Source organism: Bicyclus anynana, chromosome 22 (genome assembly GCF_947172395.1).
Source record: "Bicyclus anynana chromosome 22, ilBicAnyn1.1, whole genome shotgun sequence".
Classification (NCBI taxonomy): domain Eukaryota; kingdom Metazoa; phylum Arthropoda; class Insecta; order Lepidoptera; family Nymphalidae; genus Bicyclus; species Bicyclus anynana.
The window spans coordinates 220,634-277,132 of NC_069104.1; the positions used below are offsets into that span (position 1 = coordinate 220,634).

Genomic DNA, 56,499 nt, shown 5'->3' on the forward strand with positions numbered 1-56,499 from the left:
CGTTACCATAACCGCTGCCAGAGCCAGGAATAGCGGGGCTGCCGGGGACTAGGGGCTGTGTTTTGTTTTTGCCGTCCATACAAAGTTTTGCCCAGTACTGACCACGCTGGGCATGCGGGTTGGTCAGCGCAGTGCTAGATTACTCGCGCCGGTGTCGCTGCTGCCCGACACCGGCCTGAGGCATTTCGTAATCTAGCCTGGATACACCTTGAATTAAATAGGGTACACCTTGAATTAATAGATTGAATACACTGGCTTGGCAGAAAATATAATGATATTATTTTTCCCTTTATTAATTTCGTGGGTACGTTAATATTTTGAAGTCGGTTGTATATATTTTTTTAAATCATTATTTGTTTTTTCTCAATTAGGTCCTTCAACTATTTTAAAATCAAAAATCTCCATTTAAAATTGCCACTGACTATGAAAAAATATTCGTATGCGGAAATAATGTCGCTGCTATGTCCAACGTTTTCATGTATGTAGATTTACTTATATTTAATAAATAATAAATTAATATATTCTTTGGTGCTGTGTTAATAAAGATACACATTTATTTTATTTATAAGCCACAAAGGACACAAATATTAAAATTAAAAAATATGTACATAATTATCGACAAGTTATAATTTCATGTATCTTTCCCGTCTCTTCAATTCATAGACAATCTAGCATTACGAAATGTCAAATTCGCAACATTTTCGTTAATCTGTAGAAATAAAACTTGTTGTGATTTCGTTTTTAGTGAAATAAATGTGATATAATAGTTAATTACAAGCAGTTTTTATGTAATTCGCGGTGTGCGCGTTAAATGAAGTGATGTGTATATAAATGATTTAGTTTAAACGGACGGTTTGTGAGAAATATGTGAATATCGTGACGACGGATCTTTGTTTACCTTTTTTGCCATGTAAGGAAAAAAATGGTATACCTGTGTTATGAAGATTTAGGTCAATGTTTACAGCCTCAATAACTCAGTGGTAAAGGGGTCGGTCTCATCACCGACGGGTGGTGGTTCGATCCCCGCCCGCTGGTCTATTGTAGTAGTTTAGGTACCCTCTCCTAATACAGTATTATCCGACTAGTTGGAGGGGAATGGAATCATTGGTCATATTTTAAAAATATGGCAAATATTCTTTTAATAAATAAATATTTGATACCTGTCAATAGATTTTGATAATTGAGGAACAGTTAGTCTAGAGTTAATACTACCTCACAGCTTATACTTAGTTCAATCTTAGACTAGAATGTTTCTACAAACTACCTTACCTTAATATTGTACAAAAATATGCCTAACGTATCTTATCTACTTTAAGCTCTGTGCTTGTGACTAATTTTCAACCGAAATTACAAACTGAGATAATCAAAATGAAGGAGAAATAAATGCTGGAAACAGTCTTTGAACCGCTACGGTTCGCGTAATATGTAATTATAAATTATGTCTTTACGATTATTGAATACCTACTCAATAGTAATGGTAATGCGAACTATATTCCTCCACTCTAGTGTAGGTTCGTTGCACCAACGACTTGGTTGCGGCGGTTGCGACGCGACGCACGCTCTTTTGTCACGACGCGACGTAACATTTACTTAAACTCTGCTGACTACGTGTATACGCAGACCCTGCGCTCTGTTCAGACCTGTAACCGGTGACATGAGGTCTCGCAGACCAGCATCAGTGAACTCATAGTGTTATCCCCTTTACTCCACGTACTTCGGCTAATCACCTGACCGCCTGAGTAGCTTCAACTTTAGCTGCGTTTACGTTGTAGAGGGGTAGTTAGTTATGACAGCATTGGCATAACTAACTACCGGGCCTTCCACCATGCATAAGCATGGAAGGCCCACTGGCTCAAAGTGAAGTTTACTTTACACAAAAACCAAAAACAAAAAATGTTTGTAAGTTACCCAGTTAGTGTAATTTTTGCTTACACTTACACTATGTTCATTTGTTTAGTTATAAATGTGTTGACGTCATTATACTTAGTACCTTGTTGTTAAATTAAATAAAATGGTCAAGGAAAAATAAGATTTTCAAAACCTGCTTTCAAGACATTATGGTTGAGATTATCAGACAGATTACTCATTATACATACCTACCTATCTACGTATTATCTAAATATATAAAATCGAAAGGCCAAATACCACAAAATCTCGAAAACCGAAGTAGTCGATGAAATTTGGCAGGGAGGTAGATATACTATAAACTGTATATAAACATCCGCTTTCAGAACGTATTTCACGACAGAGCTACAGGCGGACGAAGTCGCGGACGTCCGCCAGTATAATTATACTTTTACAAGGAATCTGTAGATTTTGTTTTGCTACTTGATACTGAGAGTAAGGTTCCAGTTCTATAAATTTGTGACTAGATAGGTTTAGAACTAGACAGTCCAATCATTGGTGATAAGCAGATGGGGTAAACATCTTGAAAAAGAAACTACGATTCAGCTTTAGATACCTTGAACTAATACCTACCTGTATCACCCAGCACCTATGTGTACTTACAATAAAATTAGTTTGTCCTCGGTTATTTAGCGGCACTGATGAATGTAGGTAAATAATTATTAAATATCATACCTATAAGAAATACTCGTAGATTTGGATTTACTCAGAGCATCTTGCATTTTGAAAGGGGGAAAATAAATAGGTACCTACTCGTATACCTTGACATCCTTTCATTATTTGATTTGTGACTTGACTAGCTACTTTTTAATGACATAATCTATACTATATGAATAGGAGTAGGTGAGAGTTAGGGCAGGGGTAGGGTTCAGTCGCTATTCATCCCCTCTATGGTAGGGTAGCAGCTGTAGAGTGGGAGTAGGACTATCACTCGAACGAAGTCGCGGGCGTCCGCTAGTAGATAAATAAGTCTTAATAGTCCCTAGATATTTGTTTTACCGGTTCAAGAGACTGTTCCATCAATAGCAAACTTGGTAGTACTTCGTTAACCTATGGTTCTTAAATAGTACAAAATGGGAGGTATATGGTGGTATATATTTGATATGTTACACTAATAGATACCAAGTATCAACAAGAGTTACATACTCGTACAAATCTCAAAAAAAAGGCGATAGTGTACCTTGTTGTGCACACTGCTTGCCGGTAACATGTTCGTTGTTCATGTATAGAATTCAAGATAAACGTAATTTTTATGTATCTATATCACTGTTTTAATTGGAATTTTCAAGTGCATTGCGTCTTACATTCAATAATATCCTTTTAAATAAAGAAATGTACCTACCAGACACTACGCATAGTATTCGCTCTCGTCACGCAAGTGCCTCAAGAGACACTGGTCTCTTTACTTCATAGAAACACGTCATTTATATATATGTCTGATAAAGCCGTGTCTTTAAAGTTTACTAATGTTCTACTTTCCGTCCAATAAATCGTAAAGAATCGTTAGAAGTGGGAAAGACAATGACTCAAACGGCAGGGATCGCTCTCAAGACCACTTTTGTTGAAGTCCAGCCCTACGACCGTGGCCCTACTGCGGCTTGAACTTTGCCTTGTTTTTGAGATTTCTATGAACACAGGTGTAATATCTTGCGTGTGCTTTGGTCTGCGTCGGTCGCGTGTTTCTGCGCCAGTCGCGTCGCGCGTCGCCTGTCAGTCGTCCATGCGGAGGGCGCAGACGGGCGCGCGCAGGGGCCGCATCTCCGCGCCGGAGCTGTCGCTCAGCACCACGGTCTCTTGTGGGCAACACGACGTCTTCATGGAGTCCGTTGACGTTTTGTGATTCTGGAAGGAAATATTTTCTTAAAGGTTGTTGGCGATTGTATGTATGGGTTTTCAACTTTACTTAGAAAATACGTAGTAGGTACATCATTATCAGCTTATTTGAACGGCCCAAAGGTCAGGCCTTCCTCCTTATACACGAGGAGTTATGGAGCTTAGACCTACCACGGGGACCACCAACTTCTCAACTGCAATCTACTACTGAGAATTCATCATTTCAGCCAATGGACGTCCACTGCAGGACATAGGCCTTTTGTAAGGACTTCCAAACATCACGATACTGAGCCAGCGAATCCCTATGACTCGCTTGATGTCGTCAGTCCACCTGGTGGGGGGTCGGCCAACACTGCGCTTACTAGTGCGGGGTCGCCATTCCAGCACTTTGGGACCCCAACGTCCATCGGCTCCTCGAACTATGTGCCCCGCCCATTGCCACTTCAGCTTCGCAACTCGTTGAGCTATGTCGGTGACTTTGGTTCTTCTGCGGATCTCCTCATTTCTGATTCGATCACGCAAAGATACTCCTAACATAGCTCGTTCCATCGCCCGCTGTGTGACTCTGAGCCTTCTTATGAGGCCCATAGTTAGCGACCAAGTACTACCGACCGACGAATGGCGGTATATCCATTCCCACAGGCTAGATTACGAAATGCCTCAGGCCGGTGTCGGGCAGCAGCGACACCGGCGCGAGTAATCTAGCACTGCGCTGACCAACCCGCATGCCCAGCGTGGCCAGTATCGGGCAAAACTTTATGGACAGAACAAACACTGAGAATTAATTGAAAGAAACTCAATGTTTCATAGTCATGATAGTTTGAACCCCGATACTCATAATGCGACATAGGTCAAGATCGGGCAGACTGAAGTTTTTATCAGGACACACTTGCCGTTAAAGCCGAATTAGATTTAATCGAACCTAAAGTGAGTACTAGTCCGGTAGAGCATTTGGCTGGGTCGTTAGGTAAACATTTAAATTGCAAATGTGTCCATTGTGCTGACAAGGTGGCGATTAAGCGACATCGCCAAACGGCGCACAATGTGTCATTGTTCGCGTATTCACGGCAGCTCGCTCACTCGTCGCTCGATTTATTGCTTCCACCGATCATGGAGCGATCGGCATATTGATGGCGATGGAGCTTCCGACTCGAAGATGGCGCCGGCACCACGATTTTGTGAGAACAATATTGGCAAGCTTAAACCTTCTTGCTTTGAAACCCGAAGAATTGTTCGTTTTGAAACAGACAACTCTTCGGGCGATATTGTATATTCCAGTCAAGAGAATATCGTTTTAGTCTAAGTAGGTAAGCTCAACACACAGCTGGAATGTAACAGTGATTACCGGATTCTCTTTTATCGCCAGGTACATCACTAAGTAAATCGTATGTTCGCAATAAAAAAGCCGTGATAGCCCTGTGGATTAACTCCCTTCATTTTCTTCAACTCTCGCGCTCAAGAGTAACGAAAATAGGTTGCTAATGATGTTTATACATCACTGACGTCTACTGACTGACGCGTGACAAGCTCACCCGCTTGAAGCAGTGCGCGATGGAGTGGCACAGCGACGCGACGGACGCATGCTTCTGTCGCATCAGCACGTACAGCACGGGGTCCAGTACGTAGTTGAGCAGCATCAGTGCGTCGGACAGCATGGACAGCTTTTTCATCCATTTGGTCTCCTCCATTGACAGGTATAGTACTGACGTCACCTGCACAAATTAAATATGATTTAAATAACTATACAAATCATGCCCACGTGGAATGGTGGCAAGAATACTGGCTGCATTTCCGCGCTGGACAGCCAGGCTGCGCAAAAAAATGCCTACTAAATTAGCTGGAATACTACTTACTAAACTATAGATACACACTTAATTTTAATATGCTTTAAAAATGCGTTATACCGCGAGGAAGCATTCTTGGTCCTCTTGGTGCTCTTCATAAATTAACAATCTACTATGTGTAAACGACCTCCGTGTTGTAACATGATTTATTTATTTATAATAACAATATTTCAATTATAAAAAATATGCTGTACTTTAGCTAATTATTGTTAATTAGTGTCAATAGGGCTTTATTAAAACAATAGATACTTTGTAAATTAGTGACAATAATTTGTGTGTTAGTCTGCAGTTGCAGTTGGTTTAGGAAGAGTTGCGTACTCCAAAGAAACTTATTAGAAATGCCACAGCAAGGAATACCTATTTATGAATTAAACAAATCGACGGATACCCCAATCACCGACGATTATAGGCATCATCCCTTAAGTAGTAAACGCGTGGGAGGCTCTGGGGTAGGTAATAACTAAGTAGATGGGATAATTAATAGCCAATGTGTCTTTATTGAAGAGCTGACCGTCGCGCCGAGGGCTGTTCGAAGAATTGTTCAATTAAGTGAGTGGGCTGATATGGGCGGCTGGCGACATGCTGTCAGCTGTAATAAATAGCGCTGTCATTCAACTATAATACATAATTATATCTTATGATATTTTTATTGGATTAGGTGCAATTCAGTAAATAAAATAAAATAAAAATAAAATAAAATAAAATAAGCCTTTATTACTGCCGGTATTTAAGATTTACATTTTAAAGTATATACATAATTCTTATTAATTAGCAGCTTGTCCTTCGACATAGGCCTCCCCTAACGATCTCCACTTTTCTCTGTCCTTCGCCATTCTCATCCATTCAGGACCGGCGACCTTTTTAAAATCATCCTCCCAACGTTTCACCTGTCTTCCTTTATTCCTCTTACCATCCCTTGGATACCATTCTGAAATTGTTTTTGTCCATTTCTCGCCCTTTTCCCGTATCATGTGTCCTGTCCACTGCCATTTTAGTGTTTTGTATACTTTTTCCACATTCTTAAATTTAGTAGTCTTTTTAATTTTTGTTAACTTTACTCTATCTTTTCTCCTAACTCCAGTTACACTTCTTTCTATTCCGTTTTGACATATATTTATTTTATTTATTAATTTTTCTGTTAATGCCCATGTTTGGCAGCCATACGTTAAACATGGCAAAATGCATGTGTTGTATATTTTCCTTTTCTCCTTAATTGGCATATCTATATTTTTCATTATTTCACTAAGGGACCAGTATCTTTTCCACGTGTTAGATACTCTTCTGTCAATTTCTTTTTTCATTGTATCGTTTATGGATATTAGTTGTCCAAGATAAACGTACTCTTCTACATATTCAATGTTTTCCATGTTTACTTCTATATTATATGTCTTTGGGCCATTAGTCATAATTTTTGTCTTAGTTGTGTTCATTGAGAGCCCTGCTATCGCACTCTGGATTGATAATTGTTGTAGCATTTGCTGTAACTTTATGGGACATTCAGAAAATATAATTAGATCGTCTACGAAACGTAGATGGTTTAGATTTTCTCCGTTTATGTTGAGTCCATTTTTGTCCCAGTCCAGGTTCCTGAATATCATTTCCAGGGCTGCTGAAAACAACTTGGGTGAGATCGGGTCTCCCTGTCGAACGCCTCTCTGTATAGGAAACGCTTCCCCCGTTGTTTCCAGCCTGACTTGAGCTGTACTTTTCGAGTATATCTTCTTTAATAGTCGAATATATTTTTGTTCAATACCCTGGCTACGCATTGCCTCCCATATATATTCATGTTCCAAGGAATCAAAGGCTTTATTATAATCAACAAATCCTAGGTAATAAATTTTATTGTATTCATTATATTTTTGTAATGTTTGTCTCAGAACATGTATATGATCTATAGTTGAATATTTGGCACGGAAACCTGCCTGCTCTTTTGGCTGGTTTTCGTCAAGTCAGTAAATGCCCATAAATAGATGCTCGATACTAAGTTACCCGTCAAGCCGCTAGGTCCTACAGACTATAACTATATCCTCAGGCCGTCTGTCGGCAGATATAGCGGTGATTAAGCTAAGCCTGCGCTTGACTTTGATTCTTCTCATGATGGCAACTTGGTACTCCTTATGACCAAAACTCATCCGAGTAATCAGGTAGTAGGATCATACTATGTAGCTTTGTTCATTTCTGTCGCCATTCGCCAAGCAGATGATTCTTAGGGTATGATTATCTGTGAAGTTGCAGGTGAGATTAAACTTATAAGATACCTTTGTTTTGGCTAAACGATAGCAAACATTTTTTAAATACCATAATATGTAAGTGCTTGGACAATAATGTCAAACAAAACATTGAAGTACATTACGTATTGCACACTACAAACTAGCTGGCTGTTGCTGTCTAAAATATTTATTTTATGTTATTCTTCAAGCACCATATACATAATATGTAACTATTTAACAAGTAACAAGACCTCGAGCTGTTTGGGGTTAGGGTGTTAGGCATCGGTGTAGGAGAGTACGTGATGAGTAAGAACACCATGGGTGTTGTTAGTCGAGTGGAGTCCAGCATAAGTTCCTCGGCCCCTAAAGTTATTCTCCACGAATCCTGAAACTACATGAGTAGTAGAGCTACGTCGGATCAGTAAGCTGGCAGTCGGCACTACCAACAGATCGATAGTCCTCGAGCTAATGGGCGCATCCCGCCGCCACCCGTCAGCAAACAGGGAAGGATTCACTTGAGCTCTGTTATGACAACCGGAAAATTAACTCCATTGTTTATCCAAGCCGATTCGTTTCCCTCGCTTTCCAAATATTATGTTATACAATATGTGTAGGTAGGTACAAATCTAACGTTTGAAAGCGAATTGATTTAACTCGAAAAACAAGCTTCATTTGGTACCCAGGGCTGCATTCATACAATTTACGAAATATATTTTTGAAAGCACAGTCCTCAAACGGATTAGTAGAGCATAACTTTTTGAAGCCTGTTAATGATTTTTCTAACATGACGATTATTCAAAAGCGTGAACTTCATAAAATATTAATTATTGTTATTAAAACCATTAAAACCATATATACCACGTCATCTTGCATACAAGACAAAACACATCACATTCATTCGTCGGTCATCACATCGGTGCATGCGTTCAGAAACTATAAAGCTACAGACAGACACGTAGATTATTATTAAACAGTCTTTATTTGAGCGGCAAAACACGAGAATGTAATCACACAACAATGCGCCTAGGCCGGAATTAATGTGCCTGCCATTTATTGAAACAATAACGTATTTTGGCGCGCGGCGTCGCGTGCATACCAAGCAGCCGCCACAATCATTGTTGTTATCGTTCACTTAGACGACAAACACACGGAACTGAATTGCGTCCACGCACGCTCATCATGTCCCTGCGCTTTGTAATTTAATTGAAATGTATTCTATATACTTAAAACAATAAAAGTTAGCGCAACTGCTAACTTTTATTGTTTTGTAATGTGTACCTAGACTATGGAAGAAAAAATATTATAATTAACGGACACCCACTGTATCGTGAAATTATTTTTTTATATTCTTTAGATATTTTTTTTTACCGACAAAGACGTACCGCCAAGCGATTTAGCGTTCCGGTACGGTGTCGTGTAGAAACCGAAAGGGGTGTGATTTTTCATATTAAGCCTAACAAGTTATCCCGCTCCTATCTTAGATTGCATCATCACTTACCATTGTGTGAGATTGTAGTCAAGGGATAACTTGTAAAGAATAAAAAAGACCGATCTTGATGAAACTATCCTGAAGACATCTCTAAACTTTCGAATTATTCATTGAGTATTCGAATAACTGGTTTTAACAAACAAATACACATTAATATAGGCATGACAACTTTAAAGTACCTAATCGAAATAATATACAACTGAGCGATTTTATTGAGAGTAAAACATCAATTTAATAGAACAACTTTCATATACTTTTACATAGACACTTTTGTACTAGGTTTCATCGGAATCAATAAAAAACACTTTGATTTGCATTCTTGAAATTCAATAAAATATTTATTTTGAGACGTAACCGCGGCGGGCGCGTCGTAAATACGGCTACGTCCTAACTCGCGCTGATTGAAACACAAAAATAGCTGTGAGACTACGATCTGCGCTGACTGGAATATTGATGCTGCTGATGGAGCTGCAGGGAGCGATGATTACAGCGTGAGCCGGCTCGGCGACGTGAACCGATCGATCGATTTGAGAATTCAAACATTTTGATATTCAAACATATTCACACGAATAGAGTTTACTTACAGAATTTTTATATTTGTCTAATCTGATTACTTGAAGTATCGTTTTAAAACCAATTTTAGTTAGGTTTTTATAATTCGTTTGGAGGTAAATTATAATACAGGTATAACACTTTAGTTAAGGCTTGTGGTATTGTAGGGGGTAATCATTGGATCTACTAAACTGATTTAAAAAATTCTTGTATCACTAGAAAGCCACGTTATTACGGAAAGGAGGAGTTTCCACGCCCCACCCGTGACCCGACAGTTCAATTAGAGAAGGCCACTCGCCGTAATGGTAACAAAAGCTCACCATCTGCGGCAGCCAGCAGACCATGAAGAGCACGGAGAGCATGGCCATGAGCCGGCTGAAGGCCACCTCCTCGGCCGTGGCGGCGTTGTGGTGCGCGGCGGAGCGCTGGCGACAGCTGCTGCGCGACACGCGGCGCACGGCGGGCGGAGGAGGAGCAATGTGAACACACTCACCATCTGCGGCAGCCAGCAGACCATGAAGAGCACGGAGAGCATGGCCATGAGCCGGCTGAAGGCCACCTCCTCGGCCGTGGCGGCGTTGTGGTGCGCGGCGGAGCGCTGGCGACAGCTGCTGCGCGACACGCGGCGCACGGCGGGCGGGCCGCTGGCGCGCGGCGCGCTGATGGCGTACAGCGCGCGGATCACGGCCAGGTTGCAGTACACCAGCACCGCGCACAGCAGGGTGCCTGCACACGCTCACAGTCAGCCCAGCACAAGAGTAAATACCGAGGGAACCACAGATGCAGCCTGATGCAGATGTAGCATCTGTTCGCGAGGTTGGGAGATTCATTGCGCTCAATATAGATATTGGTGATAAGGTGTATGAACTGCCTTGACTTGATTACCAATCACGCAGTCCTGAGTCCTGAGACCACAAAAATAAGATTATTGGTTTTGTCTTTGTTTCTTGAAAGTTTAAGAAGTAAACCGAAGATATGAAGTCGATAGTTTTAACCCCGTGCAAAATAGGGTCGTGTGTCCCAATCATTATCTGAAACATCTCATCTATGTCGCCCTTTGCTAAGACCACGATAAATATATACCGGATAATTTGACACTGACAGGACCAGTCATAAGAACACAAGCCACAAGAATTTGATATTGCAGACTGTTGCAGAAAAAGGAAAAAGTTACTGACGGAAACACAGAACAAAAACAGTACTTTCAAAATAGTTGTGTTATATTGTAAGCAATGTAAGCAAACTTACACCTATTTGTCTACATTCCTGCTCTCCCCGTCTCCCGCCAATCCGCTACATCCGCGCAAACTCTCCGCCGCTTCCGCTAAAGCTCACGATCTCCCGCTCAAATTAGCGGCTGCATAAATATAATGTGTGACGTCACATCCGAGCGTGCTTGCTACTTATTGCTTGCGTTACATACGCCGCGAACAATGTCAGGGCAGTCATTAAAATGTACTTACATGTTTGCGAATTACCTAATACCGTCTGGCTATTTAAATTACTTTAAAGACAAATATTTCAATGGTCTTGAGAGACAAGCGTGAACGAGTCATTGTGAATGTTATAATCTTTTTGATGATTTCAACCAGTGGCGTGCTGTTCTGTGTTACACGTATAAATTGTACAAATTGAAAATCCCTTTTCCAATACGTACGGATTCGATACGAAAATGCAGTTCTCAACTTAAAGCTAGACAGTGCAATTCCACATCTATACAGTCTACGCTAGTCCCGTGAAGAATGAATAAAACAGTATAACATACCGAACATGACATAGAAGACGGCGTAGGCGAAGTCGACGCCGTGCGTAGCTTCTCGGTAGCGCTTGCACTTGTGGTTGTCAGCGTCGTAGTACAGCCCCAGGCCCAGCATGGGCGCGCACGTGAGCGCCGCCGCCCACAGCCACGACACCAGCAGCGCCGTGCGGATCATGTAGTACGTCACTTGCTGCACACACAACACACGCGTCAACAGTGCGCCAGGGACTGACGCATACACAACACACGCGTCAACAGTGCGCCAGGGACTGACGCACACACAACACACGCGTCATCAGTGCGCCAGGGACTGACGCACACACAACACACGCGTCAACAGTGCGCCAGGGACTGACGCATACACAACACACGCGTCAACAGTGCGCCAGAGACTCACACACAACACACGCGTCAACAGTGCGTCTGGGACTGACGCACACACAACACACGCGTCAACAGTGCGCCAGGGACTGACGCACACACACGTCAACAATGCGCCAGGAACTTACAAGACATCAACACATTGACAGGGAATGAAATTACATTAATAGTAGTAAAGCTTTTGAGAGTGTGACTTGTAAGTGCTCTGAATCTGATAGTTCTATCAATCATGGTAAGTAATCTTAATAAACTCGTACTAAAATCGAATAAGTTCGTACAAAATTGTCCTTTGGTAGGGAGGTAATTTATAATTAGTGGAAGTCCGCTAAGAACAGATTTTGCGAAAGGGATTAGGGAGGACTAAGGGCGGACGAAGTTGCGGACGTCGTAGTGTAGTATAAAATTTAAAATCTCTATCTATATTTAAGTGTTATTTAGTTGAATGTTGTGTAATGAACAATTCTTGCAAACATATATACCTAGTGAATTTGAATTTAGACAGACTCACTCACACAACCTGTCGATTTGTAAACAAATCAATACAGCTTGTCAAATGCAGAGATATATATAATTTGATCCAAGCAGGTATGTATTTCAATAATCCCGATAACAAGCTATGCTACTTGAATAAACTCCGCAATTTATTAATTTATCGCAGAATATGTAAATAAGGGATAATTGAAGACCGTCGTAATAGATAACCAGTCCGGTCTAGCTGCATGCTTCACTATGATTGATGTGATAATTTCTTGTATCTACGCCTGCATAAATAAACATCGTAATCATTTAAGCGCTTAGCCGCGGGCTCGCCAGTTGCCTGTAACACAGATACTAAATCACTATTATCTGTCTAGTCTTTAGCCAATGGGGGGAGAGTTTCATTTATTACTAGTGGCTGTCCGTGACTTCATCCGTGAAAAATGCTGTTATTCACAAATCATGGAATTTTCCGAGATGAAGAGTATAGCCCATGTACAATCGAGGGTATACCTATCTGCAAAATCGATTCAGAACTTGCTTCACCGTCGTGAAGAAGTATAAGAACCAAACATATTTAGATACATAGAAAAGTATTAGTGTGACAATCTGCGCGTGCAAAACCACGTATCTCCCATTCTTGTTGGAATTTTGGGATAAAAAGTAGCCTTATTGCTATAAAAGTTTCTATAAAAAATGCTATTAGAGAAGAGATATAATACTCGTATATCTCTTCGCCAAATTGTAGGTGTATTCAGATTCGTTCATCCGTAGAACCGTGATGGAGTAATAAGCAAAACATCATGGTAGTCGTTATGTTTGTGGTTTTAAGTGCGATTTTCTCAATTAAAAATTCTGTAAGATCTTTGTGCTAAATATTACAACAATGTAATCGGTTAAATCGTTCGCAAGTTATGGCGTGATCATAGAGATTAATTTGATATTATATAAACCGTTCCGTAAACAATATTTTTTGTAGGTGATATACGTGGTTTATGACTAAGTACAACCAGTAGACTATCAATATGACCCTGAGATGACAGAGTCACATAATTTAACTGAAACCCTGCAAGTGTAGAACCACAGGGGGTACAAAAAAGCGGCCCCGTGGGTTCGGTATCAGTTTCAGCGGACTTTTTTGTACGTGTAATTAATTATAGGCACATGAAGTTTATTTAACATTAATTAAACTTGGCTGGCACACGGCACCGCATTGAATGAAGCCAGTTTATGACGAGCCCTGGAAAGTTATGCTCTGTTTGTTAAGTTTGTTCATAAATAGTGACTAGAATAGAGTAAATTCAAGAGACCCCACGTTAATTCCTGTAACCGACTGTATTTTAATTTTCATCAGGTTAGGTACATTGCGTTGCACATTTGATATCGATCAGTATAGTTTGGAGGATCACACCATTTTTATTGACTAGTTATAAAGTTTTCTATGATTTTAACTTATTTATATTAATGTTTTAACTATAAATAAATCAGATAAGTTACTGTTGTACTGCTATTGTGGCACATAAGAAGCTGGTACACAAGATATCAGATCGTAAGCAGCGACAGGGCCGTCGAAGCCAGTTATGGCGAGATAAGCCGCAGCGGCTGGTTTCAGCGCCCATTGTCAGTGACGTGGACTCTCGGAAAGGAAGTTGCGCGTCAATTATACGTTGGATCATGTTTATCTCTTAGCATAAACTACTCCTAGTTATTTTTCTAGAGTTACGGAAAGCAGTGACGGATGTTTGCGATTAGTGTAGTAGCACTCTATTAAACCTACGGTTATGAAACTTAGGTTCTCAAAAAGAAGAGGAGCCCAGTTTTAATTTCCATAACTAATATTGGAAGGGCGAAAGAGCACCCGGCCAAAGACGACAATGGTTGAATGATATGAGGGAGTAGACTGGGCTAGGCTATCCGAAGCTAAAAGAAGAGGCTAAAATAGGAAGGAAAAGCCTTCGTGTCGTAGTGTTGACCGTTGAACCTCGGTTGGAGGATGGCACACTCAGACCAATTACCTTTGGACTTTTATCGCACTCAAATTCACTAACAAAATTGTCTGTCGTTTGATTGGCGAGGTAAACTCACACATCGAACATACTCGTATTTAACACCATTAAATATCTCTTGTCTCCTTACACTACACACAACTATAAATTTAAATCGTAATGCACACACGTGTAATTTTAACTCAATGAAACATCGATTCTATAGACGCAGTTTGTAATACCTAAACACGTTAGATCGTGATCACTTTTGACCGAGGGGTAACGACTAGCGAAGCAGGTCCTAAGTAAGGTCTATACGATGATGATGTTACTATAGCCCGCCTCGTCTTCACGTCAACTCACTTTTGGGGTTTATATTGGTAAATAAACGCAACAACTAACGCAAAAATTCAAACGTTAGTTATTGAAAATAAATCTCGATTCAGATAGGATCGGTTTCCAATTAATTGGAGGGGAATGGGAATATTGGTCATATTTAAAAAAATATGGCAAATTTTGTTTTTTAAAAAATAAAAAAAAATTAGTTAATAGTGTTAGATTTTTAATTATTTAAATAATTATAAATACATAAGACAACATATAAAAACTCCTTCTTCCAGATAAATGTTTTAATCTGTACTGTTTATTAATGATTATGGTTTTATTCTGAGGTTGGTAGGGTATTGTGATATATACTCTATGAAAAAGAGGCGAACATGCGATTAAGTGGCGTGGAGTAAATTTAATTAATGTATTATCCATCTACCAAAGTAACGATTTGTTTAAGAATGAGTAATAAGTTATTTGAAATACAGTTTATACATTCCAGCTTGTGTTATTTTATTCCATTGCTTTTATCAGAAGTGAGAGTACCTACGAACACGATGTCATTAACTACATTAAAGTCGATCTACAGAAAGAAAATGTAACGGCATTTAAATGAAGTGTGAATTTGGGAAACAGTGGTTTAAATTACGAGAAATGCGATAAAAATCATACGTGTGTACAACCATTAAGTATGTATACCACTGACGGCTATGGGACCACGCCGCACTGGTCCCGGTAAAAGTATTTATGCGATGTCGGTTGTCGATGCTTACAATATCTAACAAGAATGAAGAAACGTAAACGTAACACACTTATACCATGTTGACGATATTTATGAGCAAAACAGTCAAACAGTCCAACAGCACTCATAAGAGGATATTATTTGAAAAACTGCGAGAGAACAGAGAAGAACGTGTAAATTAATAACAAAATACAAAGATGCATGTGTGGTGTTAGCTGCAGAGTTATATGAGATGGAATCCTGTTGGTTTGACGGATGAGAAATACCAATGATGTCTAAATATATTAAACTAGGTGTCTGGGTGATATTAAAAAGTTACTTGTGTGACAATTGAGTAATAAATAATTAATTATAATAATATCATTGATCACAAATTGTCTTAGAGCCCAGTCTGTATGGACTTCAAGTAAAGAGACACAGATTGCCATAAATAGGTTGTAAAATATTTGTCTAAGACATATTTTGACAGTTTTGTGGGTGGGTGACGTTGGGCTCTCTTTTCATTAATGGTCATGTGCAGATGTATAGATTCTACATACAAGTAAATTAACCATACTATTGCTGTTGTTTTAGATTCAATCAATCAGTTTATTATTTGCAGATACACTAGTGTATTTAATCCATGTCTCATTTGTTTATTTCTAGCATTTTATTAGATTGCAACATTTTGTATAATTATGAAAATTAGTAATTATTATGGGGTTGTGGTTAGAATTATATATTCGGATGGTTACAATGATATGTGCATAAGGTTTTAACTAGGGTATACTAGTACACTAAAGGTAAAAAAAAAAATTAGAAAATTCCTTGGCCAACATATTAAGTGGTATAGGTTTTGAATATAGATTTGTATTGGGTCCTTAGGTAGTCAGTACATTTGTGCATCTACAAAGTGCACGCCACCGAGTTGTTGGTACCTGCATGCAACTGATGGGTGGTCTGCATCAAGTATGAATCAATATAGAGACTTAAATCATTACATCAGTAAAATAATTAATGGATATAGCCAAAAAAAAAAAAAAAAAAAGAAATTTAACAGAATAAAAAAAAAAAGAATATACTAAAATTAATGAATAGGTAAAACCTCTGATAGCAAACTAGAGGTATATAACAAAGGGGGTGGTCTGGTCTAAGACAGGTTTATGCTACTATTATTACAAAAAAGGGGGTAGTCTGAAGATAATTATACAATACATAGTCAAATATCATCTTTTCTTATCTAGTGATAACTACTAGGATTGGATTACATACTAAAATTATTACAATCATAAATCGCAATATTTTCAAGAAGTCTTTATTATCATTAAAAAAAAAAGCATTTCTTTAAGAGAAAGAGTCTTTTGTCTGAATTAAAGTAAATTGATAGATTAACACATGTTTAACATTTTATTTCATTTTATGTACCGGGTCTAAGGTTCATTCAATTATAGACTGATTTTCTCTTGGATGCTAGGTATGCTAGTTATGTTAAATTAAATTATTTGTCAAACAAGTATGATATTTATCTGAACGATTAAGTGACTGAGCTATGTGATACTGTGTGAAAATATTTGATTACAGATCCGAGATGCATGGATATTGATTGATGAATATGGGATATATGAGATTCTCATGATAATCATTGGGTTGAACACAGCCCTATTCGACAGTTGACCCAAATCACAAAGATGAGAGAAGTTACACTATGTATTGATAACACACGATTTAAATTTAGTATTTTTATTTATGATATGATGATATTATAATTATGTATTATATTGAGAGTTATTAGTTTTGATATCATATATACATATATTTTAAATATTTGCTCACATCCATGATGTTATTCATTAATTATGACTTACTGATGACGATTTGTGTTTTGGTAAAATTTTAATATAAGGATAGATGTATTACACAGGCCGACACGATTTTCGTTGTCCAAGATATAATTATTTTTTTTTCTACTGATTTTGTAGTGCTGATTACGAAATCAGACCTAATTTTATCATATCACATCAGATTTTTAGTAAAATTAATATATTCGCTAGTTTTGATTTTTCAGTGAAATTTTCGAGTTTTGGCACTCTTTCTTTGAATTAAGCAACCTCTCATGAGAAATTACTTCAGTTATAACAACGACACACCTATTTGTAACGCGTTTCGTGGAAATAAGCTGTTATAGTGCCTTTGTTAAAAAAAAAAATATATATATATTTTAGTTAATGGTTTTTTTTGTTGTTGGAAAACGTCTGATAAACATAACGTCTTCTATAAAGTGTCACAATAGTCCAGATATATTTTGTTACATTTGTTGAAACTTTATGATTCTAAGCAAAAACTGAAAAATTTGTGGAAAATATGTATAATAAATATGTAGCTTATTTTGACTTCAAAATACAAATAAAATCGTGGACTCTGCAGTTTGTACTAATCGTGTTGAACAATTAAGGCAGTGGACACTGGACATACAGCAAAAGACAATCTCTACCTTTTGGTACTACCTATGATATAGTGAAAGCAAGACAATCATACAGATATTGTTATTTTTGCTGTATGTTAGAAGCTTTTAAAGTAAAATTTGTTTTCCTTTTTGTAAAAAAAAATTGATGTGATAGAGTAATTGTGCAGGTATTTTTGTGTTCAAAATACTATAAATTACTGATAATTTTTACTGAAATCAAAACAACGTTCAAAAAGTATTCATTTGTCGGCCGGTGTTATCGATAATATTTTAGATAGTATTATAGTATAGTAGTGTTATGACGACTAATATACCGTTATTTGTTTTGTGAATGATTATGGATATATTTGTTGTATAATAATTTCTCTATTGATTATTACACAGCAAAATAAAATAAATAAATAAATATAAAAAGATTCCAACGAATTGATAAACTCCTTTTTTTGAAGTCGTTTAAAAATGTATGTATATGTATTTATATCTGATTTTATATTTTGATTATCTTCTATCACATGTCATCTGGAAGTCTAACACGATCATGAAGTCCTGTAACTATATTAGTTCTGAACTTGATGGTGAGGGGTTCGGTGCAGATGCAACACATCATCTGGAAGTCTAACACGATCACAAAGTCCTGTAACTTTACTAGTTCTTGACTTGGTGGTGAGGGGTTCGGTGCAGATGTCACACATCATCTGGAAGTCTAACACGATCACAAAGTCCTGTAACTTTACTAGTTCTTGACTTGGTGGTGAGGGGTTCGGTGCAGATGTCACACATCATCTGGAAGTCTAACACGATCACAAAGTCCTGTAATTTTACTAGTTCTGGACTTGGTGGTGAGGGGTTCGGTGCAGATGTCACACATCATCTGGAAGTCTAACACGATCACAAAGTCCTGTAACTTTACTAGTTCTGGACTGGGTGGTGAGGGGTTCGGTGCAGATGCCATTAATCGATGATGACGAATTTGACAAATATAAATAATGTTTTGAAATGATGAAAATAGATAAGTTGATTGACAAAGCTTCACATGAACATTATGTTTATTTATAATATGTATCACTCTTATTCTTATTTAACATTTTTATGATAAAAGTATATAGAAGAAATCAAGAATTTCATTATAGTTTCATTGGATTCTTTTAAATAACTTATGGGATGCTGTGTGATAATTAATTATAAAATTTTATTGTTAACATTGTTCTATTTATAGTTGATATTATAGTAATGTCATAATTTCATGATATTCTTGTGTTGTTTGGGGACAAACTTTTAGTAAGGATGGCCGAATATTAGAAGATAAAGACATTACATTTGTAAATATTACATATCGTCTATGTACTTAATGCTTTAAATTAATCTACTACTCTGTCTAAGTTAATTACAATATTTAATAAGTCTCTGTCTAGAGTAAAGCTCCCTCTTGTCATCTGGAAGCTCAGACAAATATTAGAAGATAAAGACATTACATTTGTAAATATTACATATCGTCTATGTACTTAATGCTTTAAATTAATCTACTACTCTGTCTAAGTTAATTACAATATTTAATAAGTCTCTGTCTAGAGTAAAGCTCCCTCTTGTCATCTGGAAGCTCAGACAAATATTAGAAGATAAAGACATTACATTTGTAAATATTACATATCGTCTATGTATTTAATGCTTTAAATTAATCTACTACTCTGTCTAAGTTAATTACAATATTTAATAAGTCTCTGTCTAGAGTAAAGCTCCCTCTTGTCATCTGGAAGCTCAGACAAATATTAGAAGATAAAGACATTACATTTGTAAATATTACATATCGTCTATGTACTTAATGCTTTAAATTAATCTACTACTCTGTCTAAGTTAATTACAATATTTAATAAGTCTCTGTCTAGAGTAAAGCTCCCTCTTGTCATCTGGAAGCTCAGACAAATATTAGAAGATAAAGACATTACATTTGTAAATATTACATATCGTCTATGTACTTAATGCTTTAAATTAATCTACTACTCTGTCTAAGTTAATTACAATATTTAATAAGTCTCTGTCTAGAGTAAAGCTCCCTCTTGTCATCTGGAAGCTCAGACATACATAAGACCTACCTCGCTAGATGTTGTTTTTCGTCAAAGTACATGATTTACTTGTATGATCTAATGCGATTATAAGAACTGTCTCTGTAGAATCGAGGTTTCATAGTTATAACTTTATATTAACATAACTTTTAGTTTAGTTTAGGAATGACAAAATGACAGACAATTTTGTCATGAATTTGGGTAATTGGACTGAATCTGGAAGTGATTAAAGATTGAATTTATTTCAAATTTGTAAAAACAAGAATTAACATACCAGTTTAACTGAATTTAAGTGTTTGGATTTTTATCAATAGAATCACTATTAAAATCTGTATAGGTCTGTATTCACAATTTGTAAATATTGAATGAGAAATCTGTTAAACTATAATTATATAATTCTTAAAGAATAATTAAATGTATTGTAGGGTGTTTCAACATATTGTTAAATCAAGGTTTAAAATTAGAAAATATCTGTAATGACAAAATTGAATTTTACTACTTGTAAATCAGTGAATTTAGCAAGTAGTAATAATAATAGATTAATTGGGACTCACTTTTGTTATAATTAGAAATTATTGGAGAATTAATGAGTTGTGGTAATAAACATAAATTAAAATTTTAAATACTATGAGACATAGTTCAGTGAATCTTTATAATAATGTAATGTTAGAATTTATTTGTGTTTACAAAGTTTGAGGACAAACTTGTAGTCAGTATGGCCGAATGTTAGATTTTTAATTATTTAAATAATTATAAATACATAAGACAACATATAAAAACTCCTTCTTCCAGATAAATGTTTTAATCTGTACTGTTTATTAATGATTATGGTTTTATTCTGAGGTTGGTAGGGTATTGTGATATATACTCTATGAAAAAGAGGCGAACATGCGATTAAGTGGCGTGGAGTAAATTTAATTAATGTATTATCCATCTACCAAAGTAACGATTTGTTTAAGAATGAGTAATAAGTTATTTGAAATACAGTTTATACATTCCAGCTTGTGTTATTTTATTCCATTGCTTTTAATAGTTAGATGATTAAGTTGTTGGAAATGTGCAGGTTAGCGCACCTATTATTTCACTATACTTATCAGTAATTAGTATTTTTAACAATTTGGTCGGCTTGCAAACTCATGTCTGCGGGAGCTGTAAGAATTTCATTCTAGGTAATCTGGTAAAGTACCTACTCGTTGTTGACGCCGCGAACTTTGAAATATGAGCGGGCACCCTACCTTCTAGTAGAGGAAGGGCCTGGTGAGCGCCAGGTACAGCGCGACGCGCGCGCAGCAGTGCCAGCGCGACGCGGCCGCGTCCACCGACTGCTCCGACGTCAATGAGTACCTTCTGGTAGAGGAAGGGCCTGGTGAGCGCCAGGTACCGCTCCAGCGCCATGGTGACGGCGATGCACACGCTGCCCACGCCGAACACGCGCAGCGCGACGCGCGCGCAGCAGTGCCAGTGCGACGCGGCCGCGTCCACCCACTGCTCCGACGTCAATGAGTACCTTCTGGTAGAGGAAGGGCCTGGTGAGCGCCAGGTACCGTTCCAGCGCCATGGTGACGGCGATGCACACGCTGCCCACGCCGAACACGCGCAGCGCGACGCGCGCGCAGCAGTGCCAGCGCGACGCGGCCGCGTCCACCCACTGCTCCGACGCCACCATCGCGCACATCATGCCCACCTGCAACATGCCACCTGCTGAAGAGCTGCTGTATCTATGTGTGATGGTCTACGCGAGTGACCACGAACTGATAGGGTATGCATTATGCATATATAATTCAAAAAATGGATAATTCCATCTGCTCTGGATCGAGTCCTCAAGGTAAGCAATGAATTTTTGTATCTATGAAATGCTCGCCACTGTCATAGCATATGAACTCGGAATGAGATCGTGACCTATCGGCTCGCCATCAACGGCGTCGGGTTCGACAGGATAATACGCGGGAGGGGTCAGAAAGACAAATGTGCTCGAACAGCGAGCTGCAGATAAATGTGTCCAGAGGCGAGGCGATTACTATACGATTGCGACAACACAATGAATAGAGCAATCACACAGCAGTGTCAGCTGATACTGAATACACATTCGGCACCTATAGATTCCAACTATTAGGATTTTCTTTTCAAAAATTGTAAGTAGCAGCAATCGGAGAGTTACGTTACCTCCGTAGTTCGAAGAACATGTTAAACTGTTGATTTTTCAATGTCGCATACTCGAACCCACTGCCTCGTGATCCAAAACCACAATACTAATCACCAATACGTGCCAATACGTACCAATACGTGCATTCACCACGCTGCTATAATAAGGTGCGGTGAGCTTTTATCGACTACTCTCCACTATCAGATATGATTACGACCGCTTATTCTTATTTAAGTAGAGATTTTTCCTAGCTGATATTATTTTATAGTTCCCTTTCCTGTAGGAATACGGGTATAAAATATAGTCTATTTTCATCAAGGATAATGTAGGATTCTAGGGATGTAATTTTTTTGAATCAGTCCAGTATTTCGGAGACTATTCAATGCAAACATACAAACAAGTAACTCCTCTTTATAATATCAGTATAGACAACAGAGAGATATCTCACCAGAGCGACCAGATCGTTCGCAGCCAGGGACGTGAGCAGCAGCAGATGCTTTCTGTTCCTCACGCGCCGCTCGCCGCGCCGCAGCGCCACTATCGCCGCAGCGTTGCCCACGATGCCCAGCGCGTACGCTATCTTCAGCAATATCTTCATCACCGCCTCCATTTTGGAGTGGTGGGCACCAGTCCCGTGGCCTGAGGCGAGCGTTTCGTTTACTATGAGAGGCATCGTCGTGTTCCACACGTCGCTCAGTGTTGAGTTGAAATTGTACAACTCTGTGGTATCCATGGCGGTGTACGTGTTATACATCGTGTTAGCTTTCGTATCTCTTCAGTAAGAGGTATTCCATGGGGTTTGGTGTAACATTGAGCGTCTGTAAATCTTTGATTGGTGAACTGTTCTAGTTGGTAATGGTAATGAATGATACTAACTAATTAGGTACTATTAAATTGGAGATGCTAAAGTTTCTTTCTGCTATAAAATTCCGTAAGTTGGTGCCTCTTTCTTACTAGTATAGTACTCGTTTATATCGTTGCGGGATCACACTGTAACAATAGAGTAAATATAAACATCTTTAAATAGAAAATTCTGTTATATAACAAAATATAAAGTCTAACTTTAGGTTTAAGTACACACACCTGTAGACACAAAACAAATACAACTGTAGTGTATTTATTTTGAAATTGTTGTAGAGAATACACAACTACTTATTAAATTAAAACACTATGGTTCTACGATTTTAATGCACGACTACCCGGCTACCATTCGTCTACGATATGGCATCCTAACTAATATTATAAATGCAATGTGTAGGGCCGTAATAGCCCAGTGGATATGACCTCTGCCTCCGATTTCGGAAGGTCTGGGTTCGAATCCGGTGCTGGAATGCACCTCCTACTTTTCAGTTGTGTTTATTTTAAGAAATTAAATATCACGTGTCACAAACGGTGAAGGAAAACATCGAGACCGTTGTGCTTGGTCCATGCAAGAGGCCTATATGTCCAGTAGTGAACCTCCATCGGCTGATAATGATTATGATGATGAATATAGGCAATATTTCATCCCCACGTATTCCCACGGCCGAATATGAAGGGCGAGGTGTATTATAATACGACCTACCTACTTTTATTAATGTTGTCTTTGTATAAGCGATCATTCAATACAAATTAAACGGAAACGCAAACCCTACAGCTCGTGTAGTGTTTACACAGAAATTAGCTGTGTAGTCTGTGTGACAACTGACAATACGAGGGCGCTGCGTACTTCGCGAAAACAACATCGCAGTGATGATCAAATCAAACATAGTTAGTATTCAGTCAGATTGCTGTAGCCATTACACTGTTTGCGTTGGGGAACGATTAGCGCTCATGTACAAACAGTTACAAATCAAATACATAAAGGAAATGTGACCGCAGACATACAACATTCATTTTCTGACTAACAGACGCTTTCGGTTTCACCCGCGTAGTTTCCGTTCCCGTAGGAATACACTTCTGTGCTTATAACGCGACGGATAGCAGCGACAGGGAGGGATTGAACCATTAGTTTGTGTTAGAGGAAACATCTCGTCAAGGTCCCAGGATTTGTGACCTTGGCTTTAAGGGATCCTTTTTAAAATGCGTTAACACTCACCATCCCCGGTCCGAAATGTTCTTTATGCCCACATTAAGCAATTTATAATCAATTTCACTACAAATCATTTTTGCACAAAGTCACGATAAAACAACGTTTTAACAGTAAGAACATTGCTCAACAAAGAACTGAACACAAGTCACCCTAACCAATCACCATATTCAAATACCTTCTTTTTGTACTTATAAAACTTAGTGTTAACACGTAACACCACCCATGTCCCGTACTCATAGGAACTCGTAACAATTAGGCTAATAGTCCATTCGCTGGCCCAAAGCAGATTGGCGGACTTTACACACGTAGAGAATTAAGAAAATCCTCTGGTATGCAAGCTTCCTCACGATGTTTTTCTTACACGCATAACTTATGCGTCATGTCAACGTGAAATGGTGGCAAAAATACTGGCTGCATTACCGCGTGGTACAGTCAGGCTAATTAGGCAACACTTCATCACCAGAAGTTATAAGTCACTGCGACTCCATGGTCCAAGGTCCCCACTAATATCTCCACCGCAAAAGGAATTTATTGTTAATTTTTATACCTACCCACAGTTCAAGTTACAAACAACTCATTTATACAAAAACATCAATAACTTATTATTCAACATTACATATTAGTGTACCGTGGACCATGGTGTGACTGTGATACTTGATGAACATATTATTATGTATTCTGTGCCAGTAGGTCAAACCGATGGGACTAGGGCCCTGAATTAAATAAATGCGTTTTTTTAGATTTTCGATGTGTTTATTTAGATCGTTAATGGAAAAGTTTTTCAAAAGTGTTATCTGCGCTAACGGCGTCATAACTTGGCGCATTTGTTTATTTACTATTATTTGTGTAGATCTATGATTTATACAATCGACCATCATCAATACAAGGCCAAGCCTCCCTCTCCAGCAGGTGATTAGGAGATTAGGCCCTCGATGCTACTCTTGTGATGGTTGGAAGGCTTGACACCTTCTCAGAGGGACGAGGATATGATACCACCAACTGACTGAGAATTTTACCGAGATGTAAGAAATGCTTTCTTTTCATAACGCGAACTAGGGGGCTCGATCGGGTTCATCATCATCATATCAGCCGATGGACGTCCGCTGCAGGACATAGGCCTTTTGTAGGGACTTCCAAACATCACGATATCGAGCCACCTGCATCCAGCGAATCCCTGCGACTCGCTTGATGTCGTCAGTCCACCTGGTGGGGGGTCGGCCAACACTGCGCTTACTAGTGCGGGGTTGCCTTTCCAGCACTTTGGGACCCCAGCGTCCATCGGCTCTTCGAACTATGTGCCCCGCCCATTGCCAATTCAGCTTCGCAACTCGTTGAGCTATGTCGGTGACTTTGGTTCTTCTGCGGATCTCCTCATTTCTGATTCGATCACGCAGAGATACTCCTAACATAACTCGTTCCATCGCCCGCTGTGTGACTTTGAGCCTTCTTATGAGGCCCATAGTTAGCGACTAAGTCTCGACTTGAGTCTTGGTCGATCGGGTTCGTTTGTCAGCAAATGCAAGCCACCATAATTTTTGTCAAACTGGCAGTTTTCCGATAGTGATTTGCTGTAAAACGGATCTAATAAAGTTACGCAATTTCCCATACGGAATCCAGGATTTCGTGTTTGGAAACCACTGGACTCAAGTAAGAAACCCCCGCCTATAACAGAGCCTCACATGGTAGACCACGTGCGCTTCTCCATATTCACAGACAGCACCACAACAATACAACATGGCCGCAGAAATAAGCAAGGTACGAATACTTTCCCCATGGACGTAACTTTCACAAATGACTGAAACTACTTACCTACATTACATTATTCACCTTACATAAATCACATTAAAGTCAGCGCCCCAGAAATACCTTATTTTAGGAGGGTGGTATATTCGACAACCTATATGATCCTTCTATAGGTAATTTTGTAGCCAATTATTGAGTTTTTACTGTGGTGGATTTGAAAGGTTTCAACGGGTCAGATCTTCAACCGTACAATCGTCAAAAGTCAGGGGGAAGAGTTTCCAAGTCGGAAAGTTCACGACATTTATAAACTTGTCTCTCTGTCTGAAGTGGATCATTGATCGACACGATCCTTATCTCTTTATCGTCGTGTTATTTACGGCTGCAAGTCTAATTTGGTCTAATCGTGTGCCTATTTATGCTCGTTACGTAATTTGGTGTCCACAAAAAAGTTCAAATTGTTTCACGTGTCCATTTTCGGCATTGTAACTTTTTGTGCCTTCATTTGCTGCTACGACGAGTTTCGACGTGAAATTGTATACGGATAAGGAAATTTGAAACGGAGTCCTGCAAATTTCGGGTTGTAAGATAGCAGAAACTTCTAGAAACAAGCAAGGCAACTCAATAAGAGTCATGATTGAATGGTGTAAATCACGGGGCGAGCCAGTCGAGACTTTCGAGTACATCCAATCTCGCGATCTCGGGGGAAGTAATTATGCAGCTTCTCAGCTCCTGGAGGGAATTTATACTTATTACGAGCCTTATTTATGACTTCGAGTGGATGTTGTATGTCAGCATAGGTACCTACCTATTCGTATCTACCTTATTGTTCTGCAAGAGAATAATAATGTAGTTTTTTGTTTGTATATCTGAGGCATCAGCCATGTATAGTGCTACTAATATTATAAACGCGAAAGTTTGTACGGATGTTTGGATGTTTGTTACTCTTTAACGCCGCAACTACTGGACCGATTTGGATGAAATTTGGAATGGAAATAGTATATTTCCATTCCAAATTTCTATACTTTTCATCCCGGAAAAATTCATGGTTCCCGCGTGATTTGTGAAAAACTTCCACGCGGATGAAGTCGCGAACGTCCGCTTGTTTTGCATAATTGACAATTGTCTTAATTTCATTTAGCCGCATATTAAAGAGAACGAAAGTTATTTAAACACATAATACCTACCTAAATATTGTCTACAATGTCGAGTTGTGTGTTTATGAAGTGTAAAAACCAAAAAGTATAGGCAAGTATATATATTAATATATACCTAATATTAATATATATATACATAAATATAAACCTAATGTAAGTAAACACAAAATTGTGCATGTGTGAGATCAGTGGAGTTAAATTCGGATCACTTTTTGCGGTGATTTAGTAAGCACGTAACGTGATGAAATCTTGAGCTATCTTAGTACTCATAATACAGGCTGTGACACAGGCAGTGATGTATAAGATACCTTAAATTACCTACCTTAAAGTATCTGAAATACTAGATGCAAGATACTTTTAAAAAAAGCATTTCTGATACCAGATGCAAATACTTTTCTAAAAAGGTATCTGAAGTACTCTTAGACCATTAAAAAGAAAGGAAATACTAGATACAAACCTATCTTTAAAATACTTTTTAAAGATAAAATACTTTTGTAAGAAAACAACATTTAATAAATTTTAATTGAATGTAAGTTTATTAGAAAACGGTTCTCGAATAGACCGCGTTGATATCAAGGATCAGGCAAATGTGACAAGACAAAATATGTAGGTAAGTTTAAAATTGAGACTATTTAAGTTTTAGTAGAGATTTGAGTAAATTACTTTACAAGTTAATATAAATATGTATTGTCTTAATATATGCATTTAAAGTATAGATAAATAAACAACATTACATGATATCTCGCAATACTAGAGCAGTTGCATAACGCCGTGTTGTTGTGTACAGTCCCGCTGCTCCCGGCTGGAGTGGTGACCGTGACGTGTGGCGCAACCCGCTGTTTTACAATTCTATCGCGCTCGTCGCAGGCGCCATTACAATACATTGTCATTACAAATTATACAATCTTTCTGACGTCCCGTTTTAGATTTCAAATTTTATTTTGCCAATTTCTATTTCCAATGCATTGTGTTTATACCGTAGGTACCGTGACAAAACACTGTATCTAAACCATAAAACCATATATTCATGGTTTTTTTTTATTCTTTACACGTTGGCCCTTGACTACAATCTCACCTGATGGTAAGTGATGATGCAGTCTAAGATGGAGGCGGGCTAACTTGTTAGGAGGAGGATGAAAATCCACACTCCTTTCGGTTTCTACACGGCATCGTACCGGAACGCTAAATCGCTTGGCGGTACGTCTTTGCCGGTAGGGTGGTAACTAGCGACGGCCGAAGCCTCCCACCAGCCAGACCTGGACAAATTAAGAAAATCTCAATCTGCCCAGCCGGGGATCGAACTCAGGACCTCCGTTTTGTAAATCACCGCGCATACCACTGCGCCACGGAGGCCGTCAAAAATGGTGAGATTAACCATGTACGCAGGAGGTATTATAGTGCACAAGTCTGTGCGCAAGCAAAGGTGCACTCTCACGATCTCCGACCGAGATCAGACGCAGGACCGACGGCTTTACTTTACTCTCCGTGGCACGGGGACCAACACCGCCAGCTTCCCAACTCTACGCTGCTATTAAGATTTATCTGGTAAGAAAAATCTCAATAACGTATTTTTTTTTGCTGGCCAGACCCGGGATTCGAACCCTGGACCTTATCGTCCGTACCTTAACCAGCTAACCACAGTAGCAATACAATACACTGTGATGCTGTGTAATATATATTATTATTTATTTATTATGTAACGATGTATTTAATCAACATAATTATTATTATATTATTTAATCAATTATTATTCCTTACTCAAAACTAGTTAATTATCCTCATTTCGTAATATTTGTGATTCCTCTGATTCGGATTTATCATGAGGACAATTGAATTATTTTCTTTGATCCAGCGCACACATTACGTAACACAACATTCAAACATTTTGGCTTTCATTAATCTGTGGTATATTTTTAGCAAAATTAGTAAGTCTTTCGAAATTGGTAATTTTAAGTTGTATAATGTTAAAAAACAGACACAATGTCGGATTAATTACAATTATACATTACGTACGAGAACTCATGTGATAAATCCGATAGTGTCTGTTATGTTACGTATTTTAAACCAGTATCTGTATACAGTAACTTCATCTATTATTATCTATAGGTACGAATACTTAAAAGAGGTTTTGGGAGTTTGTAGGGGGTAATCTCGATCTACTGAACCGATTTTAAAAATTCTTTTACCAATAGAAAGCCACGTTATTTGCGAGTGTCATAGTCTATGTTTTACCCACGTATTCCCAGGAATATATAGTTACGGTCACTCATCACGGAATATCCAAAAGCACTCAACTTTTCCAATTCTAATCTTGAGCTTTATGTTTTCTAAGTTCTATAATGTATAGAATATGGTAGGTAACCACTTAGATAACATTTCTTGTGTAGGCAAAGTCGATAACACACGTCATTTTCCAATATTGAATTTGACTTCCATTTCACATTTATGCTTTGATAAGATAATGTTTTACTCCAAGCAAAATATATCATCATCATCATGTCAATTATCAGCCGATGGACGTCCACTGCAGGACATAGGCCTTTTGTAAGGACTTCCAAACATTACGATCCTGAGCCGCCTGCATCCTGCGACTTCTTCTATATAAACTGATGCATAGCCGTGATAACCTAGTGGATATGACCTCTGCCTTCGATCCAAAGGGCGTAAGTTTGAATCCGGTCCGGGGCATGCACCTCCAACTTTTCAGTTGTGTGCATTTTAAGAAATTAAATATCACGTGTCTCAATCGGTGAAGGAAAACATCGTGAGGAAACCTGCATACCAGAGAATTATCTTAATTCTCTGCGTGTGTGAAGTCTGCCAATCCGCATTGGGCCAGCGTGGTGGACTATTGGCCTAACCCCTCTCATTCTGAGAGGAGACTCGAGCTCAGCAGTGAGCCGAATATGGGTTGATGACGAACAGTACTTATAATTCTATGAGTTATGACAGTGAATGAGTTCGTGCCCAACAGTGAATGAGTTAACGAGTAACGCTGTCAACATTATACATTAATCATCACAATTATGTTAATCAAAATTCCCTAAAGAGAGTTCAATAAATATGTTAGTATCATTTATTTTTTGCATTTTACCTAAATCATGAGGAAATAAATTAATAAAATTGGTGTATTCCATCTCATAAGTGCGTGGTGTCTAGTAGTATTAAAGGGTGGTTAGGGCCGGGGATGGGCCCCCCCCTTTGATAATTTATTAAAAACCCAACAGTCAAATTATTTATTTTTGAGACGTTGAATGGTTGATTATAAGTGTCGTCGCACACGGGCCTCACGCGACAGCCACAAACGCCGCCACAAGAAGCAAAAAGGGGCCACAAAAGTATTAAATTTATGAAAATTACAGGAAATTATAGTATGCCGGTAGCGGCGTTTTGTGTTTGTGGCTGGTGGCCCGTGTGCGGGAGCCCTAATGTGTAAAGCAAAAAGACTATTATTCAAACTTCAAATTAAAGTATCGAGTGTTACAAACACTTCACTGTTTAATTGTTCAGATTTTTATGTTGCTTTCAAAAAAACATCTCATTTATTTACGCAGTGTGTTTTTTCATGAAATAAAAACATAAAAAAATATTTTTTTGGCTCACAAAGGGATAAAATGTAACTTTATCGAACTTATCTTAAAAATATTACCTTATTGTAAATTAATTATTATTTAAGAGCATAAATATAATATTTACCCAAAATATAAACAGCGATATATTTTGCGGATCCAACTAGAAAACCTTCACACAACACTATAAGTTCTGTAGTAACTTCAGGAAGCTGTGAATTTACATGTGCCCGACAAGTTTTCCAAAAAAATACAAATATTCGCAAATTCCTTGACAACGACTATTATTAAAGTAAACAAAAAACAATAGTTTTCATATAACAATTAAATGAATAATGTTTATCGTTGGTGCGATATTTTTTCACAAAGTCGCGAATGTTTCGCGAGTCGCCCGGCTACGAGAGTACGCAGAGCACGCGCGCACGGCTGTCGAATTCCGAGTGGACTGTTTACTTTACTGTGCCAGTGTCCAGTACTACTGGCCGAAGCTTCTGCCCTCGTGTAGCGCAACCATCAGAAGGTCGGCCGATCGGTAGAGATACTACTGACTTACTGACAGATACCGGGGTACTTAGATAACATGTCATCATAATAGTAGGTAATCATTAATGAGATAAAGCGATTATCAATAAGCATAAGAAGTGCTTTTTTTGTGATCATCTAAGTTCGTGAACTCTGTAAACGTAGAGCACTACAACATCATTCCTTTCCATAGCAACTTCGTTGTTAGTTTCGAAAAGGTGCATTTTAATTTTGTCATCCGAGTTCAAATTTGAATAAGAGGCGATTGTTATTGGCGAAAAGTTCGTCGACGAGTGTAAAATACTGTTGCAACGCTAACGCTAAAACTATAAAATGTATGGAAATTACAAAATCCGAATGATAGGTCGATCATTACTTATCGGTAACGAATGTCTATCCCTGGCATTTTTAGTTTTAGAAGCATTTTTTATTTTATTTAGATTATTTTATTTAGATGCCATGGTTATTGCAAGGAAGTAAGTGACGTAAGCCCTCATTCGCACAAGAGTTTTATTAACGGACATTAAAAGAGCTTTATAAGTATAAAGTTAAAGGAAGGTCTATTTCCAACGCCCAAAATTGAAAATGCAACACTGCTCGAAAAAAAGCGTTGTGTTTTATAAACGCTGTCATGTGAACAGTATACTTGGGAATGCATTTGTTGTATTTTAACGCTTTCTTAATTATCTGCGTGTGTGAAGTCAGCGTGGTGGACTATTAGCCTAACCCCTCTACATCTGAGAGGAGACTCAAGCTCAGCAGTGAGTCGAAAATGGGTTAACAATGATACATCAATGTAGATTGTAGAGAATAGTCCGAGTTGATTTATGAATGTTCTGCACTTAACAAACAGAGCAGTGTATTGTAACCGGCAATCTCTATTACCATATTAACCAATGATCGAAGTACATGGATATAGTAGTAGCTAGTAGTAAGCACACGAGATGTTTGTCGGTCTTTGTATGAGCGGTCGTCCTTTCGAGACTCATTGATTGAACCAATATAAAGCGTCCGTTGAACCGCAAACACTTGGCACCGCAAACTCAGCCGCTGTAGCCAAACACGTCGATTCTCGTTTTAGTCGATTAAACGCTTCGAAAACTAGAAAAATGTATGGGAATGACATTTGCTATTGACAGGTCACGTGATCAAGATCTGTCATTTCATACATTATTCTAGTTTTCGAAGCGTTTGCGATCGTAGAAAGAGAATCGTCGTGCCTCTTGGCTACAGGGGCAGAGCATTCGTAATTGGTCTGAGCTTGGCAAGGTTGCACTGCTACGGAGGTAGGTACGGAACTATCGTAGCGATTGTACCTACTCGTAGTACGGTATTGATAATAGTAGTAGCTATTTTCCCAACTTTGTTGAATTTTTCTTCTTTTAGAGTTGTTGTTGATTGCAAACTTCAACCATTAATTATTTCGTCAGCGTGAAATTCAGTTTTTCATAAATCCCGCGGGAATCATAGATTTTTCCGGGATAACTAGTAGAGCATTTATGTTGTTCTACAACCGCCTCTATCTTCCAGGGAAAGTCCCATTCAGTCGTTCCAAAGATTAGCCCGGATAAACAGAAAGACAGACAGATAGAAAAAGTATAATTTTAAAAAAAGTTTAAAAACTATAACCCGACTACGTAAAAAGGGTCTAAAAAGAACGAAATAAGAAAATATTTCAGATTAAAATAGAGAAATGCTTAGGAACAAAAATGGTCACGGTAGAGCCGTGGTCGCACCGAATGTATACGGTCTAATGTGATTATGCCAGGAACACTTTCATTTTAAACCTAGGTACATTCTAGATATAGGTACTATAAAATGGGTGCCTAACCTAACCATCTTCCTGTATATTTGATAACAAAAAACTGGAAATGCATTGTAAATAAATAGGATGACGACTACACACATACGGATTGCGTAATTAGCTAATGTGTTTTAGGTACCTAGGTAAGGTAGGTCTATTACACTGTTCACCTAACCTAACCTATGTACTACACAAAGTTACCTAATAAAGCAATACTAATGACCTACGAACATAATGTTTTTACCGGAAACAGTCGCTAGCGGGTTTCCCGTTATTTTTTATAATATTTTCAGTGAGAAATAATGATGCTTCGAAAAACCCTCAATCAATTCAAAACGGAAATTTAAACTAACAGTAGATAACTGATTTGTGTTTCCTAATAGAGCACAGTAGGTAGTGCTATTCTTAGGGTTGCCAACCATACTATAATATATAGTGTTGTACTATATTTCGGGTCTGCGTACCATATAATGTTGAAAAAATATATAACAAGTACGCAAAAATACTATATTTTCAACACAGATATCTAACAAACAAAATTTTCATTTAAAATTTTTATAAATTTAACTTTTTGGCAGATGCAATAGCATCTAGCCTATCCGAACTTGTCTATCTTACTGAGTTTCAAACATTAAAGAAACAAATTAAAAAACATAACATTAGGTTTCAAAAAATTTAAAATCATATGTAAAAAGTATATGACTATCTTATTTCAGACAAATAGATATTAAAAAATGCAACAAGAGTAAATAAATATTGTCTTTTAAAAATAAATGTTGTTTTTTGGTTTATTCCATAAAATACTATATTTTTTACTAGCGCACTATATTTTATTTATAGCAAAATCTGAAAACTACCATATTTTTCTGAAAAAACGTTGGCAACCATATTCTGTACCTAATGATGTTTTTAGAACTCATCACAGATACGGAAAGATAGAGACGAATGTGAATCTCACACTGTTGAGTTATAAAACATCGGTTACAACTTCCAACCAAAGGACTCGGTAAGATTGCGAGAACCCGTTACTAAGTTTCCGTTGAGGGATTTTCAACAAGAGTCCAGTTGGAAAGTTGGTGATATTATTAGGTACACCTAATTATGTAAACAACAAATACACAATATTAGCTAGGGCATGTGGCTACTATTACGTTTAAATACAGAATACGCTACAGCCTGCTTAGAATATTTTTTTTATAAAAGTGGGTATCATATTGAAAATAAAATTGTAATATTAATCTTCATAGAGCTCCCGACTGTGAAACGGTTGAAGTCGCTGCCAGCAACGAGTCTGCATAACCACCGTATCTTATATCCTTAAAGTGTGAAGGACCTCAACGGGAGCGGTTCCATGGCGTGTCAGCTATCAGTGCCATGGAGCTGTTATCATATCACGCGCGAAGGGCGAAGTTTGTCGCCCGGGCAAAGTTTGCAATTGCCGGGACGAGTGCCTCTAGACATTGGACATGGATCAAACTGGATAGACATAAGAGTATTCAGAATAGTGAGCTAGGCATTATGATTCTTTTAATTTTAATTATTTGATATATAGAATATACTTGAGTCTAGTATTTTATAACACTCCTTTATTGCTCATAATACTACAGGGATAACATAAGTGATAAAGTATCTACGATTTAGTATTTTTATTCTGTTTGTGTTATTTTCGCAAGCCATTTAATAGGACTTCAGCGGCTTCATCAGGGGATTTGGGCATTTGGGCAAGTGAGATAGAAGAAGAAGTTTAAAGAAAAGGCTAAAATCCGGGAAGTTTCATCTTTGCCCGCGTAGCAGAGTTTAGTCGCCACAGTTTATTGGAGCGGCCTGATAACGATGTGTTTTGGGCTTCTAATTATAAATAGATAGGTAACACAAGGTTGACATTTTATAAAGGAGGAAGTTCCTAATTACCTACATAATTATGTAATAATTATACTATTTTAGTAACTAATCGTTTAAGGACAAATCAACGCTCACATTAGTAGATACGAAGTCAGCTAGTGCAGCGGTAAATGTAGACAGTGTTTTGATACTGTAGGTATGCTGCTTGAAGGTACTCCAATAAAACCATCTGTGACGAAATGAAGGTGAGGGTAGTGGAGAATGAAGGTGAGTGTAGTGGAGTGCGAAACTATGACGGATTGTTCTAGAAACATCGTTCTAATCATTGTTTTACTTTTTTTTAGGTTTTCATAGATAAGTATGGCTAATTTTACATTGTATAGGCCAGCGCTTGATTGCTATAATGCCTGATGATGCGAAGATTCAGCCTTTGATGACGCTCGTTTCGAAGGTGACTATTCACTCTTGACTTTCCCTACAATCTAAATCGTACCTCCATTGGTTGTAGGGAAAACCGATGCTGGAACGACGTTCCGTAACTTCACAGTGCTAATTATCAACGAAGAGTCTTTGAACGTAAAAACAGTCCAAGAAACACCAACTATGGAAGGATGCAGATTACTGAAGGTCGAATTACGAAAGGCCTTCAAAGAAATAATATATTATCACTACTAGCTCACCAACCAGCTTTGGAATAACGTTGTTGGTTTAAGCGCCATATCTCCTATGAAGAGGATGGTCTGGCCCTGTTATCATCACAATCATAAGTTTTAGCCAATGGACGCCCCCTGCAGGATATAGACCTCAATAACAACAAAACACAATATGAGCCTGCCGTCGATCATCTAAACATAATCTATAATGATCATCGATATCCCACACACAAACAACAGTTCTAAACTACAATATAAGTGTACTTATTGCTTTAGTTAGTCGCGAACAAAACGCAATAACTGGGATAGTGACACTACGCCGCCCTATAAGGCTCGGCGCACATTACCGCTAAGGCAGCGAGCGAGCGATTTGGCGACAACTCCCCATTGTGCGCTGAATTACGTTGAAGTGCGCCAAGTGTCGCCGCGCCATATGCGGCTTCAATACATCGTACTAGTACCTACACTGCGAATTGATTATCATGAACAAGAATAAGAATAGAAATTACTAAGTACTTACTTAATAATAATAAGAATTACTTTTCTGTTCATATTCAAAATATATTTCATTCAAGTACGCTTTTAAAACATCCAGTTTGATTATTTGTACCATGTATAACCAGTTCGGATGGCAGAGAGACATTAGGTACGTATCATAAATCTTTACAATAACATTAGGTACGTACCAACGCTTAAATTTGGATGCAAATTTTGTTTTTAGTTTTAAAGCATTTATATTGTGAATCTTATTTAATTAAAAAAATATATTACAATTTTATATTTATTGGGGTCACCAAGAATATAAATTTCAAATATGGACCAAGAAAACCCGACAATACCGAGCATATCACAATAATTCGCACGCAAATAAGAAAGAGTTCGCAAACCAATAACAACGTTTACTAACGCACACGATAAGGCGCGGTGCTCACTCAAGATGTACCGGTTTGGGGCTATTGAAATTACATACTTGTTTATTATTTATGTATATTTATGTACTACCCCTATCCTATCCCTACCCCTACCCGTACCTAAAAAAACTCTCCGTAAGAACCATTCTCATACTTCAAGGAGTATTCTAATATGTATTTAGATAAGTTTATTTTGAATACCAGTATTTATGTTATAAATATCTCGAATTCAAAAATGATCTCACGAATCTAAACCAGTGTCTTTGCTTATGCGAAAGTTGCTTACGGGTCAATAGAAGGAAAATAAAAATCTAATACAGTGTACACCTAGCTTAAGTCTGTGAATGTCTATATTGAAACATAAATCGATGACCTGGATCGATTTAACAAGATATAGGTCGATGGGGATGCAGCTTTTAGATAGATCATTCTCAGATATTTTTGATAACCTTGCGCAGTAGCACAGAAAACATATGTACAAGCTTATATAATAGTTAGTTTAGAAGGTAAAAGTATGATCCGAGATCAATGGCGTAGCTACCCGGAGGCTAGGCGGTGCAATGTCCTCAACCTCAGGGGGTTCTTGAATTCTTACCAGAAGATCACGATCGAACCACAGAATACATACCTAATATGTACTAATCGACATTAAAAATCTCGTCGTTTTATCGTGGTAAGTACCCGTTAAAATAAATAATATTCATATTTCCCATAACTTTAAGGTGTCGACGAATCTACTTATAGGAGACGAACTGCTTAATTAATATTTTTTTAACTAAAAGATAAAAACTTTTATGTTTTCATAAAAGTAATGTAAATAATTCCGACTATCCATGTAACCTTGCATTTTAATATTAAAACTTCATTCGTCATATTTATATGGATGCGTTTAAGGGACACATTTTAGGATCTATTTATAAAAGAAATATTATTTAAAAATATTAATTTTAGAACACAGTCATGTTACTTGAATATTTTTAATTAATTGTCGGTAAAGAATATAAACCCAGAGTTATGGAAAATACTCTCGAGTATAGGTAATTTCTCACTAAATCAAATCTAAAGCTCTGATCTCAACAGATCCTGAGTTTAGGTTAATTGAGAAGATTTTAATAAATTGCCTTTGCCTTTGCTATCAATTAACTACCAATTTCCTGGCTAGATCCACAAGTTCCATTCGTAATTACAAGATGTTATCAAGCTGACACTAATGCTAATTGAAAGTGCTCCAGTGACACCGCGTTCGTGTCTCGCGACACTTGGTCGTAGAGCCTTGAACCTGCTCACTTTCGTCGAGCGATGTAAACTTCAATGGGGATGATGACTAGGTTTGAATATATTAATTTTTATGATACATTCGGGTAAATAGGGTCAATGTTAACTAATTTATACATAAAAAGCAAAGATTGTCTGGATATTTGCAAAATAAATGAGATTATAAAATTTCAAAAACTACTAAAGTTTTTTTATCGTAATTAGATGAAAATTCATACAGTTTTAGCTTCCTTACATTAAATGTGACATTTTTTAATATATGAACTATAAAGATAAACGCACAAATAACAAAGATATTAGTAATTTTGTTTGAACGCCCATACAAATCTAACGATCATTACATTGCCTATGACGTCATTTTTTCGAGCCATTTTGTATGGGGCGTTTTTCAGGGATCCGCGGCAGCGCCGCAAATCTGACTCTTTAAATCCCTGTAGCTTCGAAAGTAATGATCGCAGATACCCTGTTCCTTTTACAAAATTGCTTTACTATTAGTATACTCTTAATTTATATACAATTTAAAAAACTGTCATCATCCCTGCCTTGAGCTGGATAGCGTGAGTTACTGCCATATAGAGCACTGCCAGTAGGTGATGTAAATACTCTATGATAGTGTAAAGGAAGCAATGTTATGTTATTCAATTTAAACTTGCTCGTTAGTCTATTAAGTAACCATAGGAACAGTACCCTTGTTGCGGATTGCTTAGCAGTAGTAACTTTTTTAAAAGAATGTTATAAATATCAATATTCCCTTTCTTCTCCATTCAGGCATAAGGTCGCCTTACACAGCACTATCCGGCACGAGGTCGCCATTCCAGTACATTTGGACCCCATCAACGTCCATCAGCCCTTAAAACCATGCCCCGCCCATTGTCACTTCAGTTTTAGTTAAGTTATATCGATGTCGGTGACTTTGGTTCTACTGCAGAACTTCTCATTTCTTATTTGCCCACACAGAGATCATAACGCACTTCATTGCTGACTGACTGAGCTTTCTTATGAGGCCTATAGCTAGCGACCAACTCTAAGATCCATACTGATGAGCTTTTGCTAAGAACCTTTTTAATTACCTACATAACAAAAACCACTAGAGCATTCAAGCGGATATGACATTAAACCTCTTTCTCTACAAGAGAATCTTGTGTCCGTTTGAATATGATTAAGAAATCTGATGATTTTCAATGCGATCTCTCTGTAACAAAAAGTTGTAAAGCACTTTATGCTGACAAGCGTCCCATACAAACTGCCAGCCTTAGCCAATAATAAAGCAATATAAATGCGTGGACAACTGCCGTTGACGTGGGCCGGCGCCGACACCACATTGTCCACGCAGATTCAAATTAATGCATTATTTGCGCGGAAGCCAAGCTGCATAGGTATTATAAGCAACGTACGTCATATTTACGCCATAGATTTAAGAATCGATTTACCCATATAAAGCTTGGCAAATACGTAGTAGGGGGGCTCGACTTCACACCCGCGCAGTTCGTTTCCCCCATCGCATATCATGGGAGTGGCATTAACGAACTTGAAAGCTTTAGTTCGATGCATAGATTTTTAAAAGTTGGTACAGAGTACTCTATGGTTCGATGTTAATCCCTGTCCTAGCTTGTTATTTCTTCCTACAGGGCCGGCCCGTCCTTACGGCGAACGGATCGGTCGCTCCAGGCGCCAAATCCTAGAGGGCGCCTAAATGGTAAAGAAAAATAAAAGAAATTTCTTTCCTTTCAATTGTCTATATTTAAAGCGAAGAGATAAACGCGACGTGCGCGAATTTTCTTATAATAGAGGCGTCTTTCTTTACCTATGGTGCCGGGAGTGCGTTGATTTTTTGTTGACCCGGGTATATAGAGGTATTAGAGAGCGCTGTGGTGATGATTGCACCCGGGCGCTAAGTGAGTTACAGAGTCTTTGCCTATAGTGCATGGGGTGCGTTACACCCGGGTGCCGCGATCTCAGGGGTGCCCAAGCGCCACTCGCCGCGCGGGTTCTATAGGTACTAGGGGGCGCTAGGGTGATGCTAGAGAGTCTGTACCTATAGAGCAGTTAGTGCGTTGCACCCGGGCGCCGCGATATCAGGGGCGCTCGAGCGCCACTCGCCGCGCGGGTTATGATGACGGGCCCGGGCGTGGTACATTCTAACGTAACCTCTAGCACCCAAAAATACTCCAGTTTGCATATTTTGATTTTGCATGATATCTAGAGTTTTTCTTAAATAAATGTGTCTACTTTTAGCAAAGAAAGGCAAATAGGTAACTAGGTAAGTAGTTAGTTACCTAGTTAATAGTTAGTTACCTAGTTACCTGGATGTAGTATCTTTGGTCGTATGTATATATGTAGTAGTTTAAGTTCTTAATATAAATCCTCTATGTTTAGAACCTAGGTACCATAGAATTATAAACTTGTACCGAATCGTAAATCTATGGTAGGTACCTTTAAGTATTTTAAACTATGCTGTCTATGCAAAAACTTAATGTACATTTTTTTATTTATATGTGACAATTGACATTTGTGTTTTCAAAATGAAAGATTAATATAATTTAAAAATTACCTTAAAATTACATAAAACCATAAAAGCTCGCTTTTAAAATACAGCAATTTATGTCATTGACCTATTTTCAATAGACTATATAAAAAATAATAGAATAAATGTAGCAACAGGTTTTACTGCTGATCAGCATCGGCAAAATGAAAACGTTTCTTGCTGCTGCCGCCGCCGCTCTGCTGACCGCCTTCCTGTTCCTCTACCACCCGCGCTTGCACCTCGTCGCGCTGTGCTCCGTATGTACTTGTACCAAATTATACACGTATAAATGAACACATCAAAGACAAAACAACAAATACAGAAGTGTTACTAGACCTATAAAAATAGATCAGCAGCTAAAAATGAAAAATTGTACGCTGTTCGTTTTCTTTGTGCTGATAGTGGCACTGTTTTGGCAGCTGGCGGTATGTTACGTATATGTTAAAATGTATACTTATTAGGCATAAAACAAAGGCCTCCATCGCGTCTATCTGTCTGTCTATTCGCGATGAAAGTGCGCGATGTCGTGCAGTTTTCACCGATGGATAGAGTTCTTCTTCTTCCATTCATTCTTGGGTCTTTATTGTCAGAGTTTTTGTAAATTAAAGGTTCGCGGACGAAGTCGCGGACGCTAGAGTCTAATATTTCAGAGATAATTTTTAAATACAAAAAGGTTCTATGGAAATTCTATGAAAATAGGAAATAATTGATTACTATTCTACTAAGATACTATCTTATGTAACTGTCTTCGCGTAATATCGACTAATCCAACCGACATCATCACTCAGATCCGACAGAAAATCTTCTCTTTACCCTGAACGCGCCAATTATTCTACATCTTATTTTATAAGCACTTTGAGCAAACCATAAAGGTATACCTACGCATACGTACATGCCTCGCATATAGGTATAACTTAGGATATTAGTCGTTCGACAAATTTGCCGAGCGTTGGTCGTTTTCATATTGGTCTTTATTGTTTGATGCAGAAAAAGCTCAATTTCGGCCAGCACGCATTCCAATCAGACGACATGAAGAAGAAATCGAAATGTACGAGGTACAGACTCTTCCGAAGTGCGCCGTACAAGAAAGACCCCGACATCGATGTAGACGACGAACAGATAGGACAAGATTACGAATAAACTTTGTCATTACAATGGTTTCTTTTTCTCTGAATGCTCGTAAAAAGTACGTTAATTTAAAATTTTATTTTCATCATCAACACTTTTTTTTGCTTTCAGTGGTGGGAAAAAAACTACAGACTTTCAAGACATTATATTTATTAACTTACTTTAGCTTAATGAAATCGTCAGAAAACATGAGTTATTTAGTTATTTATTATTCAGGAGATTATTTCATTCAAAATAAGCAAAAAAAAATTACCGCGCTCGTGGCTCGATAACAGAAATATAAGGGTTTTATTTTGTAACTTTGGAACCCTCCCATTCCATTACGGTACGCTCAAATCGTCAGGTTTTTTGAAATGCACATCTGTTAGCTATCAACTCACCTACCTTATCTTAATCTTACGTGCTGGTTGAGTATTTCTAAAGTTAGTTTTTTTTTTTGGTTGCCTTAAACGTACCCACCAATATTAACTGTACTGAACAACGTGCAAGGTATACTCCCTTATGTTCATCTGCCGCGCTCGAGTAACTGCAAAAATTCCCTCTTCGGCTCCCCTGCTATAGCGAAAGTTAACATGTCTAAAGCAGCGTAACACTCCCATGTACATAGAAAAGGGTGGATGGGCAAGTAATGTATTTTATCAAGCCGCAGGCGTCAGAAACTACGCCAGTTCATGGGCTAGGGTAAGTGGAGGGGTTGAGTTGTTGAGTTGATAATGAAAGTTGTAAGTTTTTATTAATTTGAACATGATCCCAGTGAACCAAAGGCTCGCTTTGCTTTTATTACATTTTATGAATCTCTGACTCTAGGAAAGGACCTCCTGAAGGCCTTTCGAAAGTTAATGATTACAGCGGAATGCATAGCAATGCGTGGGTATGCAAGCAATGTTTTACTACTATCAGGCGTTAATAACTCATTGTTTTCAATAAAAATAAAAACATTTATTAGTATAAAATAATATTATCAAGTACAGTCAAGTTTGCTACCAAAAAGTATAGACTAAAGTATACGATAAACAGGGTCATTTAGCATTATGCTACTAAACCCACATTCAACTACATCATGCTTTATCCAGGAACCTAAGGTTCCAATTTCATTTACGAAGCGAAGCGAAGAAACTGTGCGACTTGGCTAGGGGACTGGGCCTACTGAACATTATTCTCTCGTGGGCGAGTTGTAGAGTCGCCGCCGCCGCGCCGCTGGCACCATCAGGTATTTGATGTTCTTCTTGTAGTAGGGGCAGGCCGGCTCGTCGCACCCTAGCACATCTGCCTCGCGGAGGCCGCCATGACCTGGAGCTATGAAAAAAGCTTAGTAGACTTTGACAACTTTCATGACCTGGATGCTAAATCTATCTATATCCTACTAATATTATAAACGCGAAAGTTTGTATGGATGTCTGTTACTCTTTTAACGCCGTTACTACTGCAGCGATTTGGCTGAAATTTGGAGTGGAAATAGATTTTACTCTGGATTAACACATAGGCTACTTTTCAACCCGGAAAAACAATGGTTCCCGCGTGATTTGTGAAAAACTGAATTCCCCGCTAGTAGATACTTAAAATTATAAAAGAGGAACGATTTGTATTTTTGTATGTACCGAAAAGACTCAAAAATTGCTGGACCTATTTGAAAAGTTCTTCTACCAATCGAAAGCTACATTATCACGGAATAACGTAAGCTATATTTTTTATCCCCGTGTTCCTAAGGGGATGGAAACTACACGGGTGATACCGCGGGACGTCGGTTATCTATATCTATTTATAATAAAACTGTAACAGGTCTAATTCTGTACATTGAAGATATTGTTGACCAGGCATCATGCTGTTTGTTCCTTCTTTACGCTGCGGCTTGCAAACCTATTTGGCTGAAATTTGGAATGGAAATAGATTTTACTCTGGAATCATATCTCATAGGCTATTTTTTATACCGAACAAATCCGTTGTTTCCGTTTCCGTGGGATTTGTAATAAACAGAATTTGACGCGGACAGAGTTGCGGGCTTGCGCTAGTAATAAATACGCTTTAACTGCCACTGGTCCGCTGGTCCGCTGGTTGGTTAAGTAAGCGGCTGTAGATTACGAAGGTCCTGGGTCGCGGTATGAGCTCTTCTTTTAACTAAGAAGAGCTGATGGTACTAACAGTGGCGTGCATAAAGTTGTCGATCAGGGTGTGCACTAGTAAGACAAATTAACCATACTGGTAAAATCTGTGTTTGAATAAGCATCAAAATAAACCATTTCTTCTGCATTCCTTTTATGCATATACGACGTGCATAAAAATCGTTATGATGTCAAGTGAGTTACTCAGAGCCGAGATACTGACTGCTGGTTGTTTGGAAGCCCTTAAAAGAGGCCTGTGTCCAGCAGTGGACGTCAATCAGATGATAATGATGATGATGATGAATATACCTTGTCTCTGCAACAGCTCGTCTCCAAGAACAAGTCTCCGCGCACAAGCGAGTAGACAAGGACCACACACGGCCACAGCACACAGAGCAGCTAACAATTCCAACAACAGCATCACAGTCTCAGTCCAAAACATATTCAGCGCTTGATATAAATATCATAATATCTATAAAATGTAATACGTCAATACATACAAGTTTAATTTTAACGTTTAGAACGCACTGAAGTTAAATTCGATTTTATTGACAAATTTATAGTAAGTGCGTATTTATAATAATATAAAAAATAAAATAATTCAAATATTGCACCAAAAATCCTTACACAGAGAAAAAGTTGTAGTTGTAGATATACATATTGTTATTGATAAAAGGATAAATCAGTAATCTGTGGAACGTCGAGGGAAGAGACTCTGTGGAATAAGTCTGTGAATTTCACAATCACGCCTTGTATAATAAATTCCGTACAAGACTTAGACCATTTAAATAACAGGAACTGCCTCGCTAACCGTTACCCTCTGGCAAAAATCAAAAATCTATGATCTAACGCGTTTATAAAAACCGTTACCATAGAATCGATGTTTCATTATTGTAATAGTTTTCGTCGTGTAAAGTGCTCAGCTCAGCTCAGCTCATCGTGTAAAGCCTAAAAATGCCGGTTTGTGTAGTTAAATGGCATAAAAAACGGCCAAAAACTTGTAGTTTAGTAAACAGTGAAGTTAGTTGAAAGTATTTAAACCTTAATTTTATCAAATTTGTAATAAAAACAATATATAAAAATAATCGATTCTTTTGACGAAACAGCCAAACATCGATCAGTAATCGAATATTCTGTGTATTTAATCTATGGATAGTCTAAGCAATGTGTTAGGCTGTGTAAAAATTACGCGTGGGTGTATTGTGAGTCAAATTTATAGCTGTTGTGTGCAGTATAAGGACATAGAAAAATTTTAATGGTGTTAAATATTTTCGATGTGTGAGTTTACCTCGTCCCCCTCAAAAAACGACAGACAATTTTGTTCGTGAATTTAAGTACGATGCATCTCCATTTTCTAATTCCTCTATGGTATGTACTATGCTTATCTATGATGTCAGATAATAATTTACTCTTTGGTCAATGTCAAGCGCCCATGGACCAATCCACAGACGACAAATGAAGGACCAATCCTTGCAAGCACCAACTTTTTGGGGTATTATTTGGAGCCGTACAAAAAAAACTAATGTCAACGTGAAATTGATATTTGACATATGACAAACGTCAAATAAAGGTTGACATCGTTGACATTTAACGCCGAACTCGAAGTCGACAATTCGACATCGACACCCGACAGTATGTTTTGGTATTTTAAATAAAATAAATTTAGTTTATATTGTTAATAAAATAATACAAATACAATCAGTTCCGAATCTCCTGCGTGTCATATTATCGGTAACAATGCACAGTGCAGTGTAGTTGTAGTATGCTGCGATACAAATCACTATTGTAATTTACGATACGTCGATAATTGTAGCATTGGAGTGTTGCATTTAGAAAATATGCATTTTTACAAGTAAACAACAGTATTAAAACTTAGATCTGCTTAGTATTTAAATAATTATAATCATACTGATACAATGCGTTCGAAAATAATGATTGGGTAAGTCAATATTTATTTCTGTTCACATTGCTATATTGTATAATTGCTCATCTATACTAATATTATAAAGAGGTAAAGTTTGTAAGTTTGTAAGTTTGTAAGTTTGTAACAATTTTTTGAAATGGGGTAATCTTCGGAACTACTGGACCGATTTTAAAAATTCTTTCACCAATAGAATGCTACGTTATCGGAGAGTGCTATAGGCTATATTTTATATTTCTATCATATATAACTACTGAGATATCGCGGGTTTTCTCTTACAGGTCAGACCGAAAAACTTACTTATTCGCATGCGTTGCCTCAACCATTGCATATAACTGAAATAAATGTATGGAGGCTTTTTGAACCTTTAAAAGTTCTACAAAAAAGTCCGCGACACCATATATCTATCTTTTATATTTTAGCAGATATAGTACCTTTAGTACTTTAATAAATTATTTAAATTTTAAACTAAGGTTTACGTCATTATTTACACAACTAAACTTAAATCCTTATCAAAATAAATGATTTAATAATCACAAGGATATTATAGAGATAAGATTTGTCCTTTACAGTATGTTAATTAGTTATATAGTTTCGGAGATAATACAAAATTTCTGAAAGTCGCAGAAATGCCGCTATATGACGCCCCGCGGTTTCAATTACGAGGTTCCCGTTCCCGTGTGAATATGAGGACCAAACATAGCCTATGACACTCGCAAATAATGTAGCTTTCTATTGGTAAAGGAATTTTCCAAATCGGTCCAGTAGATCCAGAGATTACCCCCGACAACCACACAAACTATACCTCTTTATAGTATTAGCATAGAAGTCGTTTGGGAAATTATAGTCTTTTGGTCATTGCACCACGCACAAAAGGCTGGACCAATTTTGCTGAGGGTAGGGATAGGATAGAGGTAGGGAAGGGGTAGGATAGAGGTAGGGTAGGGGTAATTTAGGGAAAGTGTAGGGTAGGGTAGGGTAGGGTACGGATAAGGTAGAGGTAGTGTAGGGTAGGGGCAAGGTAGAGGTAGGGGAAGGATATGGAACGTATAGGGTAGGGGAGGAGTAGGATAGGGGTAGGGTAGGGTAGGGGTAGGGTAGGGTAGGGTTAGGGTAGGGATAAGGTAGGGGTAGGGAAGGGTTAGGGTTAGCGGTAGGGTAGGAGTAAGGTAGGGGTAGGGTAGGAGGTAGATTAGGGATAGATTAGGGGTAGGGTAGGATAGGGTATGGATAGGTTACGGGTAGGGTTAGGGTAGGGTAAGGTGGGGGAGGGAAGGGTTAGCGTCAGCGGTAGGGTAGGAGTAAGGTAGGGGTAGGGTAGGGTAGGGTAGGGTTGGGTAGGTTTACGAGCAGGGTAAGGTAGAGGTAGAGAAGTTTACATCAATTTTTACGCGGACGAAGTCGCGGGCGTCCGCTAGTTTCTATATAATTAATGTATATTGAGTAGTTAATTCTGTGAAAGGTTACTTTAGCGCTTCACTGTGACGTGAGGCCTACTATATACGACAGTGCGAATTCATCGTAGAAGACTTACTCTTATAAGAAAATATAATATTACTAGCGAACATCTGCCACATCGTCCACCGTAACCTTTAGATCTGACTAAGCCGGCCGTCCGGACGTCTATTAACTTACCTTTCGCCAAATTTCATATTTGTATGTCAAGCGGTTTTCCATGTTTTGTGATGAGTGACCTTTGGCTTTTATTTATTAAGTTTAAGATGATATACAGCAGGTAGTATTAAGATGCAACAGGAGTTCCTCCTAAATAAATAAATAAGTACATTTTTTAAAAAATATTGTAAATATTTTACTTTTTTCAAACTATTCATATACCTGGAATCTAAACATAAACTTCTGAATGTATGTTATAGTTTTACCTTTACTGTTTAATCTAAAAGTCTCTTAACTTTACTGAAGGGTAGTAAGCATAATTTCAAAACATTATTTTCTGATGAGGTGACTATTCTAGACAGGTTTACTTAGCTGTATTGGAGGAGGAATTATCTATTTTGTACACTTTGTGCCTATAGTGCATGCCCTAGTTAACCCTAAAGCTACAGTTACCTCAGCCCACTACAGGGACAGGTCTGCTTCCTTGTAAGAGAGGGGATATGTAGCTTTGACCCACCACCCTGTTCTAATTCTGCTCCACTTGGCTATAAATGGATATCATATAGTATAAAATTAAGTTGCATCTGCTGTATGTTCGCTTAGATCTTTTAAATTACTTATCAAATTTTAATGTAGTTTTCAGCAATGGATATTCATTTGTGATGGTTTACATGTATTAGGTAAATACATATTACAAAACCAAATATGCTAGCCTATGTTCTTTTCCAAGGTTCACTTTACCAAATTTCATTCAAATTGGTCCAGTGGCTCAGTTGTGAAAAGGTAAAGGAAACAGGAGCAGGTTGCATCAATCCCCTATTAAAAAGTGGATGCACAATCAGCAATCAAAAAACTTCCCCATTCAAGGAGTGCCAAACACAACTTCTTGGCACTCAATTCTAGTAGTCGCATTTACAAATTCAAGCTTACACTGACACCTTAAGGTTGAATTTGCTCAGAATTCAGGATTTTATTAAATATTGGACTATATTTGAAGGTCTTTAGGTATAATTTTCTTTACCAATAATTCTAAAACCCTCAAAGCAAAATTGGCCAGTTTTTAAGTGAAATTTTCTACATGATCGTGCATCCTTTTATAAGAGTTAAATGGCAGGTCGCTAGTAAATTAATAAATTGATTTAATTCCAGATGTGTGTTGTTCCTGTGTGTGTTGGGTGCAGCGTTTTTAGCTCAGACATACCACGAGATAGCAGATGTGTTTGAGAAGGACGGCTCCCTGACTGACTCTGAGTACTCTTGGTGAGCTACTCTCTCTTTTGTGAACAGTTTCATATGGTGTAGTTCTGTATTGAAATAAATTCTTGGAAACTGTCAGGTACTCTTTCGCACACAAGACAAGATCGCTGTTTCTAAATCTAGACTGGAAATTTTCCTTTTTTTTTTGAACTCCAAACTAACTACTTTGAAAAAACAAAGTATGTCAGCTCCGACGCACAAATGGAGTCTACTCTTTCAGATTAACTGTCTATCTCAATACTCACGCCTGGAAGGTAAATAACGCACAGAATAGGTTGCACACAAAAAAGGTAATGCTGTCATTTGCTCATCAAATTTTACTGCCCATACTTTTTCATACCAGGGGGCTATATTTGAAAAATCGATTCTTAAGGAGTAAACTCCAAACATTCCTTCACTAATAGAAACTAAATCTAACAGGAAGAAACAGGCTATATTTTATCCCCATAGCCTCTTCAGAATGGGAACTGTGCAGGTGAATGTTGCTATTCTTACAAGGAATTGACTATTAATTAAAGTGTTTTCAGATAGCATAGGTACGGTGACAGTTGCCTGTAAGTCGTTCGTAATACGTAGTGTTATTGCGGCAAACTTTCAAGAGTGAATTGAACTGTCATGTACACCATCCTACATGAAACAAACTGCAAAGCTTAAGTTTAATTATCATACTTTAATTTTTCTTTTACATTTCAGGTGTTTTAGGTTAACGTTGAATCTGTATGGATACTCCACAGTCCTGCTGCCATGTTTTTTTCTGTATAAATACCTGGAAAGGACTAACTATTTTGACAAGATTAGTAAGTAACTTCTTAATTGCATGATGCATAGCTTTCTCATAAATAAATTTAGTTCAGTAGACATACTTCATTTCAATACTAGTGCTCTGTAAATGATAAATCAATCAGTTGAAGTAAATAAGATTTCAATATTTTAGCGGTCTACCAAAGAGAGAGTTTTTATGTTTGTGTATTTACCAAATTGTCATAATATGAACATTATAAAATGTGGTTTTTTAGAAGACCCCTCATATCTTTCAAGGACCTATCCAACGATACCCTACATTATGAGATAAATTATTAAAAAAAAATCATCCCCATTTATCATGGGTACCCTAAAAAATATAAATTACATTTTTCTAGTGGTAATAGTGTCTGTGCTAAGCCGCGGACAGACAGACAAACAGACAGACATGCCGAAACTGTAAGGATTCCTCGTGGACTACGGAACTCTAACAAAACATTTAAGTTAACCTCATTTTATAATGTTCATATGACAATTTGATAAGGCAATACACAAGAAGTTATCTCCTTGTACCACATTGTAAAACATAACTCAGTGGATAGATAACATGTGTGGGTTATGTCACTGGTAGCTGCCTCTGCTGCTTATCTGCTGATAATCCATCTTCATCAATCAGTACATTGAATTGATATTAGTTTTAGACTGCTCCTTATCTTGAATGGGCTAATGTTGATGAAATCAGACAGTTATTAGTATCTTTTTAACTAATTTCTCAAGGTGACATTCGGTTCTCGGCGAGTGCGACCTGCGACCGCGACCGGGCCGTACGACCCACTGCTCCAGGCCCACCGTTCGCGCGACTTGGTCTTGGATTTTGTTTAGTGCTCCATAGGTATAAATTCATACTAAGCAGTGGGTCGTGCGACCCACTGCGCGGTTGCAGGTCGCGCTCGCCAAAACCGAATGCTACCTTTATAAAAAAGTATACACAATTATACATAAATATTATGTACACCTGGCGTAAACCACCGGAAGTCAAATCTATCTATGCTTATAATAAAACTGTAACAGGTCAAATTCTGTACATTGAAGACATTTTGACAATTTTAGTTGCAAGGCATCATAATCGATACTGAAGCCAAAAATTTTTTTTTTAATTTTTTGTCTGTCTATCCCTATTTTATTGGCCGGGTGAAACTATTGAATGAATTCAAATTGAATTTGGGACGTTTATTATTAAAATTAGTGGACTATTTATTATATAAAACATGCGAAAATATTAAATTGAATGGGGTTGAAAGATTACATCGAGATTCACGCGGCTAAAGTCGCGGGCGTCCGCTAGTTATATGTATTATGAGTAGTAGCAATGTTATTTACGGTCATAGTAATTAAAACCACCATATCAGTAGCACTGTTGTGTATCAAATTAAAAAAAAATCACTTTTTTGTCAAAAAAACAAAGTCATAAAAGATTCAATATGTTTGATAATAAATATTGAACCTATTTAGATAAGTATTTTATATTTGACATTACAATAAAGCTAAAATATCCATTTAGATTAAAGAATCTTTTTCTTAGAAAAACACTCAACATGTTCATTATCATAACAGCCGTGAAATATTTAGCGTGAAATAGTAATAAAAATAATTGTTTTTTACACTTAGAAACAGTCACACATAATGGTTGAGTATATTAGCTCAGAAAATATTTTAAAACAATAATAAAATGCATTTGGCTTTTATGTGCACCCAGATAAAAGCCACCAAACAAATCCACATAGCGTGTCAGTTTCAGATACAGTTGTAATTGGTTGCAGGCAAGCTGCAATGTGACTTTGAACATATAGCTCCACAACTTGCCTGATTGTCAATGATTTCTGCTCCTAAGTTTGATAATGATTATCTAATTTCATTATAATAAATAATATACATATAGTATAATATTAAAATATGAAGTTTACGGTCACAAGCAAAATGTATAAAATGAAAAATAAATTTTAATTAAGGATTCGATACATACTTAGTCGTACAATTAGTCATTAGAACTCTTAACAGACACGTATTTCAGAGTCCCCCTAGTCTTAAATTTATTATAAAACACGGCTAGACTCACGTGATTCAACGTCTGGGTTTTTGACCCATATGGGGCCCGTACTCATGAGCTGGTTCTTGCACAGTGGTGTGAGACGCACTATACACGAAACGTGCCGCCACACGCGGTCTTTTATAAAAAATTATAATGACACTCACAATAGTTTAAATTATAGAGAAGTACCTTAGTCTGTCGGAACAGTTTAGGTTACTCTAACATCTCTACTCTACTCTACATGCTCTGGATAGTTTGGTCTCCACTGCATAGGTGTTCTTAATCTGCAACGCGCTGGTGCCTTTTTCCCTTGCCCTGCACAGCTAAGCCACAAATAAATTAAATTAAAATGGTGATAATGCCCTGACAAACAGCTTATATCTCCGCACGTTTCCAGCAAATCAAACGTGGCTATCCCGCATGTTGTTCGCGTTTTTCTCGACTCCGGAGAGCATCCCGGAGACCGTGAAGCCTCCGAAGGTCGAGGAGAGCCCGCAGCGGGAGGGCCTCGAGTTAGCCTTCTGTTTCACCGGCCTCATGTGCGCCTACCTCGTATGGGGCTTGCTGCAGGAGAAGATCATGACGCAGGTATGTACCAGACATTCAGCAATGTTGAATGTTTGCAATGTTGAATGTTGTTAATCCTATAAGATAATCTGCCTCGTACCTCGGAATATATGGAGTGCTAAAATATACGTCTCAAGCTTAACCATTTGACCAACGAAGCAGCTAAGGGTAAAAAAGAGGTTTGTGACACTTCCCAATCGTCCGCTTTTGACGTTTTCGCAACTTGAAGCGTTGATAAGATGCAAGCCACTGCAAACTAACCAAAAACTCTTTTATAATGATATTTGTGCTACTTGCTTAAACGCCTGTCGGTATAAGAAGGCCATTCTACTCAAGAGCGATCTTTAGATTACAGTTTACGTACAATTGAGATTGAAGTCTTACTAAGGATTGGGCAGCAATTGAGGGGTTTGGGTAATCAAATCAAAATGTTTGTGAGCGATCACGATAACTTGTTGATAGTCATGTCCTTGGATACCGCGAGTCGTTGAACGTGTGTGGTACTCGTTCAACGACTCGCGGCATCCAAGGTTCAAACCTTACCTTAACCTTTTTGTCAAATAGAACTGGAAGGCTTTTAGAAATTAGGCACTTGTTAATAAATGATAGTAAGTTTTGGGCTTGAATGATACGACGTTACGAGTACTTTGTCTAGATGGTATCCACGGTCTGATGATGCAGCTGGAATGCAAACATTTTTAAGCTTTTTAGTAAGCGATCAAGACACCTTGTCGACAGAACTACGTGATGTCCGACGGCAGCACGCTGCGGTTCAACGACTCGCAGTTCCTGGTGTTCATCAACCGCCTGCTGGGGTTCGTCATCGCGCTGGTGCAGCTGCTGTGCTCCGGCCAGCAGGTCATCGCCGCGCCGCTCTACAAGTTCGCCTACTGCTCGCTCACCAACATCATCAGCGCCTGGTGCCAGTACGAGGCGCTGAAGTACGTCAGCTTCCCCACACAGGTCAGGGCGAGGCACTCCTTTGATATCTGTTCGACGACCGTCTAACATGCGACCAGACGACGTCAAATATTGACAAATGTCTGGCCTGAGACTGTTCTGCCGCCTTTGTCGATATTTTGTCTATTTATCTTGACGTTATATGACGTCGCATTCTATGCACACTGGTGTTCGTCGACCATCCGCTTGGGCTCGCTATCCCACTGGTGAGGCTGCTGTGTCTACCAGCTCCTAGTACCAGCTGCCTGTCGATCATGTGCCTATTATATTTATATATCAAATATTTGTATTCTTATTTTTATTAATCTTTACATCATATTGGCATGCGGTGCGGCGCTGCCATTAAAATCGCCCTTTTCATTGTGTACGACTATGCGCGAGATACCTGCAGGTGATAACTTCCCAATCTAGCGTGATTCTGTAGATTCCTTCGTAGAATTGTTATGGCTGTTATGTCCTTACCCTACTCGTAATGATCCTCGTAACAGAATACGTTATGTTTGTTAACTCCACTAAATTGACACCCCCATGTGACACTATGTCACAAAAAGGCGCTGGATGCAGGTCGCTCAGATAACTTGAAAATTCTTTACACGTATAGTTCTCCAGGTTTCACCTGACCGCCAAACATCAAATTGCAGGTGCTGTCCAAGTCGTGTAAGGTAATCCCTGTGATGCTGATGGGGAAACTGGTGTCCCGGAACAAATACGAGGCTCACGAGTACGGCACGGCGCTGCTGATATCACTCGGAATGGCTCTGTTCCTACTGGGGAGCCGAGACACGGCGGCCTGGGACTCGAGCACCGGCGGGGCCTTCCTCCTGATGCTGTACCTGTTCTGCGACAGCTTCACAGCGTCGTGGCAGGGCGCGCTGTTCCGGCGCCACAAGCTGCGGCCCATGCAGATGCTGTGCGCCGTGAACCTGTGCTCCTGCGCGCTGACGGCGTCGGCGCTGCTGGGCCGGCCCGCGCCGCGACTGATGCAGCATCCGATGTTCCTGTGGGACTGCACGCTGCTGTCGGTCAGCTCGGCGCTGGGTCAGCTGCTCATCTATCGCACCATCGCGCGCTTCGGGCCCGTCGTCTTCACCATCATCATGACTCTGCGACAGGTAACCTAGCGACATTGCTATATATTGAAGGGTAATTCACAAACTCCGTCATGCACATGCATATCGCGTGGCAATGTAATTACTATAATGACATGGCGTTGATCTGATTATTATCCATTATTATGAAAGCTGGAAGGTGGCCATAGGAACTCCGTAATTAAACGATGCAAACCGGACTCGAGTTTGAACTCGTTTGATTCGTCTTGACGAGTAATTTGTCTTCAGATGGTATCCAAGGTCTGATAATAGAGCTGGAAGGTTTCCATAGGAACTAAGTTATAAAACAACATAACTCCACCGAGTTTGAGCTCATACGATATGTTTTGACGAGTACTTTGTCTCTACATGGTATCCTCGGTCTGATGATGCAGCTTGAAGCAAAAAAAACGATTTTTTGTGTGTGTGTGTGTCAGGCGGTGTCGATCCTGGTGTCGTGCGTGGTGTTCGGGCACGCGGTGTCGCCGGCGGGCGCGCTGGGCGTGCTGCTGGTGTTCGGCGCCGTGCTGCTGCGCGTGCGCTGGCGGAGCACCCGCCCGCCGCCCGCGCGCCCGCCGCCCGCGCCGCACGACCCGCCCGCCCTCTAGCGCCGCGCCTGCGGCACGTGCAGGAAGAGGCCACTTCATTACGTGTAGTTCTCTCCACTCTATCTCGAAATGTGAATTCACCAGATAATTGGATATTTGAATTTCTTCGAAGAACATTAAGAAGAGTTACAGTTTAGTGCTGCAAGTACGTAAATAAGAAATGTTCGGCTCTATTCCCGCCCCTAGCATAGATCTTCTTGCTTAATTTAAGAAGTACCCTAACTTTTTGAATGAAGCAATCAATTTCCTATAAATACTTAAGTTATATTTTGTCTCAAACGCACAATTAATTTATTTACCCTCTGTTTTAAAATAACATCATTCTTGATAAATATTTTAGAGATGTTTTAATTTATACAATGTAAGAAATTATAATATAATTGTTGTCTTTTAAGTTTATTAAAACGGAGTTTTTCGACTGACAAATCAACCACATTTTCCGCGTGTTTGATTACTTTACTCGACTACTCTCGAAGGGGTACTCCCCGAAACTTAGCGTCAGTGTTGTGTGTATACGTATTCGTTAATTGTAAGTTCCTTCAATAAGAAAGAAAGTAACCATTTTAATGATAATTATACATACAGATCAGCCTGTTAGTTATGTTACTTGGTGTATAACTGATATAATAAAGATAGAGATTGACAGACTGTAAAATTGAGCCGAGTTGTAATGATCAATGATCATTACCTAACGACTTGTGGTAATGAATAGTTGTGTGTAATGGTTTGAGGGTTTGTATTGAGTATATTATGGAACGGAGTAGAAAAAGTACATTGTACAATAGGTATAAAACACAGAATAACGATGTTCCAGAATGAGCATTCACAAGCAACGTGGTGAAGCTGGTGAAATCCATAAAAAAGTCACGCGTCTCCTTGGCATCCGCAAATACAAAATTTTTCATAATGTGTATTTCAAAATTTAACACTAACAACAATTACGTAAATTAATATAATAATCAATAATTACCAGTAAAAAAATACTTCATCTTATTTATTTAGTTTTGTAAACAGTTTTTTTTATAGGTTTAAAAACACGCTATTTTTCTTGAATAATATTGAAAGTTACTGATGCGACGCTTCGTGTCGTACTGACTCGAGAATGTATTCGTTTTTGAATTTTGTATTTGGAGCGGCTACGACACTGTCAGGTATTTTTCTTTAATCTGTGGTATAGAACTGTGTATTTTTCTACTCCGTTCCTTAATTTAACTAAATTAAGGAACCTTTACTTCGTCCCTTAATATACTCAATACAATTATATATATATTTATTTTAGGAATATAAAATACTCGAATTAAATAAATAAAGTAAGTATATGTTGTGACTACTTAGTAGTCTCTTGATGTGGTAGGTGTTTTGTACTGCGATGTACATATCTGACTTATTGAATATTATTGTAAATGTACCTACGGATGTATTGCAATCAAATTGTACATAAATATTTACAACATAATTATTGTCTTTTTAATTTTTTCTCATTTTGAGTTTGCTTATCTTGAAAACTATTTAGGTCTGGAAGTAGTTGCAAACATGGCTCAGTATTTGATTTAAGTATACTTACTTATATATCTACTTGCAGTGGCGTGCACTTCATACATGCATTAAAGTACTGCATACCCGGAGAGATGTTTTTCTTAAGACTAATTAAATGCAGATTTTTCCAGTATGGTTAAACTTTCTTACTAGTGCATACCCTGATTGACAAACTTATGCACGCCACTTGATACTTTACCCGTTACCACCTTGTTAAACTTTTTTGTCTTTCATAAAAATATTTTCAATAGTACAAAATATATTTCCTTCATCCTCTTATCAGTTGTAAAGACAAGAGTATCAACGTCCAACGGGCAGGGATCGAACCGACGACCTCGCATTGTTGAGTCCAGCCTTCTAATTGTAGAGATAATATGGCTATTATCCAAATCTGTCTATGATTTTCGTACCTACGATTTTTTTAATTATACCTAGGTATTAAGTTTTCATTGACAGCTCCGCCTCGTCTATCTGTTTATATGTTCGCGTAAAGTCAAAAATTTCGAAACAATTCTATGTGATTAATCAAGAAAGTTTTATTAAATAATTTGTTTGCGGACGTCCGCTAGGCATCATAGACAATAGGTCGAATGCGGGAAAAGTTAGAACCATAGATTTAAGAGTTGGTACAGAGTGGTATGAATGGTATGTGTACCGTGAAATACCCATAGAA

The 56,499-nt window shown here is 38.2% G+C and overlaps 2 protein-coding genes across 3 annotated transcripts; one reads left to right on the forward strand and one right to left on the reverse strand.

Moving 5' to 3' along the window:
* Positions 1-2,979: 2,979 nt before the first annotated feature.
* LOC112043842 (prostaglandin E2 receptor EP3 subtype) lies at positions 2,980-31,151 on the reverse strand. 2 transcript variants are annotated; one of them, XM_024079460.2, is made up of 7 exons: positions 30,815-31,147; positions 22,599-23,140; positions 21,515-21,691; positions 11,599-11,782; positions 10,327-10,559; positions 5,271-5,450; positions 2,980-3,747 (listed from the first exon to the last, which is right to left on the reverse strand). In XM_024079460.2, the coding sequence occupies exons 2-7, from the start codon at positions 22,902-22,904 to the stop codon at positions 3,616-3,618; spliced, it is 1,212 nt and encodes a 403-aa protein (XP_023935228.2). In that variant the 5' UTR covers positions 22,905-23,140; positions 30,815-31,147; the 3' UTR covers positions 2,980-3,615. The 2 variants fall into 2 exon arrangements, with proteins under 2 accessions (XP_023935228.2, XP_023935227.2); XM_024079459.2 differs by lacking the exon at positions 2,980-3,747 and having other exon boundaries at positions 5,310-5,450; positions 10,154-10,559; positions 30,815-31,151.
* A 13,870-nt stretch (positions 31,152-45,021) lies between these two features.
* LOC112043841 (adenosine 3'-phospho 5'-phosphosulfate transporter 1) lies at positions 45,022-55,746 on the forward strand. Its single transcript, XM_024079458.2, has 7 exons — positions 45,022-45,384; positions 48,130-48,240; positions 48,931-49,034; positions 51,465-51,655; positions 52,373-52,597; positions 53,236-53,706; positions 54,120-55,746. The coding sequence occupies exons 1-7, from the start codon at positions 45,362-45,364 to the stop codon at positions 54,288-54,290; spliced, it is 1,296 nt and encodes a 431-aa protein (XP_023935226.2). The 5' UTR covers positions 45,022-45,361; the 3' UTR covers positions 54,291-55,746.
* The last annotated feature ends 753 nt before the right edge of the window (positions 55,747-56,499 follow it).

Excerpts from the sequence above, each read along its gene's own strand:
- LOC112043842 (XM_024079460.2), bottom strand. The coding sequence starts at position 22,904 with ATGTATAACACGTACACCGCCATGGATACCACAGAGTTGTACAATTTC. Across the intron at positions 21,692-22,598 it reads CGAACGATCTGGTCGCTCTG|GTGGGCATGATGTGCGCGAT; the intron begins GTGAGATATCTC and ends GGCATGTTGCAG. Across the intron at positions 3,748-5,270 it reads TCGCGCACTGCTTCAAGCGG|AATCACAAAACGTCAACGGA; the intron begins GTGAGCTTGTCA and ends ATTTCCTTCCAG.
- LOC112043841 (XM_024079458.2), top strand. The coding sequence starts at position 45,362 with ATGCGTTCGAAAATAATGATTGG. Across the intron at positions 45,385-48,129 it reads CGTTCGAAAATAATGATTGG|ATGTGTGTTGTTCCTGTGTG; the intron begins GTAAGTCAATAT and ends ATTTAATTCCAG. Across the intron at positions 49,035-51,464 it reads TAACTATTTTGACAAGATTA|CAAATCAAACGTGGCTATCC; the intron begins GTAAGTAACTTC and ends GCACGTTTCCAG.